Genomic DNA, 72,089 nt, shown 5'->3' with positions numbered 1-72,089 from the left:
TTCGGACACATAATTCGCCTTTCACTGGTAAGACTGTAATAGCAGGCAAGTCTGGAGTAGCCTCGGACTGAACATTCAAAACCATGAAATTCGAGGAATAATTACCTAGATCATATACTTCATTTTCTAGATCTAACCCTGTTCTATGGGAAAGACCTTCCTTGTCTGGGAAACATGTTCTATTCAGAAGGGACATATCGTTTGAGGATGATGTTAACGTGGACCATGCTCCACCCGAACCATTGTGTGAAAACGGATAGGGAAAGAGTGGCAGAACTCCCTTCGTGTCTGAAAAGGGGGGAGTCGACCACACACCCAACAATTTGTGGCATTGCTGGTCTGGTGTGAATAGTGTAACATTCGGATAAAAGTATTATTGCGCATGGCAAGACGATAGGATAACTCGTGAGGAGGCAGTTCACTAAAAGTGTGCTCTACTGTAGCATTAGAAAACATATGTACCTGTGAAACGATAGGAGGAAAATATACATATAAAACATAACTTATGCCTCTAATCGTAAAACTCAGAAATAATAAAATTAAAAGAGTAACAATGCATCGACTTCGAAGATTTTTGTGATAACGGAGTTTCTTAGAGTTTCGACTAACTCTCTCACTATGTGGGTCTATCTCATACATGTCAGGAACCTGTCTAACCGCTTCACCCGAGAGGGACTTAGACAATTAAACTGTCTGACTTACTAGACCGTAACTTTTCTTTATACTCCTGCTGCGGAGTTTTCTCTAACAGGGGAAGTTTAGAGTCAGTATCTGGGCAGTCCTTGAGAACGGGATAGTCTTTGAAAAATGTCTTTGGACGGAGTCCATGAAATCGTTTCACGTGGCTGGAATGTAGCCACCCTTTTCTTCCTTCAATCTTGACGGCGGTCTTTGTGGTCATCAGGACAAGTTTTGGTTCTTTCCAGCGGGGCTCCAGCGGACTTGAACGATCAAAATTACTAATCAGGACGAGGTCGCCTGGTATGACCTCGTGCGGTTTCACTTGAGTGTTGTCTGGAAAGGCAGCAGCGACCTGTGAACGACAAGAGAGTAGTGCAGACATCAAGGAAGCCAGGTAATCTGTCAGCATATTACTGTCAACATCAGTTATTTTACGTGGCCTAGGTGTACCCCACATGTTTGGGGGACGACCGAAGACTACCTCAAAAGGGGACAGACCTGAACGGGAGTGAGCGACCAATCTCATGTAAAAAAGGGCGACTGGCAGTGCTACCATCCAATCTACGCCTTTCTCTGCGCATACCTTGGCAATGCGGATTTTCAGGGTCTGATTATGTCTCTCGACGAGACCTGCTGCTTCGGGATGTCGTACACAGTGGAACTTCCACTGGTACCCTAACATAAGGGATACTTGTTTCATGAGTTCAGATGAGAATGGCTGGCCGTTGTCTGAATATACCACCCTCGGTAATCCATAGCGGGGGAAGTACTCACGAACCAACTGCCTGGCAGTGGTCGCGGCAGTGTAATCTGGAACTGGATATGCTTCTGTCCATCTGGACAAAGCGCATACAACTACGAGGACATACTTGAAACCTCGACATCGCTCCATCTGAATATAATCCATCTGGAGGACTTCAAAAGGGTGGTCAGGAGGATGGAATCCACCTTGTTCCACCGGGACACCTTTACCTGGATTGAACTGACAACAGATCATGCAGGTACGTACTTTCTGCTTGGCTGCTGCTCGTAAATGCTTGTTAAACCAGAGGTTCTGAATACTGTCTAACATGGCTTTTTCTCCTAAGTGTGCTGGACTATGTGCGGTGTTAATAATGACTTGAACCATAGAGTCGGGGAGAAACCATGTGGCTTTTCCCTTCGTCAACCATCCTTGATCTGTCTGGACCCCTCCTTGTTCAGACCATTTCTTGATTTCGTCGGAAGTAGCATGTAACTGTATATCTAGTACGTCTTGTGTAGGGTCCTTAACTGTCATGCAAGTAGACTGAACTGGGCCGTCTGTCTGTGTCGTGTTAACTGGAATGTCTGGAGTCTGAGCTGTAAGCTTGGCTGTTCGATCTGCCAGGTCGTTACCCTGGGAAATGATGTCAGTGACTTTCGTATGTGCCTTGCACTTCATGATAGCGATAGCTGTCGGTAAATGTATTGCATCTAACAGAGCTTGAATGAGGGGGCCATGCTGAATCTTGGTTCCATGAGAAGTCATGAAACCTCTCTCTTGCCAGAGTACTCCAAAGTCGTGTACGACTCCGAATGCATAACGTGAATCTGTATATATGTTTACTTTCAGGTTCTTGGCTCGTATGCAGGCTTGGGTCAGAGCGACGAGCTCTGCTGCTTGAGCAGACAGGGTGTCAATACGATGTGTTTCTATAACTTCAGTTTCAGTAGTCACTGCATACGCGGCTACTAGTTCTCCTGTACTTGTCCTCATACATGAACCATCCACATAAAGCGTCAGGTCGGGATCAGGTAATGCAATGTCTGTCAAGTCTTGTCTTGGCTTTGTCATGGTGTTAACAACTTCCACACAGTCATGTGTGGCAGGATTTGAAGTAACTGAAGGTAACAGTGTAGCGGGATTTAAAATGTTGCAGCGTCTGATTTCTATGTGTGGCTGAAACAGTATCAGTTCATATCCTGTTAAACGTGCAATCGTCAAGTGCTGAGTCTGTGTTCGGTTTAAAAGAACTTCCACGGAGTGTGGAACTTGTACTGTCAGGGAGTGTCCTAACACTATGGAATCACTCTGTCTGATAGCTAGTGCTGTGGCTGCAACTGACTTGAGGCACGCAGGCAGAGCCTGGGCCACCGGATCTAATGTGCTAGAAAAATAAGCACAGGGCTTGTATTGTCCTGCTTGATCTTGTGTGAGAACAGATAATGCAGTACCATCACGTTCAGTAACAAAAAGTGTAAAAGGCTTACTGTAGTTCGGTGTTGCTAGAACAGGCGCTTGGCATAAAGCTTTCTTTAACTCATTGAAAACAAGTGTATGTTCTTGGGTCCAAGGGAGGACAGTCAATGTGGCTGCCTCCTGTGTCGTTAACTGTATCAGTGGCTTGGCTAGATATGCGTACTGAGGGATCCATTGTCTGCAATAAGAAGTGAGGCCGATAAAAGCTCGTACCTCCTTCTGAGTCTTGGGCTGTGGAAGATGTGCTATTAACTGGATACGGTCTGGTGTCAACTGCCTACCCCTCTTAGACAGTAAGTGTCCAAGGTAGACCACTTGCTGGACACAGAATTGCAGTTTCGAAGGGGACACCTTGTGCCCCATCTCGGCCAGGAAATACAAGACTGTAAGTGACGCACGTTCGCAGTCACGTTCAGAACGGGCTGTGATCAATAGATCATCGACATACTGGAGCAGGGCAGTGTCAGTTGGCATGTGAATATTGTCTAGTTGTCTTTTAAGTGTTTGACTGTAAATACTAGGACTTTCTGTGAAGCCTTGAGGAGCTCGTGTGAATTTATAGCTTCTTCCATTTAAACAGAATCCGAAAAGGAATTGGCTGTCTGGATGAATGGGGACACTAAAGAATGCGTTCTTGAGATCAATAACAGTAAAGAACGTAGCTTCAGAATCAATGGTAGTCAATAGGGAAGAGATATCTGGAACTACTGGGTACTGGGGTATGATACATTTATTAAGTTCTCGAAGGTCAATCACTAATCGATAAACTGGAGGTGCATTGGGATCAGTACGTTTTAGAATCGGAATGATAGGAGAATTACATACATTGGAGTCAGTTTCTACAACTACTCCTTGAGCGATGAGCTCGTCAATAATTTTGGATAAGGCTGCTACAGCTTCAGGTGGCAATTTGTACTGTCGGATTCGTGGTAAAACAACACCTTGCTTTAGAGTGACACGATAGGGTGTAATGTGCATACAACCTACATCAGTTGGACCTTGCGCCCATAAATGCTGTGGTACATTCAATAATCTTGGATCAAAATCACGTAATACATAATGACCTTTAAAATCACGTAAAAACAATCTCACTCCTTCTGGGGAGCAACAAATGATTGCTCCTAATTCTTTCAGTGTCTTAATACCTAGTAAGTTTTCAGGACAGGATTTCGTAAGTAACAAGTCTGTGGTTCGGGACAATGGACCAACTTCTAGGGAAACTGGTTTCGATATTTCATTAACAATAGGCTTTCCTGAAAATCCAAGGGAAACATTTCTAGAGCCTGAGAGCGGAGCCCCTGGAACCTCGTCATGACTGATGGTAGTCCTACTTGCCCCTGTATCAATCAGAAACTTTCTATCTTTCCCCAATACTTGACTGTGTACATAGGGACCCTCTTGATCTACAGGAATCTCGATGAGAGGCAAGCCAACCTCCCTCTCTAGGCTGTTTCATGAATACTGCTGATATTCTGGATATTCCGACTGTGCATACTGGTACATCTGCTGTGTAACGTGTTGTGTGGCAGCTATAGGCTGCGGTACTGTAACTGTCTGTTGTGCGTTCTGCGGTGCTTGCGTATTCTGCGGAACATGTTCTGGTCTAGGGGGACGTGGTCTCTCTTTCGTCTTACCAGTAGCTATGTTATGTCTCAGAACTGCACATTCGTTTATATAATGACCTGGCTGTTTACAGTAATTGCATGTCCCTTTAACGGGAGCTGCGGAATGATTGGTTTGGTTCGGACCCCTCTTCTGACTATCTTGTGGAACAGACTGTGCAACTAGTACTTTCATTTTCGTGTCTTTCATACGTCTCCTTTCGTGTTCTTGCTCCTCCCTGATTCTGTTCTGGTGATACTGGAGCATCTGGAGCATTTGTGACGGAGTATTAGCTTGCCAAGTACTCTCGACTTTCAGTACTCGATTTTTAACTTGTGGTAAAGAATTCTCAACTAGTTTGGTAACAAAAAGATGTGGATACGATTCACTACTTGTTTTCAGACCGCTATTAATAATGAAACATTTCTCAAATCTAGAATAAAAATCACTAGTGTCTTCATCTTGTTTCTGTTTGCAGGCTGAGATAGCATCCCAGTCTTCCTTTTTCGTTGCTAGTAATCTTGGCAAGACTTGTATTAACAATTCGGGCAATGCTTTAGCTTTTTCCCCAAGACCGGTACCTGGAACTCGTGTGTTATCTTCAGTCTCTAATGCGGTCCAATCTATCTTTTTCTCTCCCACCTCCCATTCTTTTTCCTTGAGTTTTTCATATATGCCCGCAGGCAACAGGACCTTTAACATTTTAATAATATCAGGATACGTGTATTCTCCCATACGGAGCATGTCTTTTAATTCACGGTGGAACCCTGCTGGATCTTTATCGTGACAGGGTATTAACTTTTTCATTTCTAAGAGTTCTATTTTCGTGATAGGGGTGTAAACAAATACTCGTTCTAGATCACCCCCCGCTCCCTTAACTGGATGTACTTCTCGTAACGGATTCTGTCTGTCTATGTAGAATGATTTTCTTACTGGGGGTGGAACAGGAACAAAATGCGGATTCAGGAACGTTCTGTATTTATGGCGTTGTTCTAAAATCACACTAATTAAATCAGTACCTAGACCTTTCCATCTGTTTAGGAGTAACTCGTTCAGTACATCATACAAAGGACATGGATCAGAATGCTGATCCTCATACAGTGTAATGAGGTGCTGGATCATATACATACCCACCAGACGCTGCTCGGCTGGGGGCAGCTTCAGAAACGTTTGGGCCACTATTTCGTCTGGAAACGTGGTAGAATCACTAGTCCATCGCACTGCTGATCGGGCTAGTTCTTGTTCATGCATGGTACTAAGCTCACTATAACCTATTCGTAGTTTCAGAATTTTATCGGTGGCCTGGAATATTTGTTCAAGAGAACACTGTTCTGGTACGGGAGGAGGAAAAACTTTCTTGTAATCTAGGCGTGAATATCTGTCGGAAAATCTAGTTCTACCTACATACGCTATTCTGTCGGGATTCTCGCTGTCTATATCTTCACTTGAAGAGTCATTCTCTTTCTCGGTTGCTCTTTTTGCTTTCTCCTTCTCGTGTATACGTAGAATTTCTTTACGAATTTTCCTGTACATACTTTCTATACTATTCTGTGTCTTATGTTTTCCCTCGGCTATATTGTCACTCCACCTTGTCAAGATTTTCATCTCATCTTTGTCTTTATCAGGTTGATCTTGTTCTCTTATTAAACAGTTAATCAAGAACTGTAAAATCATACTTTGATTCTCGACTTTTCTATGTGCCATAGCTTCGTGAATACTTTCTGAATTCTCCCCTGTACGGATAAAACGATATATTCTGTCTAGATGTTCCTTCATGTCGGGCAGGGTGGCCAAATAGTTGGCAACTCGTCGTAAACGTATGGAATATATTATCATGTGATCTTCGCCTGGAACTGAATCATATATGCAATCAGTAAGGTGTCGCTTGAGGTCTACGTATGTAGTCACCTTTGGCGTGTGCTGTAACGCTGCGTCTCTCAGCGTCAGTCGTTTTACTTGAGGCGGGGTGGTAGGAGCACCTCCCCCCGCTCCTCTTGAACTAGAATCGTCAATTAATACTGAATGTGCTGGTAAAGTGACTGGCAAAACACGTGGTGTGGACTGGTCCGGGGGTACTGGCACATGGACAGGGTTCCCGGGACCAGTGGCTGGAGGGACAGGAATTACATTATTAACAGGGTGCTGAGGTTGAGCAGGCAGAATAGGAATTGCATATTCTGGGACTGTATCGTCCAAATAGGACGAAAGAAAAATTTCAGCTGCAGTCGGTTTATAACGTAGCTTAGTCGGGACCAAGGGTGGCGGTAAATTACAGGATACTTCCGGGGTTGCCTTCGGCAAGCCCTCGGCAAGAAGAGGATACATACCTTTAATAAGGGCATTTCTCTGTCTGTCTGACTGTTCTGCTCTAACTCGTTCACCTTCTTCTAGAAGTTCCCTTTCTTGGGCTTTTTTTGAAGATTCCCTACTTAATTCTGCTTTTCTGAAATCTTTTTCGGATCTTTTATGGGATTCTTTACGCCATAATTCTATGGCATCTTTCTGGGATTGTCTGGCTTTCTTTTTCCATAATGCCTCTTCTACTCGCATGATGCACTCGGCATCCCATGTACCTGATACAGGCCATCTATATTTCTCTTCAAGATTCTTTGTATAATCCACCCATAAATCTAGATACAATATGGCATCTAAGCCATGCTTATGATACATGAAATGTCCTGGAGGAACTGCTTCTTCGAGTAACCCTTTTCTAGTCTTTATCTGACGTAACTTCGAAAACAGAGGCATATTTGAGTCTTACTTGAACTTAGACTGGAACACAATACACAATAATAACAGTAATGAAATGGCAAACAAATCACTCATACCACGACATAGAAATGCATTAATAACAGTTTGAACAGAATACTACCTGATACACTGAAAACATAACACTTGAATTTCTCGAGAACGGACTTACTAGAATTACTGGATGCACTGCTAAAACAGTACAGAACATACCGGTCTCATAAAGAGACACGTCATACCGTATCCACCTAGGTGAATACTTCGGACTGGATCTGTGTACCCAAACCCATCGGACCAGGGACAAACTAATGAACCTGTCTAGATACTTCCCCCGCAACGGTACTCACCGGGAAGCAGAAACTGAAGGCCTCGGACTGGACTGGACTGCTACGACGTCTGGTTACTGCTGCGCATGCGCTTCGAGCTTCGGGCTTCGGTTACAGGTGGGCCTCCGGATACCTCGGACCTTGCTCTCTCGGCTTGGGCTCTGGTCGGGACGAACCGCATTCCTCACCGCCTCGTCTGGATGCCGGACCGCAGTCTCCGTCTCCTCCGTGGGCCTGAGGGAGACTTGACGCAGAAATATCTGCACGTGCGCATAGGGTTCCGTCACGGCTGTAGAAGGGTCAGGGGGCCTGCGTTACATCGCCGGTGCGTGGGGAAGGGGCTCGTCCCTATTCGGGCGCCATTATGTGGTAAATAAATAATTAATTACCGGTACTATTTTTCTATGCATTAAATAAAACAGATAGCTCAATAAATAAGAGGCAGGTTCCGGGGTATCTGAGTTGAACAGGCTTTAATCAGGCACCAGGGAAGGGACAGGATCAGAATAGCCTGGCATGAAATGGAATGGCAGCTGCAACGTCTCGTTAACAGTACAAAGTATATATAGTAAAACGTTACACTTGCATTGAATACAGTAGGCGTAACAAGTGACAAACGTAAGATAAGAACACATGGGCGTTCAAAGAAGGCGTGCACAGGGCGTGCACGAAGACATGTGATGTAGACGTCACAGAAGTGTCATGAAAATTGGTGGATACATGGAGGGGGCTACCTGGGCAGCTGGAACCTTTAACCTAGTGGTGCGCGCAAACGGACCATGACGTGTAACTGGGGAGAACTGGGGGCTCTGACTTCTGCACTAGAAGAGGAGACTAAAGTCTGGGATGTCAGGACGACATGTATCTATAGCATATCTGGTATCTTGTGTTTGTAGTACTTGTTGATAGAATCTAAATGTTATCAGGGCAGAGGCTACTTGACACTAAGGCTGGTGCATGCATATATTCTACATGTATTGCGTATGCTATGAATCTTCTATGGATATTAATACAGTAATTCACTTGCATGGAGACAGAAGGACTAGACTATAGCTGAAGATGTTTATGCGGTTCGTTAGCTTAGGAATGTGAAGACGGAGAGCTGAACTGATAACTGTGGGCATAACATATTCTTGGCAGACAGGCAGGCAGAGCCAGGCCAGGTACCGTGCTGCGCGGCAGAAAGTAAGTGAAGGGTCAGGGATGCAGGTGGGGGCTGCATCGCTCCTCGGAGTGGGTTCAGGAGACTGGAGCTTGAATCTGGTGTTCAGGCCCTTTGAGGCCTAGAAACGGGGACAATTCGATGAATTAACGTGCATAATGTAAAAAGGTGGCAACATAGGCCTAGAAGCCTGATTCACGTTGCTTTCACGGGGACTGGATAACTGGCATACTAAACGTTGGACACAACTATAAGCGCGTCATTATTCGATCATAGGGGGAACATATGCATATTAATCATGCACATATAACATAGGATGGGGAACACGTAGGCACACATGATAAGGCAAAATTCAATTTTCCTCATTCCCTCCTTGTGCCCTACGTTTCCATCAGGAAACATCAATATTCATGATACCATCTATCATTTCATATAGCATCATTTGCTCGTCTTGAATCTTCTTAGAACGGGACTTTGGACTTGGAATACAGGATGTGGCGCACAAGCCGCAAACCGCAGGGCCACATTGTAAACAGAGACAGCAACTGAATATGATCATTACTGCTATACCCAGGAATGACAATACTTTCCATCCCCAGACAGATATTGTACTCCAGAGCCAACCGGACCATGTCCAGGTGCCTGGATTCTGGTGTAACTGATGGGCAATTTTATGAAGTCTGGTTATAGCTGAATAAACAGACGGTGCGTTATTAGGAATGAAAATGCAGCAACTAGATCCGATGACTCTACAAGCTCCGCCCCTATCGGCCAGTATGACGTCAAGGACAAGGCGGTTTTGAAGCACGACAAATCTCATAGCAGATTGTTCTTCGGTTAAGTTACCTAGAGCGGAAGTAGTCTCATTCACTACGGCTTCAAGGGTTCTGGTTAGCCTACGTATTAGCTTACTGTTCTGGACAGGACCTATGAAGAAAAAGAAACCTTTATTGAAGTCTTGATACTGTTCTAAGGCAGTTTCAGTCTGATCGACAATTGGGGACTCAATCTCCCTTCTATGTCTAACGTGTACTAGATGTGTATTTCTGTGATAATCGGATGGGGCTAGGAAAACTGGTGGCAGTAGGAAGGCAATGTAACATGTTCCATCCCACTCGAGGGGCAGACGTACATATGCGGTCTGACCACACACAAAATAAGAATGACGTGAGGCTTTGAAAGTAGATTTCCCACTGTCACTATACTCGACCACAGTAGTACAATCACTGTGTCCTAGATGTACTGAACCATTCTTTCGGACACATAATTCGCCTTTCACTGGTAAGACTGTAATAGCAGGCAAGTCTGGAGTAGCCTCGGACTGAACATTCAAAACCATGAAATTCGAGGAATAATTACCTAGATCATATACTTCATTTTCTAGATCTAACCCTGTTCTATGGGAAAGACCTTCCTTGTCTGGGAAACATGTTCTATTCAGAAGGGACATATCGTTTGAGGATGACGTTAACGTGGACCATGCTCCACACGAACCATTGTGTGAAAACGGATAGGGAAAGAGTGGCAGAACTCCCTTCGGTGTCTGAAAAGGGGGGAGTCGACCACACACCCAACAATTTGTGACATTGCTGGTCTGGTGTGAATAGTGTAACATTCGGATAAAAGTATTATTGCGCATGGCAAGACGATAGGATAACTCGTGAGGAGGCAGTTCACTAAAAGTGTGCTCTACTGTAGCATTAGAAAACATATGTACATGTGAAACGATAGGAGGAAAATATACATATAAAACATAACTTATGCCTGTAATCGTAAAACTCAGAAATAATAAAATTAAAAGAGTAACAATGCATCGACTTCGAAGATTTTTGTGATAACGGAGTTTCTTAGAGTTTCGACTAACTCTCTCACTATGTGGGTCTATCTCATACATGTCAGGAACCTGTCTAACCGCTTCACCCGAGAGGGACTTAGACAATTAAACTGGCTGACTTACTAGACCGTAACTTTTCTTTATGCTCCTGCTGCAGAGTTTTCTCTAACAGGGGAAGTTTAGAGTCAGTATCTGGGCAGTCCTTGAGAACGGGATAGTCTTTGAAAAAAGTCTTTGGACGGAGTCCATGAAATCGTTTCACGTGGCTGGAATGTAGCCACCCTTTTCTTCCTTCAATCTTGACGGCGGTCTTTGTGGTCATCAGGACAAGTTTTGGTTCTTTCCAGCGGGGCTCCAGCGGACTTGAACGATCAAAATTACTAATCAGGACGAGGTCGCCTGGTATGACCTCGTGCGGTTTCACTTGAGTGTTGTCTGGAAAGGCAGCAGCGACCTGTGAACGACAAGAGAGTAGTGCAGACATCAAGGAAGCCAGGTAATCTGTCAGCATATTACTGTCAACATCAGTTATTTTACGTGGCCTAGGTGTACCCCACATGTTTGGGGGACGACCGAAGACTACCTCAAAAGGGGACAGACCTGAACGGGAGTGAGCGACCATTCTCATGTAAAAAAGGGCGACTGGCAGTGCTACCATCCAATCTACGCCTTTCTCTGCGCATACCTTGGCAATGCGGATTTTCAGGGTCTGATTATGTCTCTCGACGAGACCTGCTGCTTCGGGATGTCGTACACAGTGGAACTTCCACTGGTACCCTAACAGAAGGGATACTTGTTTCATGAGTTCAGATGATAATGGCTGGCCGTTGTCTGAATATACGACCCTCGGTAATCCATAGCGGGGGAAGTACTCACGAACCAACTGCCTGGCAGTGGTCGCGGCAGTGTAATCTGGAACTGGATATGCTTCTGTCCATCTGGACAAAGCGCATACAACTACGAGGACATACTTGAAACCTCGACATCGCTCCATCTGAATATAATCCATCTGGAGGACTTCAAAAGGGTGGTCAGGAGGATGGAATCCACCTTGTTCCACCGGGACACCTTTACCTGGATTGAACTGACAACAGATCATGCAGGTACGTACTTTCTGCTTGGCTGCTGCTCGTAAATGCTTGTTAAACCAGAGGTTCTGAATACTGTCTAACATGGCTTTTTCTCCTAAGTGTGCTGGACTATGTGCGGTGTTAATAATGACTTGAACCATAGAGTCGGGGAGAAACCATGTGGCTTTTCCCTTCGTCAACCATCCTTGATCTGTCTGGACCCCTCCTTGTTCAGACCATTTCTTAATTTCGTCGGAAGTAGCATGTAACTGTATATCTAGTACGTCTTGTGTAGGGTCCTTAACTGTCATGCAAGTAGACTGAACTGGGCCGTCTGTCTGTGTCGTGTTAACTGGAATGTCTGGAGTCTGAGCTGTAAGCTTGGCTGTACGATCTGCCAGGTCGTTACCCTGGGAAATGATGTCAGTGACTTTCGTATGTGCCTTGCACTTCATGATAGCGATAGCTGTCGGTAAATGTATTGCATCTAACAGAGCTTGAATGAGGGGGCCATGCTGAATCTTGGTTCCATGAGAAGTCATGAAACCTCTCTCTTGCCAGAGTACTCCAAAGTCGTGTACGACTCCGAATGCATAACGTGAATCTGTATATATGTTTACTTTCAGGTTCTTGGCTCGTATGCAGGCTTGGGTCAGAGCGACGAGCTCTGCTGCTTGAGCAGACAGGGTGTCAATACGATGTGTTTCTATAACTTCAGTTTCAGTAGTCACTGCATACGCGGCTACTAGTTCTCCTGTACTTGTCCTCATACATGAACCATCCACATAAAGCGTCAGGTCGGGATCAGGTAATGCAATGTCTGTCAAGTCTTGTCTTGGCTTTGTCATGGTGTTAACAACTTCCACACAGTCATGTGTGGCAGGATTTGAAGTAACTGAAGGTAACAGTGTAGCGGGATTTAAAATGTTGCAGCGTCTGATTTCTATGTGTGGATGAAACAGTGTCAGTTCATATCCTGTTAAACTTGCAATCGTCAAGTGCTGAGTCTGTGTTCGGTTTAAAAGAACTTCCACGGAGTGTGGAACTTGTACTGTCAGGGAGTGTCCTAACACTATGGAATCACTCTGTCTGATAGCTAGTGCTGTGGCTGCAACTGACTTGAGGCACGCAGGCAGAGCCTGGGCCACCGGATCTAATGTGCTAGAAAAATAAGCACAGGGCTTGTATTGTCCTGCTTGATCTTGTGTGAGAACAGATAATGCAGTACCATCACGTTCAGTAACAAAAAGTGTAAAAGGCTTACTGTAGTTCGGTGTTGCTAGAACAGGCGCTTGGCATAAAGCTTTCTTTAACTCATTGAAAACAAGTGTATGTTCTTGGGTCCAAGGGAGAACAGTCAATGTGGCTGCCTCCTGTGTCGTTAACTGTATCAGTGGCTTGGCTAGATATGCGTACTGAGGGATCCATTGTCTGCAATAAGAAGTGAGGCCGATAAAAGCTCGTACCTCCTTCTGAGTCTTGGGCTGTGGAAGATGTGCTATTAACTGGATACGGTCTGGTGTCACCTGCCTACCCCTCTTGGACAGTAAGTGTCCAAGGTAGACCACTAGCTGGACACAGAATTGCAGTTTCGAAGGGGACACCTTGTGCCCCATCTCGGCCAGGAAATACAAGACTGTAAGTGACGCACGTTCGCAGTCACGTTCAGAACGGGCTGTGATCAATAGATCATCGACATACTGGAGCAGGGCAGTGTCAGTTGGCATGTGAATATTGTCTAGTTGTCTTTTAAGTGTTTGACTGTAAATACTAGGACTTTCTGTGAAGCCTTGAGGAGCTCGTGTGAATTTATAGCTTCTTCCATTTAAACAGAATCCGAAAAGGAATTGGCTGTCTGGATGAATGGGGACACTAAAGAATGCGTTCTTGAGATCAATAACAGTAAAGAACGTAGCTTCAGAATCAATGGTAGTCAATAGGGAAGAGATATCTGGAACTACTGGGTACTGGGGTATGATACATTTATTAAGTTCTCGAAGGTCAATCACTAATCGATAAACTGGAGGTGCATTGGGATCAGTACGTTTTAGAATCGGAATGATAGGAGAATTACATACATTGGAGTCAGTTTCTACAACTACTCCTTGAGCGATGAGCTCGTCAATAATTTTGGATAAGGCTGCTACAGCTTCAGGTGGCAATTTGTACTGTCGGATTCGTGGTAAAACAACACCTTGCTTTAGAGTGACACGATAGGGTGTAATGTGCATACAACCTACATCAGTTGGACCTTGCGCCCATAAATGCTGTGGCACATTCAATAATCTTGGATCAAAATCACGTAATACATAATGACCTTTAAAATCACGTAAAAACAATCTCACTCCTTCTGGGGAGCAACAAATGATTGCTCCTAATTCTTTCAGTGTCTTAATACCTAGTAAGTTTTCAGGACAGGATTTCGTAAGTAACAAGTCTGTGGTTCGGGACAATGGACCAACTTCTAGGGAAACTGGTTTCGATATTTCATTAACAATAGGCTTTCCTGAAAATCCAAGGGAAACATTTCTAGAGCCTGAGAGCGGAGCCCCTGGAACCTCGTCATGACTGATGGTAGTCCTACTCGCCCCTGTATCAATCAGAAACTTTCTGTCTTTCCCCAATACTTGACTGTGTACATAGGGACCCTCTTGATCTACAGGAATCTCGATGAGAGGCAAGCCAACCTCCCTCTCTAGGCTGTTTCATGAATACTGCTGATATTCTGGATATTCCGACTGTGCATACTGGTACATCTGCTGTGTAACGTGTTGTGTGGCAGCTATAGGCTGCGGTACTGTAACTGTCTGTTGTGCGTTCTGCGGTGCTTGCGTATTCTGCGGAACATGTTCTGGTCTAGGGGGACGTGGTCTCTCTTTCGTCTTACCAGTAGCTATGTTATGTCTCAGAACTGCACATTCGTTTATATAATGACCTGGCTGTTTACAGTAATTGCATGTCCCTTTAACGGGAGCTGCAGAATGATTGGTTTGGTTCGGACCCCTCTTCTGACTATCTTGTGGAACAGACTGTGCAACTAGTACTTTCATTTTCGTGTCTTTCATAGTCTCCTTTCGTGTTCTTGCTCCTCCCTGATTCTGTTCTGGTGATACTGGAGCATCTGGAGCATTTGTGACGGAGTATTAGCTTGCCAAGTACTCTCGACTTTCAGTACTCGATTTTTAACTTGTGGTAAAGAATTCTCAACTAGTTTGGTAACAAAAAGATGTGGATACGATTCACTACTTGTTTTCAGACCGCTATTAATAATGAAACATTTCTCAAATCTAGAATAAAAATCACTAGTGTCTTCATCTTGTTTCTGTTTGCAGGCTGAGATAGCATCCCAGTCTTCCTTTTTCGTTGCTAGTAATCTTGGCAAGACTTGTATTAACAATTCGGGCAATGCTTTAGCTTTTTCCCCAAGACCGGTACCTGGAACTCGTGTGTTATCTTCAGTCTCTAATGCGGTCCAATCTATCTTTTTCTCTCCCATCTCCCATTCTTTTTCCTTGAGTTTTTCATATATGCCCGCAGGCAACAGGACCTTTAACATTTTAATAATATCAGGATACGTGTATTCTCCCATACGGAGCATGTCTTTTAATTCACGGTGGAACCCTGCTGGATCTTTATCGTGACAGGGTATTAACTTTTTCATTTCTAAGAGTTCTATTTTCGTGATAGGGGTGTAAACAAATACTCGTTCTAGATCACCCCCCGCTCCCTTAACTGGATGTACTTCTCGTAACGGATTCTGTCTGTCTATGTAGAATGATTTTCTTACTGGGGGTGGAACAGGAACAAAATGCGGATTCAGGAACGTTCTGTATTTATGGCGTTGTTCTAAAATCACACTAATTAAATCAGTACCTAGACCTTTCCATCTGTTTAGGAGTAACTCGTTCAGTACATCATACAAAGGACCTGGATCAGAATGCTGATCCTCATACAGTGTAATGAGGTGCTGGATCATATACATACCCACCAGACGCTGCTCGGCTGGGGGCAGCTTCAGAAACGTTTGGGCCACTATTTCGTCTGGAAACGTGGTAGAATCACTAGTCCATCGGACTGCTGATCGGGCTAGTTCTTGTTCATGCATGGTACTAAGCTCACTATAACCTATTCGTAGTTTCAGAATTTTATCGGTGGCCTGGAATATTTGTTCAACAGAACACTGTTCTGGTACGGGAGGAGGAAAAACTTTCTTGTAATCTAGGCGTGAATATCTGTCGGAAAATCTAGTTCTACCTACATACGCTATTCTGTCGGGATTCTCGCTGTCTATATCTTCACTTGAAGAGTCATTCTCTTTCTCGGTTGCTCTTTTTGCTTTCTCCTTCTCGTGTATACGTAGAATTTCTTTACGAATTTTCCTGTACATACTTTCTATACTATTCTGTGTCTTATGTTTTCCCTCGGCTATATTGTCACTTCACCTTGTCAAGATTTTCATCTCGTCTTTGTCTTTATCAGGTTGATCTTGTTCTCTTATTAAACAGTTAATCAAGAACTGTAAAATCATACTTTGATTCTCGACTTTTCTATGTGCCATAGCTTCGTGAATACTTTCTGAATTCTCCCCTGTACGGATAAAACGATATATTCTGTCTAGATGTTCCTTCATGTCGAGCAGGGTGGCCAAATAGTTGGCAACTCGTCGTAAACGTATGGAATATATTATCATGTGATCTTCGCCTGGAACTGAATCATATATGCAATCAGTAAGGTGTCGCTTGAGGTCTACGTATGTAGTCACCTTTGGCGTGTGCTGTAACGCTGCGTCTCTCAGCGTCAGTCGTTTTACTTGAGGCGGGGTGGTAGGAGCACCTCCCCCCGCTCCTCTTGAACTAGAATCGTCAATTAATACTGAATGTGCTGGTAAAGTGACTGGCAAAACACGTGGTGTGGACTGGTCCGGGGGTACTGGCACATGGACAGGGTTCCCGGGACCAGTGGCTGGAGGGACAGGAATTACATTATTAACAGGGTGCTGAGGTTGAGCAGGCAGAATAGGAATTGCATATTCTGGGACTGTATCGTCCAAATAGGACGAAAGAAAAATTTCAGCTGCAGTCGGTTTATAACGTAGCTTAGTCGGGACCAAGGGTGGCGGTAAATTACAGGATACTTCCGGGGTTGCCTTCTGCAAGCCCTCGGCAAGAAGAGGATACATACCTTTAATAAGGGCATTTCTCTGTCTGTCTGACTGTTCTGCTCTAACTCGTTCACCTTCTTCTAGAAGTTCCCTTTCTTGGGCTTTTTCTGAAGATTCCCTACTTAATTCTTCTTTTCTGAAATCTTTTTCGGATCTTTTATGGGATTCTTTACGCCATAATTCTATGGCATCTTTCTGGGATTGTCTGGCTTTCTTTTTCCATAATGCCTCTTCTACTCGCATGATGCACTCGGCATCCCATGTACCTGATACAGGCCATCTATATTTCTCTTCAAGATTCTTTGTATAATCCACCCATAAATCTAGATACAATATGGCATCTAAGCCATGCTTATGATACATGAAATGTCCTGGACTGTCCCTAGGAGGGACAGGAACTGCTTCTTCGAGTAACCCTTTTCTAGTCTTTATCTGACGTAACTTCGAAAACAGAGGCATATTTGAGTCTTACTTGAACTTAGACTGGAACACAATACACAATAATCACAGTAATGAAATGGCAAACAAATCACTCATACCACGACATAGAAATACATTAATAACAGTTCGAACAGAATACTACCTGATACACTGAAAACATAACACTTGAATTTCTCGAGAACGGACTTACTAGAATTACTGGATGCACTGCTAAAACAGTACAGAACATACCGGTCTCATAAAGAGACACGTCATACCGTATCCACCTAGGTGAATACTTCGGACTGGATCTGTGTACCCAAACCCATCGGACCAGGGACAAACTAATGAACCTGTCTAGATACTTCCCCCGCAACGGTACTCACCGGGAAGCAGAAACTGAAGGCCTCGGACTGGACTGGACTGGACTGCTACGACGTCTGGTTACTGCTGCGCATGTGCTTCGAGCTTCGGGCTTCGGTTACAGGTGGGCCTCTGGATACCTCGGACCTTGCTCTCTCGGCTTGGGCTCTGGTCGGGACGAACCGCATTCCTCACCGCCTCGTCTGGATGCCGGACCGCAGTCTCCGTCTCCTCCGTGGGCCTGAGGGAGACTTGAAGCAGAAATATCTGCACGTGCGCATAGGGTTCCGTCACGGCTGTAGAAGGGTCAGGGGGCCTGCGTTACATCGCCGGCGCGTGGGGAAGGGGCTCGTCCCTATTCGGGCGCCATTATGTGGTAAATAAATAATTAATTACCGGTACTATTTTTCTATGCATTAAATAAAACAGATAGCTCAATAAATAAGAGGCAGGTTCCGGGGTATCTGAGTTGAACAGGCTTTAATCAGGCACCAGGGAAGGGACAGGATCAGAATAGCCTGGCATGAAATGGAATGGCAGCTGCAACGTCTCGTTAACAGTACAAAGTATATATAGTAAAACGTTACAATTGCATTGAATACAGTAGGCGTAACAAGTGACAAACGTAAGATAAGAACACATGGGCGTTCAAAGAAGGCGTGCACAGGGCGTGCACGAAGACATGTGATGTAGACGTCACAGAAGTGTCATGAAAATGGGTGGATACATGGAGGGAGCTACCTGGGCAGCTGGAACCTTTAACCTAGTGGTGCGCGCAAACGGACCATGACGTGTAACTGGGGAGAACTGGGGGCTCTGACTTCTGCACTAGAAGAGGAGACTAAAGTCTGGGATGTCAGGACGACATGTACCTATAGCATATCTGGTATCTTGTGTTTGTAGTACATGTTGATAGAATCTAAATGTTATCAGGGCAGAGGCTACTTGACACTAAGGCTGGTGCATGCATATATTCTACATGTATTGCGTATGCTATGAATCTTCTATGGATATTAATACAGTAATTCACTTGCATGGAGACAGAAGGACTAGACTATAGCTGAAGATGTTTATGCGGTTCGTTAGCTTAGGAATGTGAAGACGGAGAGCTGAACTGATAACTGTGGGCATAACATATTCTTGGCAGACAGGCAGGCAGAGCCAGGCAGGGTACCGTGCTGCGCGGCAGAAAGTAAGTGAAGGGTCAGGGATGCAGGTGGGGGCTGCATCGCTCCTCGGAGTGGGTTCAGGAGACTGGAGCTTGAATCTGGTGTTCAGGCCCTTTGAGGACTAGAAACGGGGACAATTCGATGAATTAACGTGCATAATGTAAAAAGGTGGCAACATAGGCCTAGAAGCCTGATTCACGTTGCTTTCACGGGGACTGGATAACTGGCATACTAAACGTTGGACACGACTATAAGCGCGTCATTATTCGATCATAGGGGGAACATATGCATATTAATCATGCACATATAACATAGGATGGGGAACACGTAGGCACACATGATAAGGCAAAATTCAATTTTCCTCAGAGCTGCCCAAAGATACGTGCCCTATGGGAGGAAGCTACAGATCACATGCAGGCGGCCTTAAGGAAGGAAAAAGTATTGAAGCCACAACTGGGTCTGTTAAACATATGGGAGGCGACTGACCCTACAGAAGTCGAACAGCAATTCACAACACTGGGGTACACATTGGTGAAACGAGAGCTGGCGAAAGGATGGGGGCGTAGCAAACCCACCGCTCGTTACCCTGTGGGCTAAAGAAAGGTATAGATATATGCTGGCAGAAACTGAGGTTTTTAAGGCTCGGGATGTCCCAAGAAATGGGATAGGAAGTGGGCGCATTGGAATAAATATAGAGGGGATCCATGTGTGTCGCCTAGAGCTGAAATGGAGTTGCATAGACATGCAGAACGGGAGAGTAATATTTAATGTGCAATGACAAGTACTGTCTGCTCAGTTACTATGTTGATTATCTTGAACATGTCGTCCAATCATGTATGCATGGCTGTAATTAAAACCAATAAACAAATTTATTTAAAAAAAACATATATAAGGAGGCAGCCAGTTTCTCCTCCTCCTGCTAAATCTAAAGTAGGGGAGTCTTCTGAACCATCATTATCCTTAATATTGGAGGAAATTCAGGCTCATCGTGTCAATACTGATACTATTGCTTCTGAAGGTAAAAATGTGCGCAAAGAAATGGCCACCCTGTCAATGAAAATATCGGATAATTCAATCAAAATACAGGACAATAAGGTTAAACTTGATGCATTTACTCTACTTGTAGCAAAAATTTCACCTATGTGCTCAACATTATTGGACTTGGAAAATCGTTACAGACAACATAATCTACGCATATTTAATTTACCTGAAGATGTTGAGGGAAATAACTGTAGATTATACTTGGAGAATTTATTGCCTGGTCTTTTACAAATTAAATTCTCAGAAAAATTTGAAATTGATAAGGCTCATAGGATTTCCTCACCTAGGAACCCTCTACACACAAAACCACGACAAATGATTTTTAAAGTTCTTCGACACCACCATTTGGTTTTAATCAGAAAAGCAGCTAGAGAAATACCTTCATTGATGGTAAATGTAAATAAAATATTTATTCATCGAGACTTCGCCAAAGAAACGGTCTCAATACGCAAAAAATTCACTGCTCTTCGTCCTCAACTACGGAGTCTATGCTACAAATATGGTCTCTTTGATCCATCTACGATGCACATTTGGAAGGATAACTTCTCGAAATATTTTCAGCGTCCATGGATACCAATGACTCTGCTACATGATTTTTGCCAGTTATGTATTTTCTGACACAGTACTGAAATTTCTTTATAAAGGGCTCCAGCGGTTCTGGTCATGCTTGTAAAGCGTGTGCGCATTTCACATTTCTGTCTTCTGTTTGTCGTTGTTTCCATGTTTTTCATTTTTCCTTTCCTTCTTCCTTATTTGGAGCTACCTTTTTCTTATTCTCTTGATCTTCTTTTCTCTTCCTCTTCTTGATCTCTATTCTCCTTTCTTCTATTATGGCTAATACACATAATATTAAAGTAGTTTATTTGAAGGTTAAAGGTTTGCGCCATCCAGTTAAACGTACACAAATTCTAGATTATCTAAGTAGTTTCAAAGCGGATGTTTGTTTTATACACTAGACTCACATAGATGACAAAATGTTAGATTATATGAAGAAGAAATGGGTGAATATTGTTGGCTCTTCTCCTACTAATGGTAACAAAAATGGAGCAGCTGTTTTATTTGCAAAGAAATTACACTGTCAAATTTTGAGTAAAACTTCTGACAAGGATGGTAGATATATACTCATTAAAATTAAAGTTAATGACTCATTTCTATTTTGATTAAATGTATATTGCCCTACAGCAGATGACCCAGTTTTGTGGACTAATCTTTCAACAGAGGTTCTAAAGGTCGGTAATGCCTCTTTAATTGTTGGTGGTAATTTTAATGTTATCTCTGAACCTTTATTAGATAGATTACCTCTTACTAAGTTTCACCCTTCTAAAGTTTATTTTGCTTTCAAATCATTTATTCAAGCCACTAAGCTAGCTGCTATTTGGAGATTACATGTTCCTACAGAAAAGTTTTACGTTCTTCTCAAATCCTCACAATTCCCATACTAGAATTGATTGTTTATTGGTTTCCAGGCAACTAATTAGTTCAATAACTATTCCTAATGTTGGTAAAATTGACATCTCAGATCATGCTTTGATTTCTTTGGTTTTGAATTTGGAATCAAATTTTACTAAACAACCTAGATGGCGAATGAACACTGGTATTATTTTAAATGAGTATAACAAGCCTAAACTTTTATTCGCCATTCAACAATATTTTTTACTCAACCCTGAAGGTTCTACTTTATTGATTGATAGATGGGATGCTTTCAAAGCTTATACTAGGGGTGTAAATATATCTATTATGGCTCACGAAAATAAAACCTTTGATGCCAATGCTAAAATCCTTAAAACACAGATTGCAAAATTTGAACGACTTTTTATTATATTCAACAATCCTCAATATTAATTTAAGCTACAAAAATTGTGTTATGAATTTAATTCAATCCTTAGTAAAAGAGCAGGTATCCAGATCTCTAATGCTAAAGCCAGATTTAGTTTTAATTCCAATAGATCCAGGAGACTATTAGCTAATTATTTGGATCACTGACATAATATCGACGACACAAATATCGAGATACACAAATATCGAGTAAAAAATATCGATTGACAAAATATCGACTCCCTATCTTCAAACAGGTAAGTACCAAAATATCGACTCCAAAATATCGACTTACAAAAATATAGACTGTCAAAATATCGATTTTTTTAAATGTCTTAAAATTAAGTTAAAACTAATATAGTAATAAATATATTTAATATAAACTTAGAAATAATTAATAAAAAAATGTAATTTTAATAAATAATTTATATAATTAAAAAAATTATATCACCAAAAATTACACACACATATATATATATATATAAACATATTATTAAATAAACATATATAACATTTTAGAAAATGTTTAAAATTTATTGTTACAACTATAGTGAGTTCAACATTAGCAAAAGTGTTGGATAGCGTAGAGGTCAAATTTACTACTCCCACTCCAGTGGGTGCAACAGTAGGGAAAGCGCTGGATAGCGTAGAGGTTAAAATTACTATTCCCACTCCAGGGATGTATGACGTTACAACGCATACTTTTACAACGCCTACCATTACAACAAAACTTTTACAACGCAAAAACTTTTACAACGCATACATTTACAACGCAAGATTTTACAACACATATACCTTTACAACGCATACCATTACAACGTAAGTATTGGTAAGTATATAATAATTTTTTGAATATAAATTAATAAAAAATATTATAATATAATTTAATATAATTTAATTTTATTAAATAAATTTAATTTAAATGTAATTTTACTTTATTTTTACAAAGTACCCCTGTACCCCAAAAACCCAAAACTGACCCTGAACCCTAAAAATACCCCTTTACCCATAAACTGAAAACTGACCCTGAACACTAAAAATACCCCTTTACCCGAAAACTGACCCTGAACCCTAAAAATACCCCTTTACCCCAAAAACTGAAAACTGACCCTGAACCCTAAAAATACCCCTTTACCCAAAAACTGAAAACTGACCCTGAACCCTAAAAATACCCCTTTACCCCAAAAACTGAAAACTGACCCTGAACCCTAAAAATACCCCTTTACCCCAAAAACTGAAAACTGACCCTGAACCCTAAAAATACCCCTTTACCCAAAAACTGAAAACTGACCCTGAACCCTAAAAATACCCCTTTACCCCAAAAACTGAAAACTGACCCTGAACCCTAAAAATACCCCTTTACCCCAAAAACTGAAAACTGACCCTGAACCCTAAAAATACCCCTTTACCCCAAAAACTGAAAACTGACCCTGAACCCTAAAAAAACCCCTTTACCCAAAAACTGAAAACTGACCCTGAACCCTTAAAATACCCCTTTACCCCAAAAACTGAAAACTGACCCTGAACCCTAAAAATACCCCTTTACCTAAAAACTGAAAACTGACCCTGATCCCTAAAAATACCCCTTTACCCCAAAAACTGAAAACTGACCCTGAACCCTAAAAATACCCCTTTACCCAAAAACTGAAAACTGACCCTGAACCCTAAAAATACCCCTTTACCCAAAAACTGAAAACTGACCCAGAACCCTAAAAATACCCCTTTACCCAAAAACTGAAAACTGACCCTGAACCCTAAAAATACCCCTTTACCCAAAAACTGAAAACTGACCCTGAACCCTAAAAATACCCCTTTACCCAAAATCCCAAACATATAACCTTTTAAAAATAATTATATACTTACTAAAACTTACATTGTAATAGTATGCGTTGTAACGGTATCTGCGTTGTAAAAACATGCTTTGTAAATGTATGCGTTGTAAAAGTTTTTGCAATTTAAAAGTTTTGTTGTAATGGTAGTGCATAGTAAAAGTAGCGTTGTAAACGTTGCATACCCACTCCAGTGGGTGCAACAGTAGGGAAAGTGTTGGATAGCGTAGGGGTTAAAATTACTATTCCAACTTCAGAGAGTGCAATAGTAGGGAAAGTAAATACTTCACAAATATATATAAATAACATAAATAGTAATACCAATTACAAATAATTAAAATATTAAAAAAGTGTATACAAATATTAAATATTTATTTATAAATACAAAATAAAATTATTTAATTATAAAAATTGCCTACTCATACTAATTAATTACCTATTAACAATAAATTAATTTACAATTTAAAAATTATTAAATTATTTTCAATTACCAATTATATTTTAATTAATTACCAATTAATAATTAATTAACAATTAATTCTAAATAAATATCAATAAATAAATTAACATATTTAATAAATTATAATTAAATTACTTCCCACCCTATTCCCCTATAAACACACAACCCGCTACAGAAAATAAATTACTAAAATTAAAATATTTATCAATTAATCAATTATAATTAATTACCAATTATATTTTAATTAATTACCAATTAATAATTAATTAACAATTAATTCTAAATAAATATCAATAAATAAATTAACATATTTAATTAATTATAATTAAATTACTTCCCACCCTATTCCCCTATAAACCCACAACCCGCTACAGAAAATAAATTACTAAAATTAAAATATATATCAATTAATCAATTATAATTAATTACCAATTATATTTTAATTAATTACCAATTAATAATTAATTAACAATTAATTCTAAATAAATATCAATACATAAATTAACATATTTAATTAATTATAATTAAATTACTTCCCACCCTATTCCCCTATAAACCCACAACCCGCTACAGAAAATAAATTACTAAAATTAAAATATTTATCAATTAATCAATTATAATTAATTACCAATTATATTTTAATTAATTACCAATTAATAATTAATTAACAATTAATTCTAAATAGATATTAATAAATAAATTAACATATTTAATTAATTAGAATTAAATTACTTCCCACCCTATTCCCCTATAAACCCACAACCCGCTACAGACTTATATTACACAAAAAATAAAAATTATTATTAACTTACCTTAAATTCGATATTTTTGTTGTCTATATTATGTCTAGTCGATATTATGTCCATTCTATATTTTTGATTCGATATTATGTCCATTCTATTCGATATTAATTTTCTCTAGTCGATATTTTTGTTGTCTATATTATGTCTAGTCGATATTATGTCCATTCTATATTTTTTACTCGATATTCTGTCCAGTCGAAATAAAAGACTCGATATTATGACTGTACACCAATTATTTACGTATAAAAAAGATAATATTCAAATCACTTCAATTCATGGTCTTCATGGTAACATTGCTCTTTCTCACAAAGAAATTGTTTAATGAATTTTTGAATTTCTATTCTGCATTATATAATAAATCGATTCACTCTTAAATTCCTTTGTGTTGCCCAAAATTTCACGATCAGATAAAATTAGGCTTGATGCACCTATTGAAATCTTATCAGCTATACAATCCCTTAAAAAGAACAAATCTCCTGGTCCAGATTGGATTCCAGCGGAATTTCATAAAGAATTTCAGTCACACCTTTTACCTTTTTTACACCAACTATTTACATGTTTTGGAACTACAGAAACTATCTCTGGTTCTTTTACAGAAGCTTTAATTAAAGTACTTCCGAAACCAGATAAAGATCCCTCTCTTGTGTCTAATTATCGTCCTACATCTTTAATTAATCAAGATTGTAAATTATATGCTAAAATACTTGCTACTAATCTGGTTTTATGAAGAATAGATATTCTGATAATAAAACAAGAACTTTGCTACATATTATTGAACACAGTCCTACTTTAACATTACCATCTGAATTTTAGCCTTAGATGCCGAGAAAGCATTTGAAAAAATCCATTGGCAATTTTTATTTGATACGCTACCCTCATTTAATTTTGGAGATACTCTTATACGCATGATTTCAGCTCTATATTTTTCCCGTACTGCTCGTTTATTTGTTAATGGCCAAGTTTCAAATCAGTTTTCACTTTTTAGAGGTACAAGACAAGACAAGACAAGGATGCCCTCTTTCTCCTCTCTTATTTTTAATTGCCATTGAACTTTTTCTTACCTCTATAAGAAATGTGATAATTGTAAAGGAATCAATATTAACCCGTTCCATGCTGATGACGGAACCGCTCCATCATCAGCTACGGGTGCGCTGTGCTGATGACGGAGCGGTTCCGTCATGGCCCGCCCAGCTCGATAGAACGCTCATGCGCGGTGCGAATTCCGCGCCTGCGCTGAGGGTTCTATTGAGCGGGGTGGGCCGTGACGGAACCGCTCCGTCACGAGCACAGCTCAACCGACGCTGGTGACGGAGCGGTTCCGTCACCAGCATGCGGCCGCCCCGCCCCCTTAGCACTGCGGCGGAATAGCCGCCACAGTAAAGGGGTTAAGGGTGTTATTGTTAAAACCCTTGCTTACGCGGATGATGTGCTTTTATTTGCTAGTGACCCTATATCTTCGTTCCCCTCATTAATAGATATTATAACAAATTATTCTACAGTTTCCGGATAACCTTTAAATACCAACAAAACAGAATTTTTTCCCTTAAATGTTTATTGCACTCCTGTCATGCTTCCCATGCGTGAAATTATTTGGCAAAAGAATAAGTTAAAATATCTTGGAATTTTATTTTCCTCATCTATAAAATCAACAATAAATTTAAATTGTGATTTCATCCTAAATTATATTAAAAACAAAACGCCTAAATGGGCATCATTACATCTTTCATGGTGGGGCAGAATGGATTCCATTAAAATGACTATTGCTCCCAAAATCTTTTATACCCTTGCCATGATCCCTACAAAATTAACATTAAAGTTTTATAAAGATGTTGATACATTTTTGTCATAGTTTTTATAGGACAACAAATCTCCTCCTATTAGTTATAAAAAAAATTCAAGTACCTAAACACAATGCTGGATTCAGTATCCCAGACTTTTTTCTTTGCCATAAAGCTTTTATTTTAAAACAAAGTTCATTATGGTTTAATCATTCCTTTTTAAATGATCCTCCTGCATGCCTATGTATTGAGAAAACAATACTAAGTCCATTTCCATTACCTAGTTTGGTGTCCATGTGTAACAAGGCTGCATTTTTTCAAAATTCAGTTATTAATAAATCTACTCAAATGTTATTTAACGATCTTAACTTAATTTTTCACGTTCCCATGAATAATACCGATGAATTATCCCTATGGTATAGTAGTGTTATTAAATAGAACAGAAATATTAGTTTCTGGTTTTCATGCATTAAAGCTGGTGTTTTTTATCTCAAAGATGTTTATTCCAATAATACCTTAATTTCTTTTGAAAAGTTGCAAGCAACATTTGGTTTACGTAAATCTGACCTTTTTAAGTATCAATATTTGCGTAATTCAATCTTAGATTCCTTCCCCAATGCTATTCCTTCTAATGTTACAGCTGATTTATCAATTTACATTCAAACAGTAACAAGCTCATCTCATGGGGTTTCCATTCTATATAAAACATGATCAGATACTCTAGGTAGCAATTTAGAGATGATCTCCAATTTTTCGAACAATGAACTTTCACTTTATTTATCTATTGACACGTGGAAGGATATTTGGCTTAGTAGTATATCTGGTTGGCTACCTGTTTCAATCTACCAGCCTAATTCTTATATCCTATACAATTGTTTATGGACTCCATCATGTTTATTTAAGGCTAAACTTCTTCTCTCTGCAGATTGTTGGCATTGTAAATTACATCCTGGTACTTTACAACGTATGATTTTTGATTGTCCTTTGGTTTTTAAATTTTGGTCTGAAGTTTGGGATATCATAACAAAGATTTTCAAACTTCATATATATATTTCCTATCAATTAACAATATGTAAATCTGCTATTTATCACAAAATGTACATGATTTAGGAAGTGAACTTTTCAATTTCCTAATCTCAGCAGCGTTAAAATCCATCACTTTTTTTTGGAAAGATGTTTCTATATTATCTGTTAATGCGTGGTGGTCGTGGGTTATCTTTACTAGAAGAGGTGCTCAATTATCCATGAATGGGATTACCCACAATTCAATCGCTTATCAGTCTTTTTGGACACCTGTTGATGTATATTTATCCTCTTAATGTTGTATTTATAACTTTAATTTTGATTTTATCTCAAATAGACTATTCTTATTATAAAATATAGTAGCTCTGTATACATCTTATGCATTAGTTGTTATATTTGTTCCCTCCCTCCCCCTCCTTCCCTTCCCCTTTTAGGTATCTTTTGAATATGTATTAGCTAAATACCTATTGTAATTTTATAATCGTGATGGTTAATTTATGACTTATTATTTTAGGTATTTTTTGCTAAATAATAATGTTTTATGTATTGTCTTTATCAGTTGTTTATAAACAAAATTCAATAAAATATTTTGAACTGAAAAACATTAAACAAAACAGCCATGATTGGTACTTGTTTTCATGTGGAAATTGCTTGCAGAGACATGTTCACAGTACTCTTGCGTAACACTTCTTAGTTGTCTTTAAGATTGGGCATGTAAGTTCATGTCTCTACATCATACACAGATGACTTCAAAATGCTATTAGAAAACTGACATAAGTACTATGAAGAAGTCAACAATAGGCCAAAGTGTGGCTGTATCTTGATCAAAGTGTGCTTATTCCATTAATGTTGTTATTTATAAATATATAATTTGTTTTGTATGTTACATGCTATGTTATCAAAAAAGAAAACACCTCAGGCATCCCAAATTCTATATATTGTATGTGTTGCTGCATTCTCTATGGATTTTTTGATTGGCTCTTTAGTGAATGGGTAATAATTCACTCTTAATTATACACCTCTCATTTGAATTAATCACTGCCTTAGCTTAATACTAAGGTAGGAGGAAATTAGCATAATTTGCTTTCATGTTACTTTCATCCTATCACTGTACACACATCACCTTTGAGGACATAATTACAATCAAACAATCTTATGTATTTATGTATGTTTTTTTAAAATAAAATAGGTGGAGAAATATACTCTGTCGAACGAAGGATTTGATTCATAACATTGAGTGTACTGGTGGCTTGTTTGCATAGAGGAGTTCCCCAGACCATTAACACACCCGTCACTTTGGTGTTATAGATATGAAATAACACAGGAACCGTGCAAATGCTACCTCTCTTTTGCCAATCTCTCTCTCTCACGATCTCTCTACCTCTCTCTCGTTCTCTCATTCTTTCTTGTTATTTCTTGTTAATCCTCTATCTCTCTCTGACTCTCTCTTTGCAGTTGTAGATTCCTTTTTGACTTTAATGGGATAACAATTTGCTGACGTTCAAACCACAGACATCATTGACTTTTGCGAGATTGCTGTCATATTAGGAGAATAGTCTACATTCAAAAAGCCATTAACCACAAAAAAGTGTGTCAGGCTACTGATTGATAATACACAGCAGCTCAATGATTTTCAGAGACATAATTAAAGTAGTTTGTCAGTTAAAATAATAAGGCTCAAACATACTAAGTTTCACACCACTGCCTGGGGGGTGCAAAGCCTGGCTTTGTGCCGCATGGCCACACAAACTACAGCATCAATCAACTTTCTTGTGCTAAAGGACTTTAGCTCAGAATGTTTACCCTCCTGCAGCATAAAAAAATCAATTTAAGCCACAAAGTGCTGACCTCCCGTTATTTAAATCAAAGGGTGCGGCAGATCAGTGCGAACACGCCTTACATTTAATCGTAAGTGACATCAACTAAAATAGTGTCACCTAGATTTGAGTGAAATCTGTTTGCCAGCTTGAAACCTGGTGCAAACAAGGAGGGATCTGTCAATCATGTGACAAACAGCCCTGCCAAGTGCCACACAGAAAGACTTAGTATAACACATTTTAGTACTGGTGTCTACAGCGCTGCACTAAAATGCTATGTGTTGTGCGTCTCCTGGATTCCAGATAAGAGGATGTAGGAAAGTGGTGTTATGTGGTGTTGGGGTTAGTTCTCACTGTGTAATACTACCACAATACCCCAAAGATGGTCTTAGGATTCCTACTAATAAATACTTAGCTCAGTTCTGGTAGAGTGATGTGGATTCCAAGACAAAGCCATAACAATCAGTTCAATTTTAACTTGATCTTGGAGTCCAGGTGCACAGCTGTCCTGGCTGTCCGTTGTGCTGAATGGAAGCGGAGGCAGAGCTGCTTTTGCCGCTGAAACAATGCTGCAGGGGAAAAAGTTGCAAAACAACAAGAATGGAGTGGTTGCTGATGCAGGTCAAACGTTAGATGGAAATCCCTCTTAATGCAGTATTGAGTGGGGGGGTCATTTGCCAGACTGGCGACCAACTAGCTTTGGAAGCAGTAAGTAGTGCGAAAAGTAACTTTGATGACTGGTGGTCCTGGGAATGCAGTAGCTACCTGCAACTTTGTGGAAGGTAGGACTAAAGCCCACAGTGCACTAGTCCATCTGGGTTGGGGTGATCCCTTGGAGGACCCGACGGTCAGAGAATCCTGACGGATCTAGAGCATTGTTTTACCAGCAGTTTGCAGGGGACTAGTGCCACTAGTCTAGGGGAGACTGTGAGTGCTTTAGACTGCCACAGGGGTCCCCCTGGCAGGGATTGCTGAGTTTTAGTCAAGGATGAAGCTCAATCACACATTTCTAAGACTGTTGCCACATGGACAAAGTATCCCTCTTTTGCTTTGGTGCTATTGGCAAAGTCCTCTTGTCATCAACACAGGTCTCTGGGTCCTTCCTTGCTGCAGATTGTTCAGGTCTAAGGTTCTGGTGTCAGTGGTATCTTAAATCCTAGAATTAGAGGCTTTGGGGGTGTGGGTGCTAGTAAGCAATGGGCAGCTATTCCCTGCAGCTAATCCTGACCTGAGGTGACAAAATTCTGGTGTGTGGGTCACAATTACTACCCAGAACCCTCTATTCTGTCACTTTTAAAGATGGCAGAAATCTAATTTTAGTGCACAAACCTGCCAGCTGATCACTCTGTAGATGTGGCTAGCCTTCTTGGGGTTTACACCTCCTTGACTAGCTAATTTCCTGTCTGGGTGCAAATGTGCCTGGGTAGGGGGAGTGCTTTTTCCTCCATTGGGAGTCAGCGCTGATGCATATCCGAAGTGGTGCAGCCTTTGAAGCTCACCACCTTGATGTGCCACATCACTAGCCTGCTTGGGAGGAGGGAGGTGCAACATCCTTTTTGCCCAAGCGTTTGTATCTGACTCCTGAGAGTGATCACACTGCCTAGCAGGAGATCATAATCGTGTCTTGGAAGCAGCAGGGATGGGACATGCAGGCTGGCCAGCCAGAGCACAGAGAAGCTTGGGCAATTATGTGGGAAACCTCCAAGTTAACCCCCTGGGTGCATGCCAGGTCACCAAGGGTGCAAGATTCATATCATGGGTGATATGGCATGTTTCTTGATATCAAACATGACATATTTTGGCATTACCATGATGGAGTAGCCAACTTCAGGAATGCCCAGGTGGCAGCCCATGTTTTCCAATGGACCGCTAACACCGTAATTTCAAACGGGGAACACCACTTTAGGGACATATAGGCTTGCATTTTATATGTCCTCATCTTTAATATAATGCACCCTTCCCCTTGGACTGATGAGGCCTTCCTTAGGGGTGCCTGACATAAATTATAGATAGTGGAGTGACTGTGCCACACATGGCGTGGGTACAATCGAGTTCGAACAGTTTGCACTGCCCCTGAAGTGTGCAATGTCAGGTCTGCTGTCAGTAGTTTTCTTGGGTCACTCAGGGTGGCACAAACCAGTGCTGCAGCCCCATGGACTCTTTCACCACCTATGCTCAGGGTACCCCTGCTCCATATACCAGGGACTATACGCCCTTCAAAGAACCACCCCTGCTCTCATACAAGAGGGGCAGCAACTTAGCTGATAAACTGCTTCAAACCATCACCAGGCCCAAAAAATGAAAGGAAAACACACACTGTAACCTCATTATGGAGGTTACCACTGCCATGGATCATTAAAAATGCCAAACCTGCGCAGAATATAACCTCACCAACAACACCAAGGAATTTGTAGCTGCGGGGCTGACTTCTAAACTCAACAATTTCTCCAACTGCTGCACATCAAATTTCATTTACGCGATACGCTGCCCCTGCAATCCATTATACATCGGACAAACCACACAGATGGTAAAGCAGCGTATTTTCCAGCATCAAAGCCACATCAGATGTAATGTTGAGCCTGCTCCCCTTGTGGGCCACTACAAAGAAATGAATCACTCAGAAACAGACTTAACCGGGCAGGTGATTGACTGTCCTACACTTCCGTTTAGAGGTGGAAACCTACAACTCTTGCTGAACAAGTGTGAATGCAGATGGATTGCACGCTGCAATTCTGTTGCAAATGGCTTAAATACTCTGGATGAGTGGAACACTGTCATTACAACCCCTTTACTAGTTTACACGCCATCTGTTTCTCAAGTCATTGCGACTACCCTGTTCTCCCCCCCCCACCCCCTAGGGACTGCCACTTGTTGCATGCACCTGTTGAAGACCCCTGCACCCTTGGTCCACAAGCAACACACTGGTCCCTTTGTGATGAAATGTATGTATATACACGTGAGTCCCTTCGGTATATTCCTTTATACATATTGAATTATGAATAGACTGCACAGTCATACGTCGCTATTTTTCTAATTACTCTCTACGCACTATTTGGTTTAATTTTGGTTTTGTTCAATTTATGCTACAACTTCGTAGTGTGGGTACCCCACCGAATTGATTTTTACAGCAGTGCGAGCAATATAAATAGTTCACCTTCAACATTAACTTTAAATTTCTACTTAACCCTTTAGTGGAAATGATTTGGATTGAACATCCCTGCCCCCATTAACTGTTTTCCACTCCATGTCATTTCATTAATGTACCAATTCTTCTGAACATTTTTCAATTCAGGTTAAACATGCCTTCCGACAACTGTTCGTAAAATTACATTGATTACCTCTAACAAGTATTACACTATTATCGCATTGACACCCTTATCGACCAATTATTTTCATTTCTGTAATTGCTTAAAAATCATAACTTTGACCTTGATATAACTGCTTTATTCTTTAATTTTTTACATTAACACTGTTTCAATGCATATGCTTTAAGGACCCTGACTATGGAATTGAATGCTTTACTCTCGGTGTATCTCTAAATTCCCTTGGCTGCCTACAAACCGCCATCGCCAGTCCCCCAGGGGTCCCTTGACAGATCTCGCCAGCTGCGGTCTAGTCTTTTGGTCCTTTGTGACTTGCATCACCTGACCTGCCAGCACGGCACTTACTGCCGGTCGCCTATCCCTTTACGCTTCTGGGCGCTTCATTCGGCTCCTGACCAGCTTGCAAAACGTAGGTTTGGTTCCTCCATTGCAGCAGCAATTTAATACATCGATCGCCACTCAGCGGCATGTTGCCTGGAATTACCCTCACCAAGTATGTTAGTGCTCCCTGCCCGGACATACAATTTACCTAAGCTTGTTTTGACGCTGCTCCATACCTTACTTAGCCTTGTCATTTAGACCCTAGTGATCGCCAGACGCATTGACACAGCTCTTGGCTTGCAACACCCCTCCTCCTGATTATCACGCTGAGGCAACCAATTAATTGGGTAATTTAATTAATAATATTCAGCGTGCTCATAGCGCTTGCCACATTCCCGCCCCCAACTCCAATTGGAGTGCCACATTTACCCATGACTTTCCCTTTCTAGTGCAAACTCGGATTCCTGACGCCCTGACTACTTCACTATACCTTGACGCCTGACTCAACCATTGTCCAGTTCAGGTAATCACCAACCACCTGGCCTTGCTTTTCTTTCCCTTTGCTTTATTCGTGAGCCTCCTAATTTCTTAATTGCCTACCTACTCCCCTTTTTTCTTTCCTCTATACAGCACTACCTTAAACTAACAACCATTGTCCTGATGATGACATGAAATCAATCAGGTTGAAACGCCATTGACTACCCAGCATAGAACTTGGGCACTGTTGTAGTCCATGTATTTATCCTGAATCCTAACCATCTACTTTGTATATAACTCTTTGTATTTTTGACCACATTATTATCCTTTTTACCTCTTTTTGCCATTCACGCTGTTCTCTTCACCCCTGGGTCACTGTACCGCTCACTATCACCAGCACGCCCAGTGCTCACTGTGTGTGTTAGGGTCATAGTAAATTAATTGTACTGTAGTACTGTTATAACTACTTACAAATAATAACATGTTCACTCCACCTTCCTCGTTGTGGTCTCCCTTTCTTTGCCCCCCTCCCCACCATGATTTATATCACTGTTTTTACTGTCCTGTTTTAATGATTTCCAGGTGAGAGATTGTTGTTTGTTGCAAACTTTTCCCAGTCTCACCTGGGTTAACAGGCTCTACTTCTGTAATTGTTTCTTTCTTTATTGACTGGAGGATGTCACTCTATATAACAGGTACAAGATAAGAAGGCTAAAACGGTTGAAAAACGATCAGGAGGGCAAGGGCAAATCAAATTGCCTGGTTTGCCTTGCAGCCCAGGAGTACAGCCCTGTATGCCAACCAAATCCTACCTGGGTTACTGACCTAAAGAGTGTAGTGCACTACTGATAGACCAGGACAGGGCATGCCTTAGTAAGTTTCAGTTCTCAGCTATAATGTGGGTGACTGTAGAGAAAGTTAGGTTACCACAGTAACACTTCAGCTCTCGCTCATTCAGGATAGGGGCAGCAATGACTGCTGCAACACTCGGCCTCAGTGGCTTTAAAAATAGGCAATTGGGGTGATGGAGGTCACAAGCTTTCAAAACCTACATTCGGCTGTCATGACTTTGAGTCAACCTTTGTTTTGCATCAGGGGCCACGGCCAGTGGACAGACGGTGTGGATGATGGGGCACTCTTACATTGCGAGGGTTCAGCACTGGGGTAAGCACACAGAAGGATTGTGGGGCATCTGGCTGCGGAACACCAAGGTGATAAGGATGGGCAGGCCCGGAATAAAATGGGCTCTGTTGCGCTCCCTGAGTGAAGAAGGTACTACAGACCCACGAATAATCCAATGTCACAATGGTACATCTTGGGGACTGCAACCTCACTGAGCTCGGGCTCTGGGACCTTCTCGAATGTATGAAAAAGGACCTGACAGCAGTTGCCTGAATTGTCCACCCCGCAAAGACACTGTGGTCCAAAATAATAGGGTGACCCAGATGGATGGGGGCCGTGAATCACCACGCAGTGGACAGATCTAGAAGAAAGCTGAACATTTCCATGTCCAAGTTTTGCAAGAGCATGTGCTGGGGATTTGTGCAGCATCAATGAATCAGGGGTTTATATAGTGCACTACTCAGCCGTGAGGGTCTCCAGGTGCTGGAGGGTTGGGGGGGGGGGCAGCGCTCCGGATCAGTCGAAGAGCCACGTCTTGAGGTCCTTCCTAAAAGTGTGCAGGGTTTGCGAGCGTCTGGTGTTCACAGGGTGCTCGTTCCAGGTCTTGGCTGCGATGTAGGAGAAAGCTCTCCCGCCCCTTCTGTTTCTGCGGATGCGGGGGACCTCTGCCAGGGCATGGTGCTATTTTGGGGTGGGAATTCACATGTTCCTATTAAACATTGTGGGGGATACTTGAGATATTAGCTTCTCGTAGGCAGGGCAGGATAAAGGGATAGAAAGGGGCAGCTGATGGCATTCGTGAAACTGCCGCTAGCGGACAGCAAAAACAGAATGCCAATAATAACACTTTGGGGGCAAAGAAACTGCCCAAGCACAGTCCTTGGGATGAATTACGGCCGGGACACTGGGGGGCAAACAGAGGGCCATGACGGGTAAGCACTGGGCAGACACAGCAAATGCTGCCCGGCCAGCGTGCCTGTAAGGTTAGACATGGATAGCAAGGGTGAGCCTGGAACCTACGGCGCGTGACACAAAAGGTGGCCCATGAATATTTGCTGTCACAAATGATTGCTGGGGAAACCCAGTAGGCCAGAGTTATGATTTGAATGTTCAGATTGTCCAGTCAATAAAATTTGCATCCTTTGGTGCATATCGATGACCGAAACTTTAAATGACTTACCAGCAGAAATAAAGTATATGACAAAAGATTTAATAAACTGCGGCTGTTTATACACTAAAGAAGTTGTAGTCTCCATTTTATGAAACGGGAGGGTGTGAACAGCTGTAAGGCCCTGAGGTAGCTCGCCCATGTGGGGTGGTGGCTCATGGTTCGGAAAATACTGACATTTGTACACATTCTTTAAATGCCCTACTCATTATTGCGTTTGACTAGGGATGTACATATTTTCTTTATGCCAGCATAATCGTGCATAAACCTCCATTATTGGACTGTGCGTACCCAGGAGTGTAACTATCAATGGTGCAGCAGGCACAGTGGTACTGGGGTCGAGAGACAGGAGGGGCCCACTGAACCCTGATTACTGCTGCATTTTGCTACCTGAGGAACAGTCCGGGACTTGTTTTCCTTGCTTGCATTGGGGCACATTTCGCGGACAATTTTAACTTTCTTACGCTTACTGATTGTAGCCAATTGACATTTACAGGCGTGTAATGTTCAGCCTGCCGACGATGCACACGTTTAAACCTGTAAGTTGCACATCTGCTTTATGGGCAATGTACATAAGCAACGTACATATTTTGAGCTTTGTGAAACAGTCCCAATGTGCCATGCTTTGTTGCCATTTTCATCTTTTGAACGTTCCACACAAAATAAAATGTGAAAATCGACTGTGATTGCTATGCAGTAGCAAAGCCTTTTGCTTGAAAATGATACATCTCCTCTGTCAACATTTCCCTGTTCCAGCTGTAGAAATTGCTGTAGAAATATTCCAGGCACAGCAATTTAATAATATTCGTTTTCCCAAATGCCCATTCTATCCAATGGTCCAGCACACCCGGAGTGTTAATGTGTTTTGCTGGAATTAAAAAAATAGAGCACCCACCTTTTGGACTGCTATGCCAAGTTAAATTAAAACAATTAGTTTAAAAATCAAACATTAAAACAAAACTGGATTGAACTAGTAGGAAAAAGTGAAGTGAGGGAGAAGGTTCAGCAATCAAGTGCAATTATCACCAGGGGACTCTGTCAGTTAGATTCCTCGGTTGACACTGGATCTGTTCACACATTTCTTATAGTCTTTCAAATGTTGTAGTACAAAATTCTCCATGTGAACATTAGCTCCCTATAGGAGAAGAAGTCCCCAGCACAATGTTCTTAAATCTGTATGTTTATTTTTAACGAATGAAGATGCTCTGTGAAAAATTATTTCATAGACGACTGGTTGTGCTGGGAATTGATGCATGATTAAATTATTAAAGTGCACATGCAATCAATATTAATCTTCGTTATTGTGTGCTATGTAATTAAGTACCCAGTGCAGCCTTATAAACAAGCGATGCTTGGAATGTGTCTCTTAATGGATATCACTAACCATACCTTTAATTAACAGAACTAATATTTTATGCTGAGTAGGGAATCATAACAATTTGAAAAATGAGTATGCAGGGAATCCATGAATCTGCCAATAAAGTATTGAATATGTGATGGCATTTAATAAAATAAAATAGATATCTTGTAAACTGGGTGCTCATATTTACATTTTATATTCAGTAGATTAATTTCTGTCCATTGTCTCTATTGCAATTTTTTTTCCTCCTGATACTTTCATTGAGATACGTTTAATACGTTTAATGCACACGAATATCTCCACAATAAGTCTAAACTGACAGGACTACATCAATGAACTTTTTGTTACCAACTTTCTAACTATAGAAGCTTATGAGAGTGTAGGATACATTGGGCCCGATTATGAGTGACTTGTTAACGCATCTGATAAAGTCTGAAAATCCGTAAAGTTCTGAATTTATCGTGAGAGATATTTATAGCTAATGGCGAGTTTCGCCATGCTGGCCATACCAAAATTCACATGTCCGGATATTTTCTGGATCTTTTTCACTCTTTAAATGAGTCTGATTTGACGTGTCGAAATTTATCAGGAATTGCAGACTTTTTTTTAATTACATCGTGCCATGAACACAGCACCATTTGTAATCGTGATACGTGCTGGATGTGGCTCAGGGCCATCATTTATTGGGTATCCCCACTCCACTACTCTTCATCCCCATCCTCAACTCCTGGCCTCTTGACTTAGAGCCCTATCTCTTTCACTGTCACACGCACCTTTCCATTGGACCACATAAATCTTCCCACAAAAGAGAAGCTTTCTTCTCTATAATAATTGATACTCCTGCCCCCTTTTAACTTGTTCTTGGCTCTTTGATCCTCACACCTTTCAATACTTTGCCTAACTTAGTTGTGGCATTAACATCTTGGCCTCATTTATGAAAAGTGAAGCATCGCTGCGTGAAAACACTGATGCGTCACTTTTCACTGTGCTCTCCCTGCGACATGATTGATGCGTCATATTTATAATATGACGCATCATGTCGCAAGGAGTTACAGATACGTCAGTATTTCTGACGTATCTGTAGGCGCAAAAGTGACGCATTGCTGGAGTGTTTTACAAAAATGACGCAACTCCAGCAATGCGTCCTTTCACATGGGGAAAGCCCCATGTGAAAGGGCTTGCGTCAGTCTTACGCCTGCTGTGAGGCAGGCGCAAGATTTTGACGCAACAGCGTCCTAAAAGTGACGCAGTGAAATCTCATAGATTTCACTGCGTCACTATTACGAGGCTTTTTGCGGGTGAACGCCCCCTCTGCATACATTATACCTGACGCAGGTATAATGTAGCGCAAGGGTTTACAAAGTGACGCATCTGCTTAGATGCGTCACTTTGTAAATAGTGCGCATCAGGAGGCATGTTTTACGCCGCCGATGCGTCACAAAAAGTGACGCATCGGAAGCGCAAAACTCACGCAAGGCCTCATAAATGAGGCGGTTGGTGTCCATCTGTCATTCCTAGCGCTATTTACATAAACCACAAACATGTAAATAAACCATTACTGATCATTTATTTATTTATGACATTTATTGAGCGTGCAAATACCCATGGGTGTCTCGGCTCTATGGAGTGTGCTAGCAGGGAAAACAAATAAATAAATAAATAAATAGTTTGCAATGAGGACCTACGGTGTGCAAGGTTCTGAGATGGCAATTCAATACAGCTACTGGGGAAAAAAAAACATATTTCCAAGTACTGTTTACTGGGAACTTTTACGAGCAGGATTGCTGCCCACAGGGCAAATCTAAAGTGTTCCTGTCCCCTGAAATAAGTGCTGGAGGTGCCCAGCGCCAACTCAATGAAGTGCTGGTGAGTACATTCCCAAAGAGAGCTTAAAAATGTATCGGAAAATACGGAGATATTTAAGGTCAGACCCATAGATACCGTTGCCTTATATTAGTGCTGAGTGCAAAAATGAGCCTCTAAAAGACCTGTCAGTCATACCTCCTGATTGTTACAATTTGATCCCATCCAGTATTGTATCCAACTTATTATCGCGTAACTTACTCTGTGAGCCAGTCAAAGCTCTATGAAAGCTGTATACTGGGTTATGCAGAACATATTATATAAATAAAAAAGTTAATCAAGAGTCAAGATTGACAAGAACGAATGATTAAGATCTCATTAATATAAAGACCCCCTAAATCAACCTTTGATGTTGGATCCTGGCAGTTTTTTTTACAGCACCATCAGATGAAGGTATATGCTGTAACCTTGATATGCCTTTCATTTTCACTCTTTCTCGCACAACTAACAGCTGTGTTTTTTTAACAGGTTAGATGGCATTATGTGGAAGATGCTGAATATTTTTCTAGCCCTGTTTCAGAAGGTCTTGTTTAAACCATCACCACCCAAAAAATCATTGGAAGAATGTGGTGGTAAGCTTTATATGACACTTGAAATTTATTTCTAAAACACATTTCCTATAGTGGCTGTGTAGTGCTGACGTTTGCTTCCATGATAATGTGGGATATTGCGTTTTTTATTGTCCTCCTTCAAGGAAGATCCAAGTGAGATCGGTATTACAACAACGTCATAAAATATAAGAGGTTTTATTGCCAAATTGCCTCCTTTACGTATGAGACAATTGGGGAAATTTGTTTCAGGGTTTTTGGAAAAGTGTATTTGGGGAAATACTTTAACCCTTTCGATGCTGATGACAGAACCGTTCCATCATCATCTGCGGTGGCGCTGTGCTGATGACGGAGCGGTTCCGTCATGGCCCGGCCGCCGCGCTTGCGCGGTGCTTATTTCGCGCCTGCGCGGCGCGTTCTATTAAGCGGGCGGGGCCATGACGGAACCGCTGCGTCATGAGCACAGTCCAACCGAGGCTGATGACGGAGCGGTTCCGTCACCAGCATGCGGCCGCCCTGCCCCCTTAGCGCTGCGGCGGAATAGCCGCCGCAGCGATGGGGTTAAAGCGCCCCACCAAATCCAATATTAGTTAGGAGCAATAGGCACAGTATTCTGATAAAGAGGGCCAGGTACCTGCTTGAGTTTGGAGAACTATTGCCTCCTATTGAAATTAATCAGTTATGATCAGATTGTGGAGCCAGTCACGAGCTCAAACAAGATATAGGCATTTGATGAGAGCATCTTGTTATATATTTAAACTGGTGCCATTTTTAATGGTCCTTTTTTTGTTTTTCCTTTCTATATGCACATCCTCTTTTTTAGAAGGTGTAATATTAGTTCCAGTGCACAAAGGCGGAATAAATATCTCTAGCAACTACATAATTTTGGGCATGATTTGTCCTGGCCTGAAATTGTTCACCATATTTTTGAGTAGACACTTGATGGAGTGAACCATAAACTACGATATCATTCTGAGGCCCTAAAATGTATTTCAATGAGGATTTTCATCATGCACTAGGCAGTGCCTCTGGTTAGCAAAGCGCAACAGGTCCTCTGTCCTGGCAGTGTATTTTAGGTTGTACATATGTGGACCTTTCCATCTCACTCAACAAAGTCAATCAGGCAAAATCATGGATATAAATAAACGACGCTGCTGTATGAGATGTTACTATCATTTCTGAACTGTAAATGCAACACTGGCTGCAGGTTAAGTTCCAAGTTGAGGATAGTATAAGATCTTCCATATCAAGCAGAAATCGTGTTTGGGAGCTAGACCATAATTTATTATCTATATTAATTATTCATGACCTAACAAACGGGAGCTGGAAATTCCTTCCTAAATTTGGGATGAAACTTTATAACACACATTCCTATTAGATGTTACCAAGTTGGACTGCCGAGAGGTGTTAATGCATTCAATGTGAATGTACATGATAATAATATTAAGATTGCAAACTAGACTGAAGTTATGTGGTTTGACTACTCAGTTGATGAGAACAGTTTGTATTTGCATCCCAAAAGTAAATTTTTGTCTAGTCACAGATACATCAAGAAATCATATGAAAAACCCTATCACACCAATGTACAGATTATCACAAGTAAAAGAACTTAAGATTCAAGATGAGGACAATAATATATAAGATGCTTTAATGTTAGTATCTTGCTCAGAATCCAGCCAACACATGCTTCGTTCGGGACAAGAAACCCGTGACTTCCTCAGGGCTTTCGATCTTCAACTTGCAATAGAATGCCTTCTGGCTGGTTATACTTCCGTCCCAGCCTCACTCCAACTGTCTAACGAGGAATGTTATTTACTGCATACAATCCCCCTGCTCTCTAAAATATATAGGGAAGACAAGTCAGGAGGTAAAGAAACGAATAATGCAACACCAGTCAAGGATCAGATGCAAAATCATGACTGCACCATTAGTCGAGCATTATTTAGAAAAATCACATGACCCTATGGAAATGCATTGGTTTGTACTAGATGTGGTGAAGCAATCAAAGCGCAGGCATGACGTGGGTCGTCTGCTTACATTGAAGGAGAACCGGTGGATCTGGTTAGCAAGGAGTGTGGAGAAGGGTTTGAATCAGTTTGTGGAATGGCAAACATTGGCGACCATGTAAACCTCACACTTGAATGTCGGGCGATATTTCTGAATCGATCATGACGGGGTATGATATACCAGTCTGAAGTAGATTATATACAACAACCTTGGCGATATTTGTATGGTTGGCATTGACATTAGGTCATAAATATAGTGTATTGATGGATACTATAGCTGAGTACACTCAAGATGGCCGCCACTGTTAGATGCACGCCGTTAGAGATTACTGAGAGAGATGTAGACCAACTTGGTTGCATACACGATTTCTATCTAGGTGGGATGAAGTATGTTCATAGGTCTAACCATAATTAAGTATAAACAATGAATTCTGTTGACGATGTAAATATGACAATAAGGGATACGTTTATAGCGGAGTATTTTGTTGGACAGTGTGGTAGCGCTAACCTGCTCAAGATGGCCGCCACAGTGGAGTACACGTATCTGACGTTTTGGTTATAAGTCCACACGCCAGTACGGGAGATTGCTAACGCGAGAGTGAGTTAGGCTGGATAACTGATCTGTACAGAGTTGCCGCCAGAAAGTAGGTTCGCCCCATGCACTGTATATTTATTTGTTTATTTGGTGAACTAGCGAGAATGGAGAGGTTTTAGTGACAGGGGACTGGGTTTATGTTTTTGTGTGCATTGTAGAGTTTGGATCCATCAGATGAATCCGTCGACATAATTAGAGAGATGTCGTTAAATACTCCACATACGACTGCAGTTTCAGTCGAGGTATGAATGTTAATTGTAGGTGGCTCAGTTTCTGGATAATGATGGCTTGATGGGAGAACTGATACTATGCTCTTTACCCTACAGAGGATTGAAGTCCCATACGAGTGGTTCTGAGTGAGTAATTTCAAACGTGGTTAGACACTGGGTTGGACTCAGAGTAAAATAGTCACTGTTAGAGTTCAGAATTGTGACATGAGAGTTTACATTTGACACTCTATGGTTATTGGTTGTATTGTTAGTTGGTTATTTATGACACCTAGTTGGCACATTTGTGGTGCACCTGGTTCTGGTTTAATGTGGGCAGACGATCACGTGTGCACTAAAAGGTAGGCTGATGATTATATGTATGTTTATGTATATGTATATATGTTTTTAATAGATTGTGTGCAACCTTCTCGTCCTGAGGATGGTCTCGAGGAAATAAGCTGGTGGAGACCGAAACCTCGACGCCCTATCACCTTTTGTTTGTTATAATGAATTGATTTCTACATATGAACCAGAAAGATATTGTTTGAACTGGTATTTTTGTATGGCAAAACTGTTGAAGGGGTCCATACATGTGTACAAGGGTGATATGCTAGTGCTGTAAAGAGAGAATAATGCAACAACACGTTTTTGGTTGACATAGATGAATTGTATGTATATCAAGGTATGTGTAGAAATTAATGAATACACTGTAGATTCTAAATGAAGTTTTTGACAAAATGAAATAATTCAAATATCAGTTTGCCTTTTGTGTTGTATTTCATTGATCATTCGATCACTGATCTGACGATATTACAATTAAGAAATGTTTATGAATAAATCCTTAAGGATCTTTGTTCTATGACCGCAGTATAGAGAGCAGGTCAGATTCGCAAGTGGTAGTTGCTGTAGCGTGAAGATCATACTGGGCATCACGGACGGTCATTTCTACAGCTTTGCATTGGTGGTCGCAGCAGGTTGCTGATGTTGTATCCAGAACTGAAGATCTCACTTTGAGGGTCTTCACTGGCGCGAAGAGTTAGGTTCACTGGCGCTTCGCATTGGCAGTCAGCTTGATTGAAAATCTTGGCACGAACAGGCCTGATCATGGTCATGAAGAGCCCAAAACCTCAGGAGTTCTTTTCTTTTAGGAGGAGCACCACTGATGCTACATCTGAGAGTCACCTCTTGGGGATCAGAAACTCACTCCAGCAGAGGCTAGCAATGCTCAGGCAGGCCTGGTTAAAGGTCTAGGTAGGTCCAGTACAGCAGGTCAGCTGGACTATTGCAGGAATTATTCTGGAGCTTGGTCTGTCGCTGTAGCTCAGAACAGGAGGTCTGTGAGAGAACACCTCACTCTGGGAATACGGGTACAGTTCCAGTCTTCATTCTCAGATAGCAGGGCAGGCCTCAAGAAGCAGGTTAGTCCCCTGGTAGCAGGGCAGTCCTTCTGTTGTATCCGGAGGTCACAGGAGTATACTCAAGAGTGGGTTACCTTTTTATACTTGATACCTACTTTGAAGAGAAAGACACATCTGGAGTTTACACCCTAAAAAGGTGTTTGGAATGTCCTGCCTCCCTGTCCTTGTCCCAAGTTGCCTGGGGCACAGGAGGCTTGTGTGAAGTCCTTTGTTTGGGAGTTGAGGCTGTGTCTTTGAAGTACAAATGTGGCAGGTGATAGCTCCACCCCCCTCATCAAGTCAGAATGTCCCAGCCTGGCAACACCCAGACCCTTTATTGTGTGGCTGTCAGTGAAGATTACAATAAGACCAACTGGCAATAACACCTAGTCCTATGACCCAGGAACAGGCACCTAATGGTTAGGCCAAGAAAATGCCAACTTTCTAGAAGTGGGATTTTCAGAATTGTGAAATAAAATCCGACTTTACCACTGAAGGGGGTTTTAAATTACAATCCCTTAGACACCAAACATAATATTCTTACCTGCTCCCAATGAAATATTATCAATTACTGAATGTAATAAGTTAACCTAGTGTTATCCTATGGGGGAGGTAGGCGTTGCAATAGGGAAAAATTTATTTGAGAGTTTTTCACAGCCAGTACATGTAAAACTTACAATTACATGTCCAACCGTTTAAATGCAACACACTCTTCCCTATGGGTGGCCTAGTGCCTACCGTAGGGGGGAATTATATGTTACAATAATGAATGTTTAGGTCTGGCAAAAAGTTTGTTTTGTCAGGACGAAATGGCAGTTTAAAACTGCACTTACAGTCTGTACTCCCAGGCCAGAGACCTGTTTGAAAAGGCTACTTAAGTGGGTGACACAATCTGTTCTGCAGGTCTAGAGTAGCATTCAATTTGAAGGCCGTAGGTGCATTACTTGTGTTACATTTGTGCTATTGATTTCAAGCGTATTTAGTAGAATTTGGAGTAGGGATTCATTCATGGAACTTGATCTGAAAAGAGAGAGTTGGGAGTAGGGACCGAATGACAGAATCAACTTGCAAAGGGGAGGTAGTAAGATTTGTGTATGTTTTTTATGGTTGTGTATGCTTATTAGTTGAACAGTATGGCTAAAATTGAGGGGAGAAAGATTAAGAAGGATATTTTATGAGTGCACAGAAACATCTGAGATGAGACAGAGAGAAAAGTGATGAGAAGAACAGAGGGGATTGCGTTTGCCTTTTTTCAATAGCAAGTTGTAAATATTTATTCATATATATATATATATATATATATATATATATATATATATATATATATATATATATATATATATATATATATATATATATATATATATATATATATATATATATGCCACGAAAACCTCCTTTTCAAGAAGCAGAAGCCACAACGGGGATTTCAGGAAGCAGCTTTTATTTTCCATTAGGGCGGCAAATTGTATGCCACGAAAACCTCCTTTTATATATATGTGAACAAGGACTGAAGAAGTTTGAAACGCGTCACTGAGGGGAAAATAAAAACAACCAAGCCATACCTTCCTGTGGTCCGTGTCTCTCTTTCCCTCGCGGGAGGATTGTAGGAGAGTCTTTTGGTGGTAATATAAATATATGTATATGTATTTATCAATCCAAAGAACACCCTACTTCACGAAGAAGAGAGCACGCATACGAATAGTGCAAGGTATAAAGGCATTTTATTTCAAAGGGCCTCCTTCGACCCAGCAACACAGGGAGACAAGTTTCGGCTGTCACAGAAGCCGTCCTCAATCTGAAGATAAATATACAGAAGACCCTGAGGTTACGGGGAAGGTATAAAATTCACTGACTTCACTCTTACAAAATTATTGAAGTTCAACAGTTATAGTTACCTGAGCTTACTATAACTTACCCATTCCTGCATTGCCCTACTTATGACCTGACATATTACATCACGCCTGACATGGTCACTGACATCACTGATGACATCTCAAATGACATCACCGAGCCCGGGGCTGGGCCATAATTCAATGGAAGAAGGGCGCTGCCCCACACCAGGCCGATTTCGGCCCCAGGGACCCCATGGCCCAGCCACAATTCAATGGGGAGAGGGTCATGCAGCTTCCTCCTGAGCCATATTTATGGCCCTGGGGACCCCATTCCCTAGATCCCAGCCACAGCACCCATTGACCACTGTTAGGGACTGGGGGAGTCTAAATGCCCCCACAGTCCATGCCTGCTCTCTGCCTCCTGCGGGAGCCGGCATTACTCTCGCACACAGGCAACTGCTAGAAATGCAGCTCCCTGTGTGTGAGAGCAATACATTCATCTCTTTCCCTGACCGCATGTCTGCAGGCAGGGAAAGAGATGGACACTTGGCTTCCAGCTAGCAGGAACATTTTGATAGCTCTCGCTTGCTGGAAATGGAGTGTTTGCTTTTGCTAGGCAGGAGCTGTCAAAGCACCCACCAAGGAAAAGTGAACTACTATCTCCTGAGGAAAGCAAATGGAACAAATGATGGACAAAGTGCTGAATTATGCAAACATTCACCCCCAGTCACAAAGATATGGGTTTAATCCATTGTTCTTTTGCTCACCACACCACCCCAGTTTGGACTCAGCCATATGCAAATCAGTCTTAATCCTGTTCCTCATTAAAACAGTCCAGCCTGAACTGCCAAGATAGATTCTCCCGGGACCGGAAACAAGCATCCTGGGACCGGTTCCAGAGCATCGCCCCTCATCAGCCAGGCTAGCTTGTATCCAGTGGTGCAGAGAGCATGGGATCTACATCTGGGCATACCCTTCCCAATTAGGTCAACAAAAGCAAAAGGAACAAGTGATGGACGGAATGCTGAACAATGCAAACATTCACCCACAGTCACAGAGATCTGGGTTTAAGCCATTGTTCTATTGCTCACCACCCCAGTTTGGACCCAGCCATATGCAAATCAGTTTTCCATCAATTAGTCAATCAGGGATTTTTAAAGTGCGCTATTCACCTGTGAGGGTCTCAAAGTGCTGGGGGGGGCAGGGATTCGAGCAGCTCTGCGGTCTTCTGAAGAGCCAGGTTTTGAGATCCTTTCTGAACAGGTGCAAAGTCGGGCTTTGTCTGATGCAGAGGGGAAGTTCGTTTCAGGTCTTGGCTGCGATGTAGGAGAAGGATCTTCCACCTGCCCTGGTCCTGTGGATGCAGTGGACCTTGGCTAGGGCTAGGTCGGCAGAGCGAAGGTTTCTCTTGGCGGCGTGGAAGGAGATTCTTTTGTTGAGGTATTGGGGTCCTGTGTTGCGGAGGGCTTTGTAGGTGTATGTGAGCATTTTGAAGGTTATTCTTTGTTCAATGGGGAGCCGGTGGAGGTCGCGGAGATTTTGGGTGATGTGGTCATGTTGTGGGATGTCGCGGATGAGTCTGACTGCTGCGCTCTGGATGGTCTGGAGTTTGCAGAGCAGCGTTTTGTTGATTCCAGCATAGAGCATGTTTTCGTAGTCCAGTCTTCTGGAGATTAGTGCATGGGTGTCGGTCTTCCTGGAGTCAGGGGGATCCATTTGAAGGTCTTACGGAGTATGCGCAGGGTGTTGAAGCTTGTGGAGGACACAGCGTTTATCTGGCAGTTTATGGTGAGTGAAGAGTCAAGTATGATGCTGAGGCTTTGAACATGGTCCATAGGGGTGGGTGGGTTTCTGAGGGCCGGGGGCCCCCAGGTGTTGTCCAATGAGGAGGGGGTGGATCTGCGAATGAGGACTTATGTTTTCTCAGAGTTGAGCTTCAGGAAGGTGCCGCTCATCCAGGATGCAACGTTGTTCATCCCTTCTAGGAAACTGTGCCTGATGATGTCAGGTTCCTTGGAGAGGGAGACTATGAGTTAGGTGTTGTTGGCATATGAGACTATGTTGAGTCCGTGTTTTCTGATGATGGTTGCGAGGGGTGTCATGTAGACATTGAAGTGCGTGGGGCTGAGGGAGGATCCTTTGGGTACTCTGCATCTGATCTCTGTAGGTTTGAAGAGGAATGGCAGGAGTCTTATTCTTTGTATTCTGCCTGAGAGAAAATATAGATTCCAGTCTAAGGCAGTTTCCTGGATGCTGGCGTCGTAGAGTCAGGTGGCTAGTGTGCGGTGGGAGACGTTGTTGAATGCTGCTGAGAGGTCTAGGAGGATGAGGGTTGCAGTGTGGCCTTGGTCGAGCAGGGTGCGGATGTCATCACTGGAGGTTATGAGGGCAGTCTCAGTGCTGTGGTTGCTGTAGAATCAATGAGAATGAGAGGAGTCAAAGATGTTGTTGGTTCCTATGAAGTGTGCTAGCTGGGTGTTGACGACTTCCTCGATGACTTTGGTGGCGAAGGGGAGAAGAGAGATGGGCCTGAAGTTCTTGAGAACTGTCGGGTCTGCAGGAGCAGTTGATCATTTGTTGTAGTTTGGGTGTGATGGCGGTGGCAGCCTTGTGGAAAATTGCGGCAGGCAGTGATCGGTGGGTGCTCCGGAGTGGATGCTTTTCATTGACTGTGTGGTGTCTTCTGTGGTGAGAGGGGTCCAGGTGAGGAGGGTCAGCTGAATAGCGTAGCTGGTGGGCAGTTTTGGGTCGGTGCTATGGTCTTGGTCATCGAAGTTGTCGTTGAGCATCTTGATCTTGTGGTGGAAGTAGGAGCAGAGTTTGTTGCAGAGGTCTTGGGGGAGGGAGGTTAGTAGTTTGGCTGCTCGGTCTGGTGAATTCTTGTATGATGGCGAAGAATTCCTTGGAGTTGTGGGCATTGGAGAGGATTCTGTCTTGGATGAATTTTCTCTTAGTTGATTTGATGAATTGGTGGTGCTCCGTGGTTGCTAGCCTTGTATGTGGAGTGTGCTTTCGGGTTGTTGCCATTTCTCCAAGTTTTCTCCAGTCATTGGCAAGAGCGCTTGGATTCTCTGAGGTACCTGGTGAACCAGGTGAATTACAAGTTGTTTCGTCTGGTGGGGTTCTGGAGGGGGTGAGAGCAGTTGGCGCAGTTGGCAATTCATTGGTGAAGGTTGTTTGCGGCTGTGTTGGCGTCTGTCATGGTAGGGGGAGGATTGCAGCTTAGGGCGGAGGTGAGGTGTTTTTGGGTGATTTTTTTCCCAGTTTCTGCATGGAAGGCGTGGCGTGCGTCTATGTGCAGTCGGTCTTGAGAAAGAGAAATGGATGCAGTGGTGGTCCATCCAGAGCAGTTCTGTGGTGTGACTGAAGCAAATCTTATTTTCTCTTGTAAGGAGGTGGTCAAGAGTGTGTCCTGCAGTGTGAGTGGGGGTGTAGATGAGTTGCTTCAGTCCAATGTTGGTGAGGTTCTCTAGGAGGGTAGTGGTGTTGGGGTCACTGAGGCTGTCTAGGTGAAAATTCAGGTCTCTGAGTAGTATGCTTCCCAAAAACATCTGGGTTCGGAAATGGGGCAAAACAGACATGCCTTCTCTCTGCTCAGCCCTGGCCAAAACCAACCCTGATCTATCTGGCCTCTCAGCTACTTCTCAGCTGGCCGCTATTAACCAATGGCTTACTGCGGCGGGCGACGAATTCGCTCCCTTAAGGCGGCTTACAGTCAAACGGGCCCACGCAGCTAATCGCTGGTTTACACCGGACCTTAAGGCAATGAAACTAGCTGCAAGAAGGGCCGAGCGAGTCTGGAGAAACACTTACAATCCCGCACAAAAGGCAACTTATTTGTCTGTCTTACAAACCTACAAAAAGGGCATCCTCGAAGCAAAAACCGAATATTATACCAACAGGATAATGACAGCCGAGTCCCAATCAAAGGAAATTTTCTCCACCGTCCGCGAACTAGCATCATCCAGTAGAGCCACGGTCACCATCCCCCCTTCCCAGCTCCTCTGTGACTCGCTCAATGAGTTCTTTATAGATAAAGTGGTCAAAATCAAACTCAACATCCCCTTGCCCTCCCCCACTTTCGTCATCCCGTCCCCACCCATCACTACCGTCAAGCTAACCAACTTTCCATTATTAACTAATGACACCCTCCTCCCTCTTCTTCATCGGGTCAAATCTGGCTCCCCCCTGGACTTCGGTCCTGCTCGTATTCTCAAAGAAATGTATTCAATATGTCCTACACCTCCCCTGACCCTTCTTAATGACTCACTCACACTCGGTTCTGTCCCCAGCCCACACAAATCGGCGATTGTTATACCAATCCTAAAAAAAAACGGACGCCGACTCATCTTCCCCCTCCAGTTACCGCCCCATTTCACTTCTACCTTACCTTGCAAAAGTCCTCGAAACCCATATCACCACTACCTTAACCACCCATATCGAGGCAAATCATTGCCTCTCCCCCTGTCAAGCTGGCTTTCGCCCCATGCACTCTACAGAGAAAGTGGTCATCTCCGTAATGGACAAATTGCGCGAAGGCATTGACACCAACCTTCCGCAAGCCCTGATACTCTTAGACATGTCCGCCGCCTTTGACACGGTGGACCATTCCATCCTTCTCCACCGTGTCAGGGCGGCGGGCATAGAAGGCTTGGCCTTTTCATGGCTTGTGTCTTTTCTCGCTGGGAGAACTCAAGCGGTCCGTTTGGCTGGATACGCTGCGGCCTCCCGCAAGGTAGAGTGCGGGGTCCCCCAGGGCTCATCACTCTCCCCCCTTTTGTTTAACCTTTACATCTTCCCCCTCATTTTTATGTTACAGCAGCTGGAGGTCACCGTGTTTAATTACGCGGATGACCTCCAGCTAATCTTCAATCTATCCCACTCATCTTCGTCTGCTCTGAACGTCCAGACAGTAATGACGTTCATTCATGATTGGATGAACTGCAACCACCTCAAACTCAACCCGGACAAGACCGAGCTGGTTCTGACCGGAGGTGGTTGCAGTCCATGGTCCCCTTCCTTTTGGCCCCCTTCCCTTGGTGTTCCCCCACTCCCTGTGCCCAAAGTAAAAACCCTGGGGATTTTCCTCAATTCTCAACTCACCGTCCATTCACAAGTTAGCTCCGTGGTTTCCTCTTGTTTTTTCTCCCTTAGAATTATTAGAAAAGTTTCCAGTTTTTTTTCTTCCTCTGCCTTAAAAGTAATCGTATTGGCCATGGTATTGTCTCGTATAGACTACGGTAACATAGTCTATAATGGGGCCCCTGCCTACGCGATCCGTCGTTTGCAACTGGTGCAGGACCAGGCGGCCCGCCTGATCCACGGCTTGCCCAAATACCATCGGGCCACCCCATTGCTCAAAACACTACACTGGCTCCCAATAAAAGAGCGCGCCCTCTTTAAACTTGGCTGCCTCACTTATCAGGCCAGATCGGGCACTGCTCCCGAATTCATCTGCTCTGCCATCAAGTCTTATCATCCTGGCAGAGAACTTCGCTCCGCCTACTCGGCCCTCCTTGCCATTCCTCGTTTTAAAAAACAGAAAGCGGGCGGAGCGAGTTTTGCTGTCTTGGCTCCCACCTTCTGGAACTCCCTCCCTGCTACCCTGCGCACTTCTCCTTCCTACCTTCTATTTCGGAAGAACCTCAAAACCTTCCTCTTCGCGCAAGCTTACCGGACTTAGCCCTCTCTCGTTGCTGCCACCCACTGTCCCCCACTAGCGCCATGAAACCGCCTGGTAAATGAGCGCTGTACAAATGCTTTTAAATAAATAAAATAAAAAATGTAGTTCATGGAGGCGAGGGCATGGGGAGTAATGTAGTCTGCGATGGTGTTGGTGAACAGGGTCCAGGTGGTCTGTAGGTGAGAGTTCAGCGAAGCATCGTTCGTCTGGATCTGGAAGTCGATGTGTTCCATGGGGGGTGAGGCATCGTCCAAGTTGGCGATTGTTAGTTGAAGAGAGCTTTTGTGGACAATGGCAACGCCTCCTCCGGGGTGGTTCAGGCAGTCTTTCCCCAGGATCTTGTTTCCGTCAGGGATGTCGGTTGTGACGTTGGTCCAGGTCTCTGTGAGGAAGGTGACGTCAGGCAAGTGGGATTGATGCAGGCCCAAGACTTCTATTGTGTGTAAGTGAAGGGAGCACACATCGAGGAAGATACAGCTCAGGGGCTTGTGTACGTTGACGTCCGGTGGGTTGAGGGTGGGAGTCTTGGTCCGGATGTGGGTGAAGTTGCAGCAGCAGTGGTGGCTGGAGATCAGGCCTTGTGTGTTGCTTAGCATCGAGAGCTGGCATTTGTGGTCTCATCCAGGTTTGAGTGCGTGGAGTGTGCTGGGGTCATACCCCTCATGGTAACAGTCCAGCCCGAAATGCCAAGCCAGATCCTCCCTGGACTGGAAACAACCATCCTAGGACCGGTTTTGGGGCCTCAACCCTCATCAGCCAGGCTAGCTTGAATGCAGTGCGCAGTGAGCACTGGACCCACATCTAGGCATACCCTTCCCACTTAGAGCGAGAAAAGCAAAAGGAACATTTGTCACCCGATTGGGACAGGTATGCTCATTCGTGGATCCCGTACTCTCCATGCCACTGGACTCAAACTAGCCGGGTTGATGAGGGGTGAAACTGCAAAACCGGTCCCAGGATGCTTGTTTCCAGTCCAGGGAAGACCTGGCCTGGCAGTTTGGGCTGGACTGTTGGTTTTAGGCCCAGCTCTCACGTCAATGTTTGCCATTGTTCAACATTCTGTCCATCTATTGTTCCTTTTTGCATTTGTCACCCCGAGTGGGACTGGTATGCCCAGACATGGGTCCTGTGCTCTCCATGCCACTGGAGTCAAGCTAGCCTTGCTGATGAGCGGTGAAACCCCAAAACCGGTCCCAGGACGCTTGTTTCCGGTCTGGAGAGGGCCTGACCTTGCAGTCCAGACTGGACATTTCCCATGGGGAACAGAGTCGAGACTGATTTGCAAATGGCTGGGTTTAAAGTGGAATGTCATGGGGAGCAGAAAAACGATTAATGTAACCCCAGATCTCTGTACTGGGGTGAATATTTGACATTTTTCAACATTCTGTCCATCAATTGTTCTTTTTGCATTTGTCACCCCGAGTGGGACGGGTATGCCCAGACATGGCTCTTGTGCTCTGCATGCCACTGGAGTCAAGGTAGCCTGGCTGATGAGTGGTGAAACCCCAAAACCGGTCCCAGGATTCTTGTTTCCAGTCCAGGGAGGACCTGGCCTGGATGTTCAGGCTGCACTGTTCCCATGGGGAACAGGATCAAGACTTGTTTGCATATGGCTGGGTTTAAACTAGAATGGCATGGAGAGCCCAACATCAATGGATTTAGGCCCAGATCTATGTACTGGGGTGAATGTTTCTGTATATCAATTTATCATTCTGCCTTTCTCCTGAAGGGTTGGCACCTCTGAAGATTGTAGGGGTGGCGGCCCCCAGGGCGATATATTGCTTCAGGGTGGTCCACACTGCCCCTCTCCTTTGATTTTCAATGACCTGACCTAGGAAGGTGGTGATACCATGGCCCCCCTCCTTCTAAAAAGATAAAAGAAAGCACCAGGCAGGTGGTGGACCCTAGGTCCAGGCACTAAATGGACTCCTCTTTAATATACATTTTAGCCCCGGGGAGGTGGTGGTCCCGTGGTCCTGGGGGGTAAACGCGCACCCCGTATTCTTTTTCATATAGCACCCTGTGCAGCTCCCCGCATTCATATTTCAATTAGCCCTGGGGAGAAGGTGGTCCACAAGGCATTATTAAGGCTCATTCACCCACCCCTCTACTTTTTGTAAAAATAAACTTGGAATGCCCCTGGGACCTGGATCACCCAGGTGCTATAATTATAACCAGCGCAGGAGACCACACTTGTTTTTTTTTTATTCACGATGAAATTCTCGAATATTAATTAATATTGCTGTGAATTAAAAAGAAAAAAATGTTTGCCCTGTCGGGGTCCCAGGAGAACACCTAGACTAAGGCTAGAGGGTTAGGGTATTTGTACCCTGCCCATTTTTCTTTTGTTTTGCACTATTTTTTGGGCCTCCCAAGATGTCTGCCAACACTTCCTGATTGAAGTTTTGGCAGCCAATCAGAGCTCTGCAGATCTCTGCACAAGCTCATCATAATTCATGAAGGCTTTGCGATTTTAGATATATAAATTTGGATTTGCTTTATGTTTTCAAAAACTACCAAATGTATTTACACCAAACAATAAAAAGCATGCTCTGCGGATCAAAATCTATATTTCTCCCAAATTTGCTGTAATTCCGTCCAGCGGTTGGGCAACAGACATGTCTAAAAACGCTATGGAAATTAACATGGGAATTGCACTTTTTAACCCCCTCTTTTTTCTCAGCCCCCGCTTGACAGATCACCCTTAAACTTTCCATGCACAACTGGAATCACCAGCACCCTTTTTATAAAAAACTTTTCGTGAAGTTTTGTTAAAAAGCACTAAAGTAATAGGCAAGTCAAAAAAATGCTTTCCCTAAGGAAACATGGTCCTAACTATAACTACCTACTAGTGGCCGCAAGTAGGTAATACATATATATATATATATATATATATATATATATATATATATATATATATATATATATATATATATATATATATATATATATTCACTGAAAAAACCATAGGTTATACACCATATATAGTTAGGAATTAGCATTTAAAAAACCTTATTTTACTCACACAAAACCATTGAAATTCCATATATAGTTAGTTGCACTAACTATATATCGCGCACCCGCAATCCACTGCTGATGATGTCACATATTACATCATTCATGACATGGTCAGTGACATCACTGATGACATCACTGATGACATCTCAAATGACATCACTGATGACATCATCTAGTGTCTGTGTGTTTTTGTAAAGTTTAAATACGTTTTACATATTGAAGAATGAGTGGATGTATGGAAGACTGAGTGTGTGTGTGGCTGGCTGGGAGGTGTGTGACTCTGTGCATATCAATGTGTACTTGTATCAGTGATTGTATAAGAGAGTAAGTATGTGTTAGTATATGTGTGAAAAGTATGGTGTTCTGTGTTTAACTATAGATGAGGAAATCGAAGTGTGATTGATTCTTCACAGGACTGACTAGGTGTATGAGTGCATATGATAGTGTTCTAATAATAACTACCTGTATGTATGAGTAATTGTATGGGTGAATGAGTGAATGTGTGTGTAGACGTACGAATCAGTGAGTGCGTATGTAGTAACTGGTATTGGTGTGTCATGATGTCATCAGTGATGTCATTTGAGATGTCATCAGTGATGTCATTTGAGATGTCATCAGTGATGTCATTTCAGATGTCATTAGTGATGTCATCAGTGATGTCACTGAAGTATGGTGTTCTGTGTTTAACTGTATAGATGAAGAAATGGAAGTGTGATTGATTCTTTACAGGACTGATTTGGTGTGTGAGTAACTCCATGGATGAGTGGCAGTGTGTGACTGTCTGCATAGGTGTATGAGTGCATATGATAGTGTTGTAATAATAAGTGACTGTATGTATGAGTTATTGTATGGGTGAATGAGTGAATGTGTGTGTAGACGTAGGAATCAGTGAGTGCGTATGTAGTAACTGGTATTGGTGTGTCATGATGTCATCAGTGATGTCATTTGAGATGTCATCAGTGATGTCATCAGTGATGTCATTTGAGATGTCATCAGCGATGTCATCAGTGATGTCACTGACCATGTCATGAATGATGTAATATGTGACATCATCAGCAGTGGATTGCGGGTGCGCGATATATAGTTAGTGCAACTAACTATATATGGAATTTCAATGGTTTTGTGTGAGTAAAATAAGGTTTTTTAAATGCTAATTCCTAACTATATATGGTGTATAACCTATGGTTTTTTCAGTGAATTTTCAAGGTTTTGTAAATGCTAATTCCTAACTATATATGGTCTATAACCTATGGTTTTTTCAGTGAATTTCAATGGTTTTTTAATAGCAAATATCATAAGCTGTCGAATGTCAAGTACGTGGTAAGTAAAAACATTTTCGTGTTTATGCACACTGATCTGCTTTGAATGCTGCCCCCCACCCCTCATTTCTATTAGGAGTACTCTCTCTTTGCAGATAGTGAAGGGTAGTTAACGCAGCCCTTTGCCCCCTTTGTAATCAGTCGTGCCTGCTTCTCTCTCCATTTGATTGATTGTTCTCTTTGGTTCATTCGCTATTTACAAACAAGCACAGAGTCGCAATACTCTGTTTAGTCTTTGCAGATAGCGAAAAATCGTGTAAAAAAACAAAAGGAATCGAGCAAAATCAGTAGGCCACTAATGGGATCTCTTTTTGACCTCGCTAAAATAGAAACATTAGGAACAACCTGTTGAAAATAGCAATGCGTATGTACATAAGCGGCGTTCATTTGTGTTCACAGTACCCCTTGTTGATTGTTTCAATCGAGCATTGAATTGTTCGAAGTTAATTCTCTTAAGGATCTTCTCTACCTGCAAACGAGGAAGAATAGGAATATTCTCTCTCCCTTTGCAGATAGTGAAGGGTAGGTAACGCAAGCCTTTAACACGTCGTACCTATTTCATTCCTCATTGATTGATTGATTGTCCGAACATTGACTGTTTGGGAATTAGTTCTTTTTGGAGGTATTCCCTGTTTGCAAATAAACGTAGGAAAATCTTTGCAAGTAGTGAAAGGGTACGTAATGCGGACCTTTCTCCCCCGTTGTAATCTGTCATGCCTATCTACTCCCCACTGATTGATGCACCTTTTTCACCCGGACCATTTACTAGAGATACGTCATCTGGCCCGACCAGAGAGCACCCCTAGTGAAAAGGACATATGCAATAATAACGAAGTGATCACTGTATCCTGTTAACAGAAACTTTACCATGAAACAACCTGGAAAGAAAAAAATAGGAAAACGAAAATCAGTAGGCCACTGATGAACATGAACTTTTATTAAACAACGAACAAAGAAACGATAACATAACGTAATGATAAAACCTATTAATGTCCTAGAAACAAGAAAACGTTAAAATATGCCAGTGGTGAGAGACCAGAAAAACAGTAAGAGAAACCAAATCACCCCTCGCTGTCCCACCGCCTGCCACGCCCAAAAAATCGATAGACTAGGGAAAATGCAAGTCAGTAGAACATCCGCCCCCACTCTGGAAACTTCCAAGGTGGGGCAGGGTTCCGGCTACGCCCAGCCGGGAGCAGCCCATATAAGGCAGGTCCTGCTGCCACGCCTCGGCCAGGAGATCCTAACGTAGGGTGTAACCGGAGGAGAGGCCGAGGCCAGCGGGACCCGGCCAGGGGATTGCCTTTACAACGCTGAACAGTTGCAGGGGGGGGGAATGTCTCCTCGACCCTCCCCTCTCTCTCCCAGTCCGGCCGCGGTGGCCCTTGAGAGTTGCAGGTAGTCCCGCCACATGCTCTTCCGGTCCGGCCACCAACGGTCGGGGGGCCGAGGCCGACGGGATCCGGCTGCAGCCGATAAACCAAGAAACCCGTTCATGGGGCCAGAGCCAGGGGCGTCCGGCCGACATCTACCGGAAGCCCGGCCTGAAGACGGACGGGACACTTCTTCTTTCTTGTATAATTGCTGCAACAACCCTGGGGGGGGATGTCTTGCACATGCCTCCGACCCCCCCCCCCCCCTCCTCCTCATCGCCTGGTCCGGCCATAACAAATATCAAGCGAGACGCCGTGGGGTGCACTGGGAGGGAGAGACGGTGCGAACAGGCCTCTCCCGCCTCCCCAGTGGAGGCTTCCCAGCTGCACCCTCAGCGCTCCAGGCGCCCGGAAAAGAGTTCTTCCACTGTGGCCATGCTGCAACGTCTCGCCCGGCAGGGTGGAGCCCGTCCGCTCATTTGACCCCGCGATCGCCAGTAGCTACCGAACTCTCAAAATGGCGGTCGACCTGGCAAGAGCGGGCCCAGCATAAAGAAATGGCCCGGTCACTGGTTGACTCCACCACCGTAGTCCTCCACGACCTTGAAGATTCTAGAGGAGCCGCGGGAGTCTCCGACCCCCGATGGGGAATGACTGCCATGATCACCCGTGGAGTGACGAAACTGTATCCGCGGGACGTCGGCGCCAGCCTCACTTTCAATTACTAGAATCCTGCAGACCTCACTTCCGGTGAAAGCACAGTGTGACCCGGTAGGAAAAATTGTTGCACCCCCTCCCCTTTTTGACTGATAGTTCAAACCACCGATCCTTTCCTTTGCCCTTTTAACGGAACTTTGGACTGCCTCCCCCTCTTTTACATTTTCTAGAGAAAACAAAACATTAACCACTACATTAGCATAGCAGTTGACACCAGAACTGTTTTCAAATTGAAAACCAACAACATCTTCAACAGAATCCTTTTTGTTTCTGCTGTGACCCTGCTACAGCACAGGCATTGTCCCCAGCAGTAATTCTGCAATGCCGGTAAGAATAGCTGTGATGCCTACTGGACTCACTCACCCCCGCGGCGCCCCACGCCGTTATGTGCTGGGCGGCAACTTGCTAGACATCACTTTCGTGCCATCTAGATTTCAGCGCGTTCTGCTGCCTTGGAACTATTCGCACAACAGACCGCTACTGACAAGAATATTTCATTATTGGTGCTGTCAATTTCAATAAATCTATTGGATAATTCAAAAGAAATTGCCACGGTCTCTTCGTTGTTTAAATGTTTTTACTGTTTTTGTTATGTTGTATATATTTATATGTTATTAAAGTTTTATATTCCTACTACTTTGTTGGAGTGCTATATATTTTTAATGTGACACATAATTGTAAAAACTTTGATGTACAAAGAGTCATTCCTGGAATCTTCCGCTTCAGGCTCGGTCCCCTCCCCAATCACAATACAGGATAGTTTTCAGATAGTAGGAACACGTGTGGTGTGACGGATCTCATCGGGTGTGGGCCTTGATCTACTATAACTCCTTTGAAGAGGGGTGATTCTTTACAGCTGGGGCCATAAACTACATCTGCAGGGCTAGCTGATAGCCTGGACAATCGGACACAGAGGAAGAGGAGTGTCAGAGGGTGCGGTAGTGAATAGGGCGAAAGGGAGGTGTCGGGCGGGCACAGAGTGTGATTCTCAGGGAAGAGCAGCGCAGATGGGGGGAGGTTTATTGCCCATGCATAAGACAGAGAGCGGGGGTGACCAGTGCCTGGGGAAGATGCTTGCGAGGGTGAGGAGCCATGCTACGAATCGACAGCGTGCAGAGAGTGGGTCTGGTCAAGACATCTAAAATGGCTGCCGTGCACGACAAAAGTGAGGCATTTCAAAAAAGGCAAGATGGCGCAGACAATGTTTTTCAACACTTCCTCATTTCCTTCGAATCGAACGTTAACAGACGTTGGGGCATATTACCAAAGTTAAGCGATATTTATCGCTAACGAGGCTTACCAACGAATTTTTTACCGCTAAGCATCGTCAGAAATTATCGAAGATAAACCTTGCTATTATCAAGGTTTATCACAAATGCGATAATAAACGGCCGCAATGCATGAATATCGCTAAAAACTCAGCGATATTCATACATTACCGAGCTAATGCTCTTAGCCATGTTATCCACCTCCCATTGGATAACATGGCTAAGAACTGCTCAGGGCAGGTGTTACTTTTTGGAGATATTCGCGCTTAGCGCGAATATCTCCAAAAGTTGGTAATAGGAGATAGATATCTTGCATGTTGTAATGCAAGTTATTGTGGTATATGGAACTCATACCATAATCTCTCAGGAAAGCAGAAACTGATCCTTTTGGGACCGCCTAAAAAGGCCTAGGGGGTGAGGAGTACTCTACTTTGCCCCCTTTTCACGTTCCGAACTATTTTATTTTACTCTCTTCTGTAATTACACAAAATACCAGCGATAAGATGCATCGGAGACACACAGTGAGAGAAAGGAGGCCGGAGATGAAGAAGAGATGTCAAATACACATTGGAGATAATATAGTGGCAGAAGGGAAGTAAATATGAGTAAACTTACCATGTAACATAAAAATGTTGCACTCTATACTATAAGTCTCATTTTATACTACAATCACTTCGCTACAACCTCATAAATTAAAAATAAAAATGAATAATGTCTCAAACAATTTTTGATTTCTAAATATAAATTTATTCTTCAGAATTTTCTAAATTTGAAACAACTACTAACATGTCCTCATCAGCAATGTCCTCATGAAAAGTCTGCAATAATGATTCTTGTAACTCTATGGTCTCCAAACACTCGATAAATTCGCCATCAAGAGATTGATCAAAAAAATCATTCAAGTCATCTCCTCCTTCTGACAATATTTCATTATTGGTGCTGTCAATTTCAATCAATGTAGTGGAATCATTCAAGTCATCTCCTCGTGACAATATTTCATTATTGGTGCTCTCAATTTCAATCAATGTAGTGGAATCATTCAAGTCATCTCCTCCTTGTGACAATATTTCATTATTGGTGCTGTCCATTTCAATCAATCTAATGGAATCATACAAGTAATCTCCTCCTTGTGACAATATTTCATTATTGCTGCTCTCAATTTCAATCAACGTAGTGGAATCATTCAAGTCATCTCCTTGTGACAATATTTCATTCTTGGTGCTGTCCATTTCAATCAATCTAATGGAATCATACAAGTCATGTCCTCCTTGTGACAATGTTTCATTATTGGTGCTCTCAATTTCAATCAATGTAGTGGAAAATTCAGAAGAATTGCCACGGTCTCTTCATTGTGAGCCATTTTATTTTGAAATTGCTTGCTGTAAATTGCAGAAAAAAATAATCACTTTCATTTATCGTTTTTAGTAATACATAATATAAAACTAACTTTATCAAGTATTTAGTATAACAGAAGGACTGCAAATAAATAACAGAAAACATTTTTCAAATTATCTTCAAGTGTACAACATAGTTCCCCTTACAAATTAACAACTCACCTTTTTAAAAGTAGCAGAAGTGTTAGTACTGTGTAAATCAAACACCAGAAATTCACCACCAAAAATTCCTCACAAATGTACCTCAGACAGTAGTATCACAAAATGGCTGTGGTTTCCTCTCATTTGACATATATACATAACCAATTAACTTTCATCACACACAAATACAAAACCAAAGTAACATTTTAATTGGTTCTAAATTTCAACACTTTCAAATGTGTTTTCCCCATGCAATTTTCCATAGGACATTTACATACGTCTACAGCCTGAATGGCTGAACGGAATTACACCAAACTTGACAAAATGGTACATCAAACCTAAGAGGTCAGGAAGGATCTACTATGCCCCCTTATGGTCATTTCCCCCTTCGCTTTGGCCTCCTCTTGTCTCTCAATCCTACCGAGAGACAAGATGGCGGCCGCTACGGACTGTTTGGAATGTTGACAGACGCCGGAGAACCAATCAGCTTCGCAAAGCTCCGTAACGCGAAAAGTACGCGAAGCGGAGCGCTGTTACAGATATATATCTTTTTTTGAACGTTAATTTCTCAAAATCCACTGCAGCACATATATTGAGACCTAGCAAAGGCACATCGGGCTACCAGTCCCTAATATTTTGCCAAGTTTCGTGCAAATCCATTCAGCCGTTTTATTATTATTATTTTTTTTTTTGCCCCGCGGAGCCCTTTTAAAACCTTCACATCAAACGTAGGGGGTCAGCGAGGATCTACTATTCCCCTTTATGGTCATTTGCCCCTTCGCTTTGGCCTCCTCTTGTCTCTCGATCCTACCGAGAGACAAGATGGCGGCCGCTACGGACTGTTTGGAATGTTGACAGACGCCGGAGAACCAATCAGCTTCGCTTCACAAAGCTCCGTTGCGCGAAAAGTCCGCGAACCAGAGCGCTGCCCGGTCCGCTGTTACAGATATATATATTTTTTTAAACGTTAATTTCTCAAAATCCACTGGAGCACATATATTGAGACCTACAAAAGGCACATTGGGCTACCAGTCCCTACAATTTTGCCAAGTTTCGTGCAAATCCATTCAGCCGTTCGGGCTAAAAGTGAGGCCAACCGCCCTATGGAAAACTCAATGTTAAAAACACGTTTTGGGACCCCCCTTTTTTCTCGGCCCCCCCTTGACGAACCCCCCCCAAATTTTCAAGGGCTGCTCAGAAACAAAATGTGCCATTTTCCTGAAAATTTCAGCCAATTCCGTCCACAAACGCCAAAGTTATTAGACATAGAATTTTCAAAAAACCCATAGAGAAAAAATCCTAACTATATATACCTACTGGCGACCGCCAGTAGGTAATATATATATATATATATATATATATATATATATATATATATAGATATATGTGTGTGTGTGTGTATATATATATATATATATATATATATATATTTATATGATGCTTGAAAGTTATGGTTGCTTGATTAACCCGTTGACTGCGGTGCGAATCCCGCCACGGTGCAGGCATTCTAAACAGTGGGCAGGGTTCAGACGACCCCCGGCAGTCCTCCACACACGCCCACCGTCACGTGGGACAGCCGGGTGCTGTCCACAGCACCGAAGGGGTTAAACCCATTGCTGTAAATACCCTTATGTACACTAAAGCTGCAAGATTTATTAGTTTGATGTCCATATTTATCTTTGGGTAAATTTGTTATGGTTTCAAAGAACTGTAATTAACTATGTATACGTATTTTTAGCAGGCATAGCCTCCGATCAATGCACCTTTATGTACATAGAAGCAGCAATTATGACATGGTCTGATATGCACATGTATTTTGTGGTGTAATATATAGTTCTCTCCTATATAAATGTACTTGAGCGATAGATACTGAGTTTAGAAATGGTGGTTATTTCAGCAATACTGAATTTGATGTTACACATACTATTGTATGATACTGAGGGCATTTTGCAAAATGTTTAATTTCTTGCACACTGGAGACCCAGTGCTTTAAACTCAGGGATCAAATTTCCCATTGTCTCACTTGTCTGTGCCATTTCAAAGAATACAAATGCACATGATAAAGATGGTTTACCCAGAGGAAGATTTAAACTCGTAGACCCATATTTATCATTGTTTCTAGCAACCCAACAGAGCAGGACACCTTACAGTGTAGCATAGCGTGAAAGGGAGAGGTCAGCAATGTGCCATATTAAACATTATATGGTGCATTCTGATGGAGTCCAATGCGTATGGAGGCCTCTCAGGTGGCAAGGAGGGATACAGCCTTCTATCCCACTTTCTCACAGTCTCACCCAGGAAAGGTCACAAGCAGATCAGGGCCTGTGGCTTTGCATACGCTCAGCAGTAGAAGAGAGACCCAGGGACAGTTCCCCCCCAGAGACCCACTCCAGTGCCCGAGAAGACTCCCTCCGCCGGGATGGCAGTGCCAGGCCTTCCTCTGAATCCATCAAGCCAGGGGCACCGCACACTACAAAGCCTCTCTGCGGGCGCACCCATTTTCTCTCAATTGGATGGAACTGTTTGATCTTCCTCAGTGAGAGGTGCCTTAGACAGCACTGGGTGTGCAAGACAGTCAGCTACTCCAGCCATCCAGAGTCACAAGGCCTAGGGCCATCGTCCATAGACATGCCTTGAACTGCAACCAACAAATAGATGGCAACCATGTTAGAAAGGCCTACCTCATTATAGAGATTGCTTCTTCCCAAAAATGTGCTGCGTCACTTCAGACAGCAACTTCCAATGGTATATCGCTCCCCAGTAGTATACACTCCGTGGCATTGTTTTAATTAAGGGCAGATGAGGATGCTTTTGATAGGACATGATAGAACCCACCCGCAACAGCAGGAGCCTCATGAGAGTGCGGCTATCTTTCACACTATCTCTCTGGCGCCCCATACTTCACAATATTTCTGACACAATATTCGTCTCACAATATTTTTTAAACCATATTCCATTAGAATATATGAAATATAAAAAAAATCCATTCGAATAGAAGGAGAAATTAATGATTTATTATTTAAATGCATGTATGTGTTTTGCTTTAATAGTAATAAATTAGGAACCTTTTCTGTTAAACTGTGTCTTTAAAGAAGAGAGTTATGAAAATACATAAACACATCAAAATATTACGTTGTCTGAACATTTGTCAAAGGGCTGGTATTTGGGTTACCTCCTTCAGCAACTCTAGGTGCATGCATTTATTTATTTTGTGAAAAATAAATCTGTAAATCCAACAACATATTGTAAATATAATGAAAACAACATAAAACAAATTAATGCAAAAGTTTGATTAGTGAAAATCACTGTCTCTTTGTGGCAGGCGAAAGAAACTAAACCAGAGGCACTTCCTAAGCTAATATAGCCATAAATTAACAATTAAAATGTTGTCATGTCAGCAGAGTAATTACATCAAAGAACACAAACTGTCCCTCAATTACATACTACATGTTATGCCAAATCTGTAGTCTAGTACATGGATTACTTTAAGCTGTATTACCAAATACTAATGGGGAAACTATTGGGAAGATGTAACCATACATGAATTGCCAAAACCTTGATAGATAGCCCATTGAGGCAATATGGAATGGCCTGTAAACGGGGAACAGCGTTTACAACGCAACTTTTACCACGCAGTACCTTCACCACGCAACTTTTACAACGCAAGCGTTACAACGACTTGCGCTGGGGGGCGCTGTAGAATAGGGAATAGTTTAATTTACTATCCAATTCCTTCCCTACTATCCACGGGGACTGGAGTTGGAATAGTAAATTAAACTATTCGCTATCCAGCGCCCCCCAACGCAAGTCGTTGTAAAGACTTGCGTTGTAAAACTTGCGTGGTAAAGGCATGCGTTGTAAAACTTGCGTGGTAAAGGCATGCGTTGTAAAAGCATGCGTAGTAATGACATACATCCCCTGTAAACACATGAAAGCCATTGGCTTAAGGGGCTGCTCAAAACCCACTCACTTCCTGTGCTTCTTCTTTTTCTTTTTTTGACAAATTAATGACATGAGGTAATCTCGGCGGCTAACACAGTCAATATAGCCAGACAAAATAAATATATGTGTAAATACAAATAAAACATAAATTAATTTGATACAACTATGAGCCCCGGTTATAATGTAACTGCAGCTAAATGGTTATTCTTTGTATGATCAATTGTATATTTAGAATTAGCCTTAATTTTCTCATTTGCTTTGTGTTGACTTGCACCATAATGTCATGGAATAGGACCAATATTGTTGAAACTGCCTCTCCAAATTGACCAAAGGTGTAAGCTACTTTGATGCAGCAAAATCTATGCAGAAAAAATACTGCAACTAAGGCTTTAGCAATTTGCCCTTTCAGGCTTCCAGGATAGATTAAACAAGCATTAGAAATGCAATCGGGCTCGGATTTATTTGCGTTTGAGCTAATGGCATTGTAAATGCCAATGTATTGTTGCTATGTGTTATGGAGTGTGTTCATGTGGTGTGTACTGCCAGTGATCTCCTTGTGAGTGTGAGAATATTGCACCGTTACTGCCTGTGTTGTCCTTCTTGTGAGTGTGAGAAGCTTGCACCTCTGCTGCCTGTGGTCTCCTTGTGAGTGTAAGAAGCTTGCACCTCTGCTGCCTGTGGTCTCCTTGTGAGTGTAAGAAGCTTGCACCTCTGCTGCCTGTGATGTCCTTCTTGTGAGTGTAAGAAGCTTGCACTGCTGCTGCCTGTGATGTCGTTCTTGTGAGTGTGAGAAGCTTGCACAGCTGCTGCCTGTGAGTATGAGAAGATTGCATTGTGCATCTCTGTGCTGTGCCTGTTCTTTATAAGGGACTCTTGCTCTGTTGCTGCTGCTGCCTTGGCACAGTACCTGCTGTGAGTGTGTGAGGGAAGCTTGCACCGCTGCTGCTTGTGATGTCCTTCTTGTGAGTGGGAGAAGCTTGCACCTCAGCTGCCTGTGGTCTCCTTGTGAGTGTGAGAAGCTTGCACAGCTGCTGCCTGTGATGTCCTTCGTGTGAGTGTGAGAAGCTTGCACCGCTGCTGCCTGTGAGTATGAGAAGATTGCATTGTGCATCTCTGTGCTGTGCCTGTTCTTTGTAAGGGACTCTTGCTCTGTTGCTGCTGCTGCCTTGGCACAGTACCTGCTGTGAGTGTGTAAGGGAAGCTTGCACCACTGCTGCTTGTGATGTCGTTCTTGCGAGTGTGAGAAGCTTGCACCTCTGCTGCCTGTCGTCTCCTTGTGAGTGTAAGTAGCTTGCACTGCTGCTGCCTGTGATGTCCTTCTTGTGAGTGGGAGAAGCTTGCACCTCAGCTGCCTGTGGTCTCCTTGTGAGTGTGAGAAGCTTGCACCGCTGCTGTTTGTGATGTCCTTCTTGTGAGTGTGAGAAGCTTGCACCGCTGCTGTTTGTGATGTCCTTCTTGTGAGTGGGAGAAGCTTGCAACTCAGCTGCCTGTGGTCTCCTTGTGAGTGTAAGAAGCTTGCACAGCTGCTGCCTGTGATGTCCTACTCACTACTCTACTCTACTCACTACTCTGCACTCACTACTCACTACTCGCTACTCTACTCACTACTCTACTCACTACTCTACTCACTACTCTGCACTCACTACTCACTACTCTGCTCACTACTCTACTCACTACTCTCCACTCACTACTCTGCACTCACTACTCACTACTCTACTCACTACTCTACTCACTACTCTACTCACTACTCTACTCACTACTCACTACTCACTTCTCTACTCACTTCTCTACTCACTACTTTACTCACTACTCTACTCACTACTCACTTCTCTACTCACTACTCACTTCTCTGCACTCACTACTCTACTCACTACTCTACTCTACTCTACTCTACTCACTACTCTACTCACTACTCACTACTCTGCACTCACTACTCTACTCACTACTCTACTCACTACTCACTACTCTGCACTCACTACTCTACTCACTACTCTACTCACTACTCTACTCACTACTCTACTCACTACTCTACCCACTACTCTACCCACTACTCTACCCAGTACTCTACTCACTACTCACTACTCTACTCACTACTCTACTCACTACTTTCTACTCACTACTCTACTCACTACTCACCACTCACTACTCACTACTCTGCTCACTACTCACTACTCTACTCACTACTCTACTCACTACTCTACTCACTACTCTACTCACTACTCTACTCACTACTCTACTCACTACTCTACTCACTACTCTACTCACTACTCTACTCACTACTCTGCACTCACTACTCTGCACTCACTACTCTGCACTCACTACTCACTACTCTGCTCACTACTCACTACTCTGCTCACTACTCACTACTCTGCTCACTACTCACTACTCTCCACTCACTACTCTACTCACTACTCACTACTCTACTCACTACTCTGCTCACTACTCACTACTCTGCTCACTACTCACTACTCTCCACTCACTACTCTACTCACTACTCACTACTCTACTCACTACTCTGCACTCACTACTCACTACTCTACTCACTGCTCTACTCACTACTCTACTCACTACTCACTACTCTACTCACTACTCTACTCACTACTCTACTCACTACTCTACTCACTACTCTACTCACTACTCTACTCACTACTCAACTCACTACTCTACTCACTACTCTACTCACTACTCTGCACTCACTACTCACTACTCTACTCACTACTAACTACTCTGCAATCACTACTCACTACTCTACTCACTACTCTATTCTCTACTCACTACTCTACTCACTACTCACTGCTCTACTCACTGCTCTACTCACTACTCTACTCACTACTCACTACTCTACTCACTACTCTACTCACTACTCTACTCACTACTCTACTCACTACTCTACTCACTACTCTACTCACTACTCTACTCACTACTCACTACTCTGCACTCACTACTCACTACTCTACTCACTACTCACTACTCTGCACTCACTACTCTACTCACTACTCACTACTCTACTCACTACTCTACTCACTACTCTACTCACTACTCTACTCACTACTCTACTCACTACTCTACTCACTACTCTACTCACTACTCACTACTCTACTCACTACTCTACTCACTACTCTACTCACTACTCTACTCACTACTCACTACTCTACTCACTACTCTACTCACTACTCTACTCACTACTCTACTCACTACTCTACTCACTACTCACTACTCTACTCACTGCTCCCTTCTCTACTCACTACTCACTACTCTACTCACTACTCTGCTCACTACTCACTACTCTGCTCACTACTCACTACTCTGCTCACTACTCACTACTCTACTCACTACTCACTACTCTACTCACTACTCACTACTCTGCACTCACTACTCACTACTCTACTCACTACTCTACTCACTACTCTACTCACTACTCTACTCACTACTCACTACTCTGCTCACTACTCACTACTCTGCTCACTACTCACTACTCTACTCACTACTCTGCACTCACTACTCTGCACTCACTACTCACTACTCTGCTCACTACTCACTACTCTGCTCACTACTCACTACTCTCCACTCACTACTCTACTCACTACTCTACTCACTACTCTGCACTCACTACTCTACTCACTGCTCTACTCACTACTCTACTCACTACTCACTACTCTACTCAGTACTCACTACTCTACTCACTACTCACTATTCTACGCACTACTCTACTCACTACTCTACTCACTACTCACTACTCTACTCACTACTCTACTCACTACTCTACTCACTACTCTACTCACTACTCTACTCACTACTCTACTCACTACTCTACTCACTACTCTACTCACTACTCACTACTCTGCACTCACTACTCACTACTCTACTCACTACTCACTACTCTGCACTCACTACTCTGCACTCACTACTCTACTCACTACTCACTACTCTACTCACTACTCTACTCACTACTCTACTCACTACTCTACTCACTACTCTACTCACTACTCTACTCACTACTCTACTCACTACTCACTACTCTACTCACTACTCTACTCACTACTCACTACTCTGCACTCACTACTCACTACTCTACTCACTACTCACTACTCTGCACTCACTACTCTACTCACTACTCACTACTCTACTCACTACTCTACTCACTACTCACTACTCAACTCACTACTCACTACTCTACTCACTACTCTACTCACTACTCTACTCACTACTCACTACTCTACTCACTACTCACTACTCTACTCACTACTCACTACTCTACTCACTACTCAACTCACTACTCACTACTCTACTCACTACTCACTACTCTACTCACTACTCACTACTCTACTCACTACTCTACTCACTACTCTACTCACTACTCACTACTCTACTACTCTACTCACTACTCTACTCACTACTCTACTCACTACTCACTACTCTACTCACTACTCACTACTCTACTCACTACTCACTACTCTACTCACTACTCACTACTCACTACTCACTACTCTACTCACTACTCTACTCACTACTCTACTCACTACTCTACTCACTACTCTACTCACTACTCTACTCACTACTCTACTCACTACTCTACTCACTACTCACTACTCTGCACTCACTACTCTGCACTCACTACTCACTACTCTGCTCACTACTCACTACTCTGCTCACTACTCACTACTCTCCACTCTCCACTCACTACTCTACTCACTACTCACTACTCTACTCACTACTCTGCACTCACTACTCACTACTCTACTCACTACTCACTACTCACTACTCTGCACTCACTACTCACTACTCTACTCACTACTAACTACTCTGCAATCACTACTCTACTCACTACTCTACTCTCTACTCACTACTCTACTCACTACTCACTACTCTATTCACTGCTCTACTCACTGCTCTACTCACTACTCTACTCACTACTCACTACTCTACTCACTACTCTACTCACTACTCTACTCACTACTCTACTCACTACTCTACTCACTACTCTACTCACTACTCTACTCACTACTCACTACTCTGCACTCACTACTCACTACTCTACTCACTACTCACTACTCTGCACTCACTACTCTACTCACTACTCACTACTCTACTCACTACTCTACTCACTACTCAACTCACTACTCACTACTCTACTCACTACTCTACTCACTACTCTACTCACTACTCACTACTCTACTCACTACTCTACTCACTACTCTACTCACTACTCTACTCACTACTCTACTCACTACTCACTACTCTACTCACTACTCTACTCACTACTCTACTCACTACTCTACTCACTACTCTACTCACTACTCTACTCACTGCTCCCTACTCTACTCACTACTCACTACTCTACTCACTACTCTGCTCACTACTCACTACTCTGCTCACTACTCACTACTCACTACTCTGCTCACTACTCACTACTCTACTCACTACTCACTACTCTACTCACTACTCACTACTCTGCACTCACTACTCACTACTCTACTCACTACTCACTACTCTGCTCACTACTCACTACTCTGCTCACTACTCACTACTCTACTCACTACTCACTACTCTACTCACTACTCACTACTCTGCACTCACTACTCTGCTCACTACTCACTACTCTGCTCACTACTCACTACTCTGCTCACTACTCACTACTCTCCACTCACTACTCACTACTCTGCTCACTACTCACTACTCTCCACTCACTACTCTACTCACTACTCTACTCACTACTCTGCACTCACTACTCTACTCACTGCTCTACTCACTACTCTACTCACTACTCACTACTCTACTCAATACTCACTACTCTACTCACTACTCACTATTCTACGCACTACTCTACTCACTACTCTACTCACTACTCACTACTCTACTCACTACTCACTACTCTACTCACTACTCACTACTCTGCACTCACTACTCACTACTCTACTCACTACTCTGCACTCACTACTCACTACTCTACTCACTACTCTACTCTCTACTCACTACTCTACTCACTACTCACTACTCTACTCACTGCTCTACTCACTACTCTACTCACTACTCACTACTCTACTCACTACTCACTACTCACTACTCTACTCACTACTCTACTCACTACTCTACTCACTACTCACTACTCTACTCACTACTCTACTCACTACTCACTACTCTGCACTCACTACTCACTACTCTACTCACTACTCACTACTCTGCACTCACTACTCTACTCACTACTCACTACTCTACTCACTACTCTACTCACTACTCACTACTCAACTCACTACTCAACTCACTACTCTACTCACTACTCTACTCACTACTCTACTCACTACTCACTACTCTACTCACTACTCACTACTCTACTCACTACTCAACTCACTACTCACTACTCTACTCACTACTCACTTCTCTACTCACTACTCACTACTCTACTCACTACTCTACTCACTACTCTACTCACTACTCTACTCACTACTCACTACTCTACTACTCTACTCACTACTCTACTCACTACTCTACTCACTACTCACTACTCTACTCACTACTCTACTCACTACTCACTACTCTACTCACTACTCTACTCACTACTCTACTCACTACTCACTACTCTACTCACTACTCTACTCACTACTCTACTCACTACTCTACTCACTACTCACTACTCTACTCACTGCTCCCTACTCTACTCACTACTCACTACTCTACTCACTACTCTGCTCACTACTCACTACTCTGCTCACTACTCACTACTCTGCTCACTACTCACTACTCTGCTCACTACTCACTACTCTACTCACTACTCTACTCACTACTCACTACTCTGCACTCACTACTCACTACTCTACTCACTACTCACTACTCTACTCACTACTCTACTCACTACTCTACTCACTACTCACTACTCTGCTCACTACTCACTACTCTGCTCACTACTCACTACTCTACTCACTACTCACTACTCTGCACTCACTACTCTGCACTCACTACTCACTACTCTGCTCACTACTCACTACTCTGCTCACTACTCACTACTCTCCACTCACTACTCTACTCACTACTCTACTCACTACTCTACTCACTACTCTGCACTCACTACTCTACTCACTGCTCTACTCACTACTCTACTCACTACTCACTACTCTACTCAATACTCACTACTCTACTCACTACTCACTATTCTACTCACTACTCTACTCACTACTCTACTCACTACTCTACTCACTACTCTACTCACTACTCACTACTCTACTCACTACTCACTACTCTGCACTCACTACTCACTACTCTACTCACTACTCTGCACTCACTACTCACTACTCTACTCACTACTCTACTCTCTACTCACTACTCTACTCACTACTCACTACTCTACTCACTGCTCTACTCACTACTCTACTCACTGCTCACTACTCTACTCACTACTCACTACTCACTACTCTACTCACTACTCTACTCACTACTCTACTCACTACTCTACTCACTACTCTACTCACTACTCTACTCACTACTCACTACTCTACTCACTACTCTACTCACTACTCACTACTCTGCTCTCACTACTCACTACTCTACTCACTACTCACTACTCTGCACTCACTACTCTACTCACTACTCACTACTCTACTCACTACTCTACTCACTACTCACTACTCAACTCACTACTCAACTCACTACTCACTACTCTACTCACTACTCTACTCACTACTCTACTCACTAC

The sequence above is a fragment of the Lissotriton helveticus genome, chromosome 6 (genome assembly GCF_964261635.1).
Source record: "Lissotriton helveticus chromosome 6, aLisHel1.1, whole genome shotgun sequence".
NCBI lineage: Eukaryota > Metazoa > Chordata > Amphibia > Caudata > Salamandridae > Lissotriton > Lissotriton helveticus.
Note: the sequence above shows the minus strand (reverse complement) of the source record.